Source organism: Cryptomeria japonica, chromosome 2, assembly GCF_030272615.1.
Source record: "Cryptomeria japonica chromosome 2, Sugi_1.0, whole genome shotgun sequence".
NCBI classification, from domain to species: Eukaryota; Viridiplantae; Streptophyta; class Pinopsida; order Cupressales; family Cupressaceae; genus Cryptomeria; species Cryptomeria japonica.
Window position 1 is genome coordinate 120,605,139 of NC_081406.1, and position 72,089 is coordinate 120,677,227.

The window sequence follows — 72,089 nt, forward strand, 5'->3', positions numbered from 1 at the left end:
CTAACTCACCTCTTAAATGCACAAATGTAGTCTTTGGGAGAGGCTTGGTAAATATGTCTGCTAATGGAAACATGTTCCAGTGCAATCTCTTTATTCTGAACCTTTTCCCTCAAGAAATGATACTTGAGCTCAAAATGCTTTAAGTTCTGGCTTTGTTTTTTGTCTTGGCTCTGGTCCTATCACATGGTCTTGCAAGAAGCAGACTGCTCATGCATTGTCATCTATAGAGGCTGAGTACCGAGCTGCTATGCTCGCTAGTCAGGAGATCTTATGGCTTCGATAGTTGATGACTGAGTTTGGCTTTCCTCCTGATAGTCACACTGTTCTTTGGTGTGACAATCATAGTGCTATTCATATTTCCCGCAACCTGGTAGAGCATCAACAAACAAAGCATATTGAGCTTCACATGCATTTCATTTGCTAGTTGATTCAGGATGGTGTTCTCATTCTAGAGTACATTCCCACTGTCGAGAAGGTTGCAGACATCTTCATGAAACCTTTTGCATTGCTGCGCTATCTTCAGTTGTGGTAGATGCTTGGGGTGAAGGAACTTGTCCTTGAGGGGTCTTTATGAGGCCTTCTTTCCTTCTTCTTTCAGCATTTTCTTTTTATTTGTTTTTGGAGAGGAGTTTTTTCCCGCTGGGTTTTCTCCTTTGTCTCCGTTTCATAGAGATTTCATTGTATTTGGGTACCTGATCAGGCCTTGTTGTCAAGACCCTTCTTTCCTGCTTTTAGTAGTTGTTATGGGCTTTAGCTTCTCCCTAAGTCTAGCTTAAGGGGGGGTGTTAGAGTAATTGGGTATTTACTTTATTAATTAAACAATATTTGTTTAATTATTTAAGTTCCCTATTATCTTTTTACACTTAAGCTGGCATTAGGTGCATAATAATTAATTCTTTTATTAATTATTATGTGCAAGCCTAGGTTTTTCCTTTTAGGGTTTCTTGACCTATTAGAGGTTATTTTTCATTTCTTTGTATGATTATGACACTACATTTTTTGGTGAATATTGAGCTCTCCTCTTTTGAGCATATGTTTCCTATGTATTATTCTTTAGATTGCTTTGTTTTATTGCTTCTCCTTGTAACAGATTGTTTTAGCTTGCAGAAGATCTTTAGGCTCCTATGGTGTTGTGTTTCTCAACTTCAACATCTCATTGCTATGGGATTGTATCAAATCAGTTCTCAACATATCATTTTCATGAACCAACCTACCACATTCTTCAAACTTGTTCTTGAAGGATACATCAAGATTTTCTTCCCTTTTCTTTCTGTCCTTAATCTCCTTAGACATCCTCATAGTTATATCTTGCATTTCATTCTTCATAACCATGTTATCTTGACTCAATTTATGACATTGTTTCTTAAGTGCATTTTTCTCTTCATCATCCTCATTTTGCAAAAGTTCATTCCTCCTAGCTTGAATAGATGATAGTCTCTCTTGTAGGACAATAATAAATTCTTTAGCAGAATTCAAGTCATTTGGTAGCTTTAAGTTCTTCAATCTTTCAGCATCATAATCTTCAAGTGCCATCTCAAGCTGCTTCTCCAAAGCCATATTCAATGATTCTAGTTTCAGGATCTTCCTCAAGCTGTTAAACTTCCTCTGAGGCACAAGGCTCTGATACCAATTGTTAGAAACCAATAACATTGAGAGGGAGCGGGGGGGGTGAATTAGTGTTATACCAAAATAGTAGATTTTAACCTTAACAAAACATTCATGCACCAACCGGTATACTGGTATAAATAGAATTGAAAGAAGTAAAGCAACCAATAAGACTACCACATAAATAAGAACCATAACATATAGATTTATACATGGAAAACCTCAATGAGGAAAAACCATAGTGGGATTTGTGACCCACAATATCAATCCACTAGCATATGAAGAGATATTACAATATATGATGGGCCTGCACTTGCGGGAGGGCTTATAGCCTAGAGCACACTACTCAATCACAATAGGAGCCTCACCGACTACATAAAATTCTAGACAACAATCTGAAGAAGTGTGAATTGCTAAGATAGCATCTTTTATGCTAGAATAAAGTTCTGGTTTGAGCTTTGTCTGTTCCGATTGAAACCCTAAACCCTTTTACTGGAATAATCCTTGCAATAAATTCCTCACATACATAATCTCTATGATATATTTCACATCACATTTACATATCCATCACCATATATCTTTATCCTTATTCTCTTATTACAAAATGATCTAATCAATCTGCCTTATATACCCTATACAAATTTATGTCTTATGTCATCTTACAAAGATATATACAATATCAGATTACATGTCGATCATATAAAAAAAAAGAATAAACATTAAAACAAGTTGCCAATGCCGGATCCAAGATAAGTCAGCCTCCAATATCGATAACCTTTGCGATACCATGTTGACTTGCATTGCCAGTGACCAAAGAAATCTTCCATCCTTCCAGTGTCGGTGCTGGTGCCGATGTAGAGTCTGTGAAGTGCCCACCAGTACACCATATGAAGTTGGAACCCAATATCATGCTACCATCAATGACAACATAGTGAAACCTAACCAATAGAGTGTCAATTACCAACACAACTCATTGTCCCAGCTTATGATATATATGCATGCCTTCATGATCAATATATACCTCTTGATCTTTCATGAAATCAAAGGAAGGAACTCATTAGACAATGATCAAAACATTCAATTATTGTTGACACTTTGTACACATAAAGCATAGATAACACCTTACTCAGATGCCTTAATGTTGAGGAGGCTCAAATTGTCTTAAAAGAAGTTTGTGATGGCATATGTGGCACACATTCTTCTGGACCTGCGCTAGCAAAAACATTGTTGCAAATAGGTTATTAATGGCCTACAATGGAAAAGGACACTTACAAGTATGTCTAAAGATGCAATCAATGCCAAATACATGGGAACCTGATTCATGCACCTGCCCAAGATCTTCAACCAATAATATCACCATGGCCATTTTCATTGTGGGGATTAGATCTTGTAGGGAAAATAAACCCTACCTCCTCCAACAGACATAATTTTATCCTTACAACTACAAAATATTTCACAAAATGGGTTGAAGTAATCCCAATGACTTTCATAATAGGAAAGAAAATAGCTAAATTCATTTTGAATTATATCATTTGCAGATATGGAGTGCCCATGTGCATTGTAACTGATAATGGATGACCCTTCAAAAATCAAGAAGTGGGTGAACTTTGCGAACAATTTAACATCCAATAATGTTTTGCAACACCCAACTATCCCCAAAGAAATGGTCCAGTTGAGGCAACAAACAAAACTATTTTAAAATTTTTAAAGAAAGTTGTCAATGACAGTGGACAAGATTGGCATCTCCAACTAAATCCAACTCTTTGGGCTTATTGAACTAGTGTCCACACGATAACTAGTACCACACCATTCTCTTTGGTTTATGGTGCAGAAGCTATTTTGCCTATTGAGGTAGAATTGCCATCACTAAGGGTCTCTCTAAAAAACATTATCAGAGTAGCACGTTTGCAAGAATTAGAATTCCTAGATGAAAAATGACAAAGCGCTCTGAATCATTTGCAAGGATATCAAAAATTAATGAGAAGAAGCTACAACAAAAGAGTCAACCCACGTTGCTTCAAAATAGGATACATCATTCTTAAAGAAAATCAAAGGAATCTCGCCGAATGCGAAAAACTAGGAAAATTTGAGTGTAACTGGTTAGGTCCTTTTTGATGGACTTGAAACGCATTGAGAGGGGGGGGGGTGAATCAATGACACCAAAAATAAAACTACTTCAAACACTAACCGGTAGATGAACCTAACAAAACTTTTAAACACAATGCATGTAATCCAAAATGATATAACAACATCCATAATACGTAGAACATCCATCATAGCACAAATATTTATATGTGGAAAACCCAAATAGGTAAAAACCATGGTGAGATGGAACTCACAAGTTAGCTATCTGCGTAATAGATAACTGACCAATTAGGGTCTACAAAGTGCTCTGCTAGGAGTGAATCTTTTTAGAGATCCTAAAGCTTGATTAGAAGCTTATACCTTGTGAAAGGTAGTACCCTATTAGGAGTATCCTCGGTGGAGGATTTTTGAATCCAAACTAATGGATCACCTTGTTAGAGGATTTGAACATTGAATCTTGTTAGAGCTTACCTGGTTAGGGGATTTGAATTCTGCTGTGATTGTTAGAAAACAACAAGATTGGTTTGATCTATCTGAGTAGCACAATACTTGCTTGATCAGATCCTTCTAAACATATTCAACACTTCTCTTCTGTATACTCTGCAACTTAACTCTTTTTGACTTTTGCACACAACATATCACCTTCACTCATATAAAATAATTCATTGTGATCTCAATATATAGACATTAAGATTTTATGTCAGCCCAAAGAAATCATAACGCAATTTCCTAGGTGTAGTGTATCTGGTCAAGTGATCATAACTCATCACAAAATTACCGCCAAAAATTGTCGGTGGAATAACTCATCGCACAATCAATGAACATTGGTTGGAACAATCAATACCGGTTGGAGTTAAGTATAAGAACCATTATCTTTGAATCTCTTGATATAATCTCCGCTTGATCTTTATGTTGATGTTGATTAAAGTGTATCCACTGGTTGTCTTCTAAGAATATACCGGTTATCACAAAGTACCAGTTAGAGATAAACCTCTTAGTATAACCTCTAGCACACCGGTAGTAGTATAAACAACTTGAAGTTATACCGGTAGACAATATAAACATATGTGTGTGTATTTGTTTCATCAATGACAACATATGATGAATTCATTACAACCATCATCAAGCCAACAATCTCCCCCTTTGGCATTGATGGCAACACTTAGAAAATTTTACAGTAACACTGCTAAGTGTGCATATAAAACACAATTTACACATATACACATGCTCCCCCTTAATGCATAGATTATACAAAATTTTCAAAACACACACACATACATACATATTTCTACTCCCCCTTTGATAGTAGTGCCAAATTGAAAAAGTAATATATATATATAATTTGTATCAAAGTGTTTAGCATATACAACAACTAAAAAAAATCCGAATCAAGATTCATGGTTAAGCTAGTCTCATGAAAATAACATTAAAGTTCATATTCAACTATGATATAGCATTTTTCCATGTCATTAGCATGTTCTCAGTGTACTCTTTTGTACACATCAGCTATGTATGAAATTCTTCCATCGAATCCAATTTACAGGTTTCTGGAGTTGCTAAGATAGCTTCTGCATTAGAGTAGGCTCTTTGTAGTATGCCCACTTGTGATGTGAGTAGACTCTTGAGTTCCTTTAGAGACCAGAGTTGCTTTGATTTCTCATAATCACAAGTATCCAACTTGTTGTGCAAATCATCTACAAATTTTCCAAAAGAAAATATAGAGTTCTGAAGTGGAACATATGTATTGCATATCCTTTCTACCTATTGCTCTATTTATGTTTGACTTTTTTTCATATCAGAATAACAGAATGAAACATTAGAGGTAGAAGCAAGATATTTTCCTCCTGTTTCAATAGCTTTTTCCAATAAAGCTTTATTATGTGATAGAGCCATTTTGTTAGTATCAATGTCCTTTACAAGTTTATCCCCATACTTCTTCTTGTGACTTTTCTCAGCATAGGTTTGTGCTGCTTCATCAAGTGACTTGATTTGATCAGATGCGTCAACAACCAACTGAGCATGTTTTCTAATAGAGGATGCTAGATGTGCTATATAAGTTTCTGGTAGTAGATTAGATAGAATATCTACTGCATTTTGAATTGTTTTAGCTTCAACCCTTTGCTCTTTAAGTCTCTTCTTATGCGTTCTAGATTGCATAACACTTGTAATTTTCATCATTTCAGATGCGCTCATGCTGTCAACATTGATAGGCCTTGAAATTCCTATTGAATCATCATCATCCTCATTAGTCTACGGAGTGACTAATGGCTTTGCTGATTCAGAGGATGTAACCTTAATGATCGCTTTCTCTATATTTTTCTCTATTTCCTTTTCAGAAGCCCGTGTGACAACAATTTCCATAGACTCCTTTTGAGTTTCTTACAAAACCGGTGGAGATTGGGGTTTCTCTGGTTGTTCAGGTTTTGGTGCATTGACCACTTTTAGTTGAGTTGCTGGTTGCTCAACTAATTTGACCTGTAAATAAGTGATTTTAGGAGGCTCCATATCTGGTGTAGTGTTGTCTCCAGATAGATCAACTATATCTTGAACATCATCAACAACATGAATAATGATGTCATCCTTGATAGGATAGACCTCATCAGCTTGTACAGTCTCTTCTTCATCCATTTCTAGTTGATTGACAATATCTTCCTCATTCTTAGAAGAATGGATGAGCTCTTCCATCTATTTGATTTCACAGACTATTTGATGCGTGTCAATATCAATAACTGCCCTCTTTCCACTAAGTAGCTTCAATCTCTTTGCTTTGAAAGAAAATTTAATTTTGTACTGATCAACTAAAGCACTTATTTCATCCTTAGACAAATTGGGAAAATATTGTATAAATATCTCATCAATAATTTCTTTTTCCAATTTTATAGTGTCCTCATGTGGATATCTCATCAATATTGTACAAAGAATTTGAGTATCCTTTTCAAGATCATGTGGATATCTACTGTAATGATACAAATGAGTGATTACCTATTCAATGATTTGCTTGTTTTCATCTTTAGTGAAGGAATCAAAATGCTCTTTGACATTGTCAAATCTGTTCCTCCCTAATGTCTTCATTGTTCTTTCAAAATGGGTATCAGGCTTGAAAGTTGAGATATCAATAGACACATTTGCCTTTGGCACTTTCTTTATTGACTTTTCTACTCTATTAGTAGCTTTCATCTTCTTAGGTTCTTCTTCAATATTAGTACCCTCAGATTCTGCTTAGAGAATAAGTTTTCAATTTCTTTTCTTTGGTACATTCTCCTTCTTTGTATATACTTTAGGTGCCAGTTCCTTTTTGGTTTGGATACTCTGAGTCACCCTTGTATTCTTCATCACCGGAGGTACTTCATCAGTTTTCTTTTTCTTTCCTTTCCCACTTGTGGTAGGAGAAATACTAGTTTTGGCATGAGCATCCTGGACTAACACAATATCTAGTTTTGCCTTCTTTTTATCTTTAGGAGATGCTAATAGGTTATTAGCATAACCAACCAGTAAGTCATGGTTCACCTCATAACTCATATCTTCCAGTTTTTCTTTTCTTGGCTCAATTGCTTGCATCAAACTAAAATCAGTTGTAATTGTGAAAACAATGTCTTTTGCAAAATGTCTTACCACATCTTCGAGCAATCTCATTCTCATGCTCATTTTCTTCTGAAACTCATTGAAATACTTATTCATAGTAGTAGGAAAATTATTCTTTACATCCTTGATGTTGTTCTTGATTTGTGCGTGTTGTTCACCAAAAGTGATAACCCAAGAACACCTGCAAATCTTTCTATGAAATGGCCAATTTCAGTCTACAAAACACATCAGGGCTTGGACAACATAACATAGGATCCTAATTGATCCTCCTACACTTCAGGTTCTGCTAGACCTAGGGGGGGACACCCTCTTGATGCACTAAATACAACAATTATAGACACGTAACTGCATCAACATTAAGCAGATAGATCATTTCACAAGCTCAACAGGTTAGGAAACATTACAGATTGGCTAGATCTGTATAAACAATAGGATGAAACAGAGCTTGGAAAGAATGGAACACAAACACCCCTAAACATGAAGGGAAAATAGATTTATCTTTTAAAATGTATATCTGAAAACATCCCCAAACTTGCAAGACCAGTGCCTTGTTCATTGGGCAACAGAGTCACAGACATAACTACAAATATGAATCATAGATGCAAGCTTATTTTCCTTAAACAAGATATTCATGCATCAATACCTTATATTAATGCACTATTTGATTCATTCACAATTTTATCAGATCTGGAAATATATTTCATCATTTATGACTGACTATAGAATTTAAAACCTTCCTTGAAGGATACCTACAACAGTCACACAATCTCCTTGAGATGACAAATTTCATCCTCCTTGAGGATTGAATTCATAATAATGAAAAAACATATCACAGAGACAATATCATGGGAAATTTACTCATGCCTGACACAAGTAAGACCTGCAACTAGAAAACAATCTGTCATCCTGCGATGTAGCCTCTATACCCTGAATAGATCCATAGAACTTTACAAGTTTGGGTCAAGAATTTCAGAAAATGGAAGCCATAAAAACTGGAGCACTTCCTCACAGAATTCTGGAACCCTCACAACTGAGAAGAATTCGGAATTAAAAGAGAGAGGGAACCAAATCAAATCTGTAACTGAATTGCCAAGTGTCCCTTCTCTAACTGAATTTCATTCCTGTGAAAACTGCATCCAAAATATCTCACATTTGCCCAAATTAACTTCATAATCGGATTCCTTGCTCCGAGAGCTTTCCGAAAATATATAACACTTTATACCTTGGCCAAAAATTGAGTCCTGGGCGAATTAATTCCCCAATATGCTCAAACATTTAAATTTTTCATTTATTTATATAGTCTAAACTATATAATAAACAATTTTAATTTTAAATTTTTCATCTCCAAATGTGCTCTGATGTCTTGCCACATGGCAGGGTCTGATTGGCTGATGGGGTCTACTGGGCGCCACCTGGGATGACACCTCATCTTCTGCCACTTGACAGCCACATCATCGCTACTGGATTGCTTACTCGTATGCCACGTCATCGCCACTGGATGCCACCTCACCGGGACTCACTTGCTGGAGCACTGACTGTACCCGCCACCTACGTGCCACGTGGACGGCTCTCGTTCACTCTCGCTATTTTGCGGGGTTTAAACTTCGTGCATCTTCCTTTGCGAAATAGCGCAAGCTGTTGATCTCTCTCGAACCTGCTTGCTCTTTAACTCGGCCTTCGTCTGCAAAATTTTGCCTAGCTGCCTCGAGAAACGTGCCTGCGTGGGGTCCACTTTGTCTTTGTCTAGTCAATTCTCCCTTCGCCTCGGGAAATGCGCTCGCACGTGGGCCCGCCTTGGGCGCCCATGCGCATCTTGTGTCAAAAACCTTTAAGGCTTAGACACTATAGTGCTCTGAGTTTTTGTATATAAACACTAAAAACATCCCTCTCCCAGCGCATGTGGGACAAAGCGATTAAGCCTGGGACTTCATTTTGCTTTCCCTGAGTGCTTTCATGGTGATTTTTTGAAGCTTACATTGCTTGGAAGATTAACAATTACTGCAATCACATCTCCTAGAGATGAAAGAGACTTATTGATGTGCTGGGCCTCCTTCAACCGATCTCCTGTTACTTCAGGTTTGTCCACCCTCTCACTTCCAGCAAGATCCACTAAATGTAGGCAGCTATGAAGGGTGCATTCAGATACACAATCTGTGCGTTGTACATGCACAGTCAATACACTGTGAGAATGACTGCTGCGGTCATTGAGGGTGGTAGATCTAACAGTGCGATTCTTTTGGCCAGAATTCATCAAGTCTAAGCCATCAGATGTCGAATTAACTGGCAAAACACTGGCATCTGGTACATTAAATCCGTTGTGTCCATTGTTTCGAATATCTAATTTCTTGTGTGAGGCATCTGTGCCAAGAAGATCTCTCACTTGTTCATTGTATATCTCTATCATTTGAATAGAAACCTCATACTTCGTCAAATGTTTCCTCTTCTGAGATATCTGGAAAAGGTCACTAAGTGCTCGATAATTGACCCCATCTCCTTCTCAGAAGAACCTGTCGGTCCACTCATGGTGTGTGTTTTCCCTGATCCTGTTTGACCATAAGCAAAAATGCAGACATTGTAACCATCCATTACGGATCTGATCAATGGTTGTGTATCTAAGTAAACTTCCTCTTGTGTTGCAGATGGCCCAAAAACTTTATTAAAATTGAACATCTTTGCCGCATCCTTCCCAGTCTTTGATGTATTGACTATGAGAAGTGACCCATCTTCCCCAGGAAATTTCACTGTGCTTTGCAAACCAGAATTGCCTACATGAGATGGTTTGACCCTGCAGTATACTCTTATTTTGCCTTTGAGGTCTTGTAGGGCATTATAAAGGTTCTTATTTTCTTCGACAACTCTATGATATCCAGAAGCAGGAATGGAAAGGCGTTGGACCTCATTCCCTAGTAATTCCCATTGCTTTTGGTGTCTGGCTTGCATTAATTGTAACTCTTCCTTTGATCTTTGTAATAAAACTCTCATATCCTGCCAATGTGCCTTTGCCATACTCCACCTTCTATTCCACGCAGGGAGATATTCAAGGCTCGGCTACACTCCATAAAGCACATTTAAAAGCGAAAACAAAATATCTGCAGGTTTATAAATGCCTTTCCTCGTTAGGATCCCTCCATACGAGATAAGTTAGAATCTTCCAAAATGAATTTTTGGGCCCATTCCACCAGGTTCTTGTTCTCTTCAACTGCTGGTCTAGCAGTGATAATTTCAAGCAGCAACACACCGTAACTATATACATCGCTCTTTTCTGTTAATTCCTGGGTAACAAGGTATTCTGGGTCCATATATCTTGGAGTCCCACGAACATCTGTATCAATTGGCTCAAATTTACTAGAACCACTTTGCGAAGCATGAGCAAGGCCAAAATCAGACACCTTTGCAACGAAATTCTCATCCAACAAAATGTTACTGGATTTGATGTCTCTATGACATAAAGGAGGATCATGGTAACAATGCAGATACTCCAAAGCTGCAGCCACATCTATCACAATTTGAAGTCTGATCCGCCAGCTCAATGGAGCTTTTGTGGGAGCATGAAGATGCTCTTTTAAACCTCCGTTTTCCATGTATTCATAGATAAGGAACTTTCATATCGCTCTGCACAGAATCCCACCAGCGTGACCAGATGGCGATGATGTAACCGACCCAATAGTTCCATCTCTTTACAGAACTCATCTTGTTGAGCAATTGTGTTCATCCGCTTCACAGCAGCAACAAGCCCATCATTGAATCGAGCTTTATAAACAGTGCCAAATCCACCCCTGCCGATAATTGTACTGAAATCACCAGTTGCCTTTCTTATCTCCTTGCGGCTAAAGCGTTTAAAGTTGGATGATGGGCCATTTCTCCAATCGTGCAATTTATCACATGTATTCAATGCCAGAGTTTTATTCCAATGAGATGGATTAGTATCCTTAGATTTCTTCAACTCTTTTCTTTTTGAAAGTAAGGCTATTATATGGATCCCCCATCTCTCCATCGCTTGTAACCTCACTATGTCTAACAGCATCAATCTAATCAATCAAGATATCAATTGGAACATCTACACCATATCTTTTAACAGCCAAAGACACTTCCTCTCCAGCATACCCCATTTCCAATAAGCGGGTTTTGAGATTAATTTCCTTTTTAGTACTACCTTCTCCTAGGGAGATTGGGGTTTCAGTCCTCCATAGATAACATTTTCTGGGAGGTTGGACATACATCACACATCCAAAAGCCTTAGAGATAGAACCATGTCTTCCTTAAACTTATATAGAGTTTGACATAGATGATGTATTCCTCTTGCATGAACTTTTATCATCTTCTCTTTTAGCAATGAAGGGCTATCACGTATGGCATGAGACTGAAAACAACCAGCCATGAAGTTTGAGCTTTGCAGCATTATGACCATTGCATCTTTGTTGGGGCGGACACTTGACCCATTTTCAAGTTGCGCCTCACTCTCAAAACAATGCATATCATATTTAGAAAGAAAGCTTGAGTGATAGTGCCATATCATTCCTTCAAGCTACTTCAACAATCCCAACTTTATTGCTCCCAAAATCAGACACAGTGATACATTGGTAAATTTGATATCTCTCTGAATTTTTTTTCGGTTCAAAACTGGAATGCAAGATACGCACCATCAATCCATTAATGACCAATAAATTGAAGTCACCTCTCACCATCCCACTGGCGAATTGCAGTCGAGCCAGGTCGGACCCGAAGTGAGTCCGACCAAAAAAAATTTCGTTTTCATGCCACTGACCCCTGGAATGCTTCACGGACCTCAAACATACCTCTGGAAATGGTCGGCATCGTTTTCGGATCATTAATCCGCATTTTACAACCTTCAGGCAATTACGCCACAATTTTCGCATTTAATCGCGAAGACGTAATTTTCAAACCTATCAAAACACCTTTCTGGAGCTCGCCATCTGACAGGCATGTACTTTGATATACAAGGATGACATTTACCAAACGGTTTCTCAAGACGAGTCCCGAGCGAAGAGATATTAATTTCCGAAAATGGCCAACTGGCTTTGTCAACACTGCAGACCTGATGAAGTCAATGTCCTGGCAACACATGATGCCTTTCTCAAAAATATCAAACGACCTCCGTAGGCTCTCAAATTTGAAACATAGGTACCTTTAAGTACATATTAAATCTTTGAATTCTCAGTTTGATCACCTGACTGACAGGATGCAAACGGCATGCCCACCAAAACGGCTACATTAATTGATCTAACACTGGAAGTGCGGATAACTGAAAATGATGGCAAAATGAGCTCTTATGAAAACCGATCAAATGGATTGATAAAGGCTTGAAATTTGAAATGCAGCTCATCATTTATACCAACATCAGCCCGGAACAAACATTATGGCATGACGCTTACTAAGGCAACTTTTACACTTATGCGAAACAGAGCTCCGACTAGCTGTCGAAACAGGGACTTGCCAAAACATAGAAACTGCAAACGGAATCGGCTTCAAAAACTGAGCAAATGGATTCATTAAGACTTGAAAATTTGTGAGCTCACTTGTATTTATGCATAGAATCGAATCCATTTTGAATTTCTTTATGACGATCAACAGGGCAAAAGATGTAATCGCTCAAAGTAGGCTACTCAATAAAATCTGCATTTGTGCCTAAAATGCACTTCCAGCTCACCCCTCAAAATGGGTACCTCGTAAACTTATCCAAATTGAATTTTGAAAGTTGCACATCACTGAATAGGCCAAATGAAAGGTGTGGGGCATGAATCCCGAGCCTTACCCTTTGAAAATCAACCGGCTCTACTCTGCCCTCTCGCAAACTAAGCCATTCAAACTGACTTATTTAGGTGCCTTTCCATCATACTGAACAAAATTTTGAAATAGGCCTACAAGATTTGACTCAATTTTAAATACTCCCAACAGTGCGGATACTACTAGGTCCTTTGACCATTCAATATCACCTATTCCGAGTAGAAAATTTTGAAAATGACAGAATAACTCGACCAATAGCTATCCATACTTGAACTTTAGACTATTGTCCTTCTTGCCAGATTCCAGATTTAGAAACCTCCTAATAGCCTCACAAAGATCATAATCTGCATTTTCAACTATCATTCTATGAGCTGTATGGATTGCTAAAGATAAAATAGTATTTAGTCTATTGGAGTAAAATACCCGATAGCGTATAACCATAGTTGCTAGTTTCACTGCTGGGTCCCTGATATTGTTAATAGAAAAAAGCACGTTTGTCAGATGCTAAACTAGTTAGAGAGTATATCACCTCTTTTGAATTTTTTCTTAGCTTAGGTACTTCATCGGCTGAATAATAACCAGCTACAGCCTGAATGGCTTCCTTGGTAATTGTGTGAGTTCTCTCTAAGTACATGTTCTCACCAAGAACCCGACTCAAAATGATTCTTATATGCTCTTCCTCAAAATATTCTAGAAAATGAGCAGCGTTGTGAAAACCTTTCTCAAAAATCCTAGCATACTGTGTTTGAATCTTTCCATTCTCATCACATAAATATTTTAGATGAGTGTAAATATACATTGATCCTAGATCCTCAATCTTGTAATCGATATAGCTCAAAAAATATTCTTTTACTAAAACTCCACTAGGAACTTGTGATAATGCATTATACAACACAATTTGTTTTGCCTCTACAACTTCCATTGGCTCAGATGTATGTTAGGTCATAGAGATAATTGAGAGGAGGGGGGTGAATCAGTTGTCAAATAAATTCAAACCAAAAACAACCTAACCAAACTTAATACTTCAACCGATGAACCAAACTTTATGCCGGTAGACAATTTATTAGTTAATTGCAATATCGGTAAAGATTAATGCATGAAATAGAAAGACAATAACATCCACAACACATAACACAAATATTTGTACGTGGAAACCCTGTAAGGGGAAAAACCACAGTGGGAAGCCTTACCCACAATTAGATGATACTACTACAGATAGTATGTGTATACAAATGGGGTCAACGCATGCAGAAAGGCCAAGTGCCTAGAGATCACTGCTCAATCACAAAAAGGAATCACACTGACTACAATTGGATGGTTAAATCCAATAATGATGTACTGCTCAAAATAGTATCTTCATATGTTGGATTCAGTATTGGTGTAGTTCTGATATGCCTTCACAAAAACCTTCCTTCAATCTAAATGATGTCTACATGTATAGCTCTACTTATTTTTGCATATACCTTCTTACAATCCTTTTCACATTCGCCTATATGATATTACAAATAAGATCTTACATTTATACCATAACCTAAGACCAATTCTAGTCGGTTGGCTCTAAAAGATATTACAACAAAATATTTACAAATAAAACAATATCCAATGAATGATTTCGGCTCAATGCATTTACAATAACAATAAAATCATCTCCATAGCATGTTGTGCTGATCTGGAATAGATAAGCCTGTTGGTGCTTATTCTGAACCAATTTGCCGGTAACAACAAATATGCAAACTCGAATATACCAATGAACAAATCTTCAAGACAAAGTGTCCAAACAATGTCTTTGACATAACCAAGTGTTTTCCATATCATGCCAAGTTTCGGTGATCAATACATCCTGCTGGTGTACCAGATACCAGTGACTGTGCATACGTCACTTGATTGCCGGTGAACATTGCCAATTCTCCAGATGTCAGTAGGTTGACCAGAGTTAATAGGTGTTAATAGGTGTTGACATCAATGACAAAACCATATCAACATATCCAAAATATCAACAATCTCTCCCTTTGGCATTGATGGCAACACAAGATGGAAAAACCATCAAAGTGCCAAAACAGAAATGCCAAATACCAAAAACCAAAAATCTCTCAAAAGAGATCATAACCAGAAATCAAAATTCAGATACAGAGAGTAATCAATCTCTCCCCAAAGTAACAATCTCTCCCAAAGTCTTTCCTCCTAGTGTTATCCTTGTGTTTTTCAAATATCAATCTCTCCCCCTTTGACATCAAATGCCAAAGCTTATTAAAAAACCAAGTTCAAATACAAATTACCAACCACTTCAGTATACCGACTACTCCCCTTGAGAAGTAGCTCTCTTCATCAAAGCTGGAATAAAAGATTTCTCTATTAATTCTGCCGGTTGATGATAAACATCAACTGTCTAAGTCTCCACCGATGAGGGTATGATCCCAAGCTGATCTCTGAGATATTCAAAGGTCTCCTTAGGCAAAGGTTTAATGAAAATATATGCAATCTGCTCTTTAGTATTCACATAAACCAGTTTTACTTCTTTTGCTTCAACATTCTCCTTCAGAATATTTAGTTTGATAGAAACATGTTTGGTTTTAGAATGTAGTACTGGATTCTTATATATATCAATTGCTATAGTGTTATCACAATAGATAGTTATAGGTTCCTTGCATTTTACCTTTATGTCCTTCAACATTTTCTTAAGCCATAATACCTGTGTACAGTTAGTTGCTGCTGCAAAATATTCTAATTCTACTGTTGATAAATATGTGTAACTTTGTTTCTTACTCAACCAAGAAATTAATATGTTTCCAAGGAAAAATGCTTCGTCGGTGGTGCTTTTTCTATCATCCACATCTCCTACCCAATTTGCATCTGTGTATGCACATAATTCAAAACTTTCATCTCTAGGATACCATAAGCCAAGATTTGTAGTTCCTTGTAAGTACCAAAAAATCCTTTTTACTGTTGATTCGTGATTTTCTCTAGGATTACTCTGAAATCTTGAAACAATACATACTGCATTCATAATATTAGGTCTTGTTTGTGTCAAATACACTAAATCTCCTATCATAGAGTTATACCTAGTCAGATTAATAGGTGTAGATTCATCCTTTAGTGATAATTTTTCATTTGTAGTCATAGGTGTGCTTATCGGTTTAGAGTTCTCCATCCCCAATTTCTTTAGTAACTCCTTCAAGTATTTGGATTGACTCAAGAATATACTTTTATCAATCTATGAAATCTGCAATCCTATAAAGAATTTTATCTCTCCAATCATAAACATTTCAAATTCTTGTTGCATTTCGATAGAAAAGTCTTTGCATAATCCATCTTCTCCTCCAAAGATTATATCATTAACAAAAACTTCTATAACCAAGATGTCATCATTAGTCACTTTATAGTATAAATTGTTGTTAGCATTACCTTTAAAAAAAGCAATCTTCAAAAGATATTTATCCAATCTAGCATACCAAGCTCTTGGAGCTTGCTTTAACCCATACAAAGCTTTCCTTAACCTGCAAACCATATCTTTGTTATCTGTCAAAGAAAATCCATCAGGTTGCTCAATGTAAACTTATTCTTCAAGATCTCCATTTAGAAATGCACATTTAATATCATTTGATATACTTTGTAGTTCTTGTGTGCTAGAAAAGCCAAGAATAATCTGACTGCCTCAATTCTAGCTACCGGTGCAAAGGTTTCATTGTAATCAATTCCTTCTTTATGTGAATATCCCTTACACACTAGTCTTGCTTTATTTCCGATTACCTTACCATCTTCATTGAGTTTGTTTGTGAATACCCATTTTGTTCCAATCACATTTTTGTCTTTAGGCTGGGGCACTAATGTCCATGAGTTATTCTTTTCAATTTGTTCTAGTTCCTCTTCCATAGCTTTAATCTAGTGCTTATCTTCACATGCCTCATTAATTGATGAGGCATGTGATTTGAGAAATAAGACATACCTCTTCATTTGCTAGTCTTCCTCTTGTCATAACTCCTTGACACTTGTTCCCAATAATATGATCTCCAGAGTGGTTCAATCTTACATACCAAGGTATCTTAGTTTGTTGTAGTTCATTAGTTATAGTGGAGTTTTCAGATGATACCGATGTAATTGGATCTTCATTCTATACCATTGTGGGTTCATTTGTCAGTATCTCTACTGCTGGTTCAGAATCTATATACTTTGAAGTTCGTTTAAATTGTTCATCAATATTCACATTTTTAGTCTCAACAATTTTCTGCAATCTCTTGTTAAAACATCTATAGGCCTTGCTCTTAGATGAATAACCAAGAAATATTCCTTCATCACTTCTAGGATCAAATTTGCCAATATACTCATCTCTTATAATGTAGCTTTTACTTCCAAATATTCTAAAATATTTAAGAGTAGAAGTAATACCAAACCATAGTTCATGAGGGGTCTTACCGATTTCACCTTTGATGTGAAATTGTTGAATGTATAGACTGATGTACTCACTTCTTCTCTCCAATATACATGTGGTATATTTGATTCTAATAACATACTTCTAGCTACATCTAAGATAGTTCTATTTTTTCTTTCTACAACTCCATTTTTCTATGGTGTCCAGGGTGTTGATAACTGCCTTCTGATTCCATTTACTTCACATAATGCATTAAATTTCTTAGATGTAAATTCACCTCCTTGATATGATCTCATACATTTGATTTTCTTACTGGTTTCATTCTCTACCATTGCTTTGAATAGTTTGAATTTTTCAAGTGCTTCTGATTTTTCTCTGAGAAAAGTAACACAACACATTCTAGAATAGGCATCAATGATTAGCATGAAATATACATGACCTTTTAGGATTGTAGTTCTAGCTAGACCACATAAGTCAGTATGAATTAATTCAAGAGAATTATTGGATTTTTCTGTAATACTTTTAAAAGAGTCTCTAACTTGTTTTCCAAATTGACATTCCTTACATACCAGATTGTGAGGTTTCACAATCTTACGTAAGTCTCTTACTACCTTAGTAGTACTGATTTTCACAATGCAATCAAAATTGACATGACAAAATCTCTCATACCATAACCAACTTTCATCAATATGTGCAATCAAGCATTTCTTTTCATTGTTATTCAAATGAAATATGTTCCCTCTAGTTTGATTAGCGGTTGCAATTTCCAAACCAGTTCTATTCATAATTTTGCATTTTCCATTCTTAAATTGTAACTGAAATCCTTTTTCAACTAATTGACCAACACTCAAAAGATTATGCTTTAAACCTTCTACATAGTAAACATTTTCGGTATTATGCTTACCATCAAGACATATAGTACCTTTTCCTTTGATTAAACAAGCTTTATCATTTCCAAATCTTACTAGACCTCCATTATATTCCTGAAAAGTCAAGAACTTACCCTTGTCACTAGTCATGTGATGTAAACATCCCGAATCAATGATCCATTCATCCTTTACTTCAACTTTAGCTACCAGGGCCTGCTCTACCGATAGAATAGTAGGTGTTGGTTGATCTTTAGTTATAGAAACAAAAATCCATCCATTCCTAGTCAGATCCTCATCAGAATCATCAGTGACTTCTTCATCAGCAAGATAACAAGATTTGTCTTTGTTCTTCTTAAATCTGTATCTTTGATATTTAGGGTTAGGCTTGTATGTTCTTCTAGCTTCTTCTCTCAATCTTGCATGTCTATTAGGGCATCTTGAAGCCATATGACCAATCTTATTACAATTAAAACATTTAAAGGGTGCTTTACCTTCATACTTACTTCCAACTGGACCTTGAGGCATTTTCCTTGCAAATAGTGCTTCAAGTTCTTCAAGTTCTTCATTTTCTCTCCTGCTTTCCTAAAGTTCTCTTGCATAAAAGGCTTTCCAATCAGATTTTTCAAATGACAGTGTAGATGTTGATGCCTTAAAAGCTAATTTAGTTTTTATAGTAGCAACATGACCAAATTCCTCAATTTCAAAGGCTGAATTTTTTCCAATCAATGTGTCCTTAGTTACTGATGTATTAGGCATTGTTCTTGACTTATTTATAACAGTAAATTTCATTTTGTATACCGGTGGCAATCCTCTTAAAACTTTTGAAACAATTTCATCTTCACTTAAGGTTCCTCCACAACATTTAATACCCAAAACAATTTCATTAACTCTTTTCATAAAAGCAGAAATCCTTTCATCTTCTTCCATTTTTCAGATTTTCATACCTGACCTGGAAGGTTTCAATTTTTGCAATTTTGACTGTGGAATCTCCTTCATTCAATATTTCCAAATGGTCCCAAATAGCTTTAGTAGTAGATCTATCTGATAATCCCATGATTTTCTAATCTAACAATACGCTCAAAAGTCCTTCCCTTGCTTTGCAATCATTTTCTTCATCTTTTCCTAAGGTAGGTGGATTAGGCTGACCGGGAGTAGGAGCAGTATAGCCATTCTTTGTAACTTCCAAGATGTCCTTTCCAATGCAATTCATATGTGTTGCCATCCTAATCTTCCATATGCCATAGTTGGTTCAATCAAGTTTAGGACTGTCCTTCCTGAAATAGTTAGTAGACATTGGATCTCCTCAAGCTATTAAAATTCCAGAAAAGAGGACTTAGCTCTGATACCAATTGTTAGGTCCCAGAGACAACTAAGAGGGGAGGGGGGGGTGAATCAGTTGTCAAATAAATTCAAAACAAAAACAACCTAACCAAACTTAATGCTTAATACCAGTGAACCAAACTTTATGTCGGTAGATAGTTTATCAGTTAATTGCAGTACCGGTAAAGATTAATACATGAGACAGAAAGACAATAATATCCACAACACATAAGACCAATATTTGTACGTGGAAACCTTGTAAGGGGAAAAAACATGGTGGGAAACCTTACCCACAATCAGATGATATTACTACAGATAGTATGTGTATACAAATGGGGTCTGCACATGTAGAAAGGCCAAGCACCTAGAGCTCACTGCTCAATCACAAAAAGGAGTCACACTGACTACAATTGGATGGTTAAATCCAATAATGTTGTACTGCTTAAAATAACATCTTCATATGCCAGATTCAGTACCAGTGTAGTTCTGATATGCCTTCACAAAAACCTTCCTTCAATCTGAATGATGTCTGTGTATATAGCTCTGCTTATTTTCGCATATACCTTCTTACAATCCTTTTCACATTCACCTATATGATCTTAAAAATAAGATCTTACATTTATACCATAACCTAAGACCAATTTTAGTAGGTCGGCTCTAAAAGATATTACAATAAAACATTTACAAATAAAACAATATCCGATGCATGATGTATGCTCAATGCATTTACAATAACAATAAAATCATCTCCATAGTGTGCTCTGCTGATCTGGAATAGATAAGCCTGTCGGTGCTTATTCTGGACCTATTTGCCGGTAACAAAAAATATGCAAACTCGAATAAATGAATGAACAACTCTTGAAGACAAAGTGTCCAAATGATGTCTTTGACATAACCAAGTGTTTTCCATATCATTCCAAGTGCTGGTGATCAATGTATCCTGTTGGTGTACCAGATACCGGTGACTGTGCATAAGTCACTTACTTGCCGGTGAACATTGCCAATTCTCCAGATGTCAGTAGGTTGACCAGAGTTAATAGGTGTTAATAGGTGTTGACATCAATGACAAAACCATATCAACATATCCAAAATATCAACAATCTCCCCCTTTGGCATTGATGGCAACACAAGATGGAAAAACCATCAAAGTGCCAAAACAGAAATGCCAAATACCAAAAACCAAAAATCTCCCAAAAGAGATTGTAGACACCCAAAAATGGTAAATGCTTGCGAGGTCATACTTTAACATTTGCGCATTGCCTCATTTTAGGTTTTTGCATCGCATTAACATTTCTCCTATGATTCACACTTGATCTTTATCATTTGCGAATATCAAGTCATTCTTCTACATTCTTCATCTATCTCACTTTTGAATTTGGTCTTGTCGACAACAATCTTTAATCATGATTTTGGTCGATCTTGTCAATCTCTTATCAACTTGTCAATCTCGTCGTTTTACGATTGATTTGTCATCGATCGTCGTCCTTCCCAATCATGTCAATTTGGATCAATTTGTCATTGTTCCTCGTCAATTGGCGCATTTATCAATCCATCAAATCATTTGTCAAATTTAATTTGGTAAATCCAAAATCAAATCGAATTGAGTCAATTATCTTTCATCAAGACCTAATTCATCTTCCAAGGTTTTGTGATTTAATCATTTAACCTTGTTTGTCATTTCTTCCTCTAGGATTAATAAATTATTTATTTATCCTAATTCTTCTTGTCACAATTAAATGTTTATTTAATTGGCTAATTATTCCTCTTTGTGAATTAATTAATAAATGACAAATTATTAATTAATTTACCTAATTTCATTATTTCCTAATTCCTATTTTCATTATTTCCTAATTCCTAATTTCCACCTATTTTCTAATTTGTCAAATTTTAATTTCCACCTAATTAACTTGTCTCTAGTTCTCCCTATTTTTGTGCTTCATGCGTCATACTCTTGGCATAGCAAGATGTCATAGGGTTCTAGTCCTCTAAGCTTTGCATTGGCAATATGTCATAATTTATGACATAGAAGGTGTCATAACCTTCTTCTTTCCACTCAATTTTCCCATTTTGAAATCAATTGCCTCTTATGTCAATTTAATGCTAATCTTGTCATTTCTCCAATTTGTCTATAAATTGGATGAATTTCTTCAATCAAATCCCTTGATCCTCGATCCTTGACCCTTCAAATCTTCATGGGTCCAAATTTCTATCAAACTACCGAACTTTCGTTTCTAGTACTCTTGAGCTTTTTGCTTTCAATTGTGTGAGCACTTGTAGGTGAGATCCACAAACCCATTGAAGAGGAAAGAACAACAATGGAGCCGCATGGAAGAAACATATGGTTTGCATGATATTTTCTTTTAAATGCTTTGTTTTTGTGCCTCTATTGAATGTGCTTTGGAATTAGGTTCATTTCAATGAGTGTTCTTTTGATTATGTTGTCATGTCTTGTGTTTTGATTGATCTACTTGTTTTGATGATTCCTAATTTCTACGCTACAGAGATCATAACCAGAAATCAAAATTCAGATATAGAGAGTAATCAATCTCTCCCCAAAGTAACAATCTCTCCCAAAGTCTTTCCTCCTAGTGTTATCCTTGTGTTTTTCAAATATCAATCTCTCCCCCTTTGACATCAAATGCCAAATCTTATAAAAAAACCAAGTTCAAATACAAAATACCAACCGCTTTAGTATACCAACTAGTCCCCCTAAGAAGTAGCTCTCTTTGTCAAAGCTGGAATAAAAGATTTCTCTATTAATTCTACCGGTTGATGATAAACATTAACTATCTAAGTCTCTACCAGTGAGGGCATGACCCCAAGCTGATCTCTGAGATATTCAAAGGTCTCCTTAGGCAAAGGTTTAATGAAAATATCTGCAATCTTCTCTTTAGTATTCACATAAACATTTTTTACTTCTTTTGCTTCAACGTTCTCCTTCAGAAAATTCAGTTTGATAGAAACATGTTTGGTTTTAGAATGTAGTACCGGATTCTTAGATATATCAATTGCTGTAGTGTTATCACAATAGATAGTTATAGGTTCCTTGCATTTTACCTTTATGTCCTTCAACATTTGCTTAAGCCATAATACCTATATATAGTTAGTTGTTGCTGCAACATATTCTGATTCTACTGTTGATAAAGATGTGCAACTCTATTTCTTACTCAACCAAGAAATTAATCTGTTTCCAAGGAAAAATGCTCTGCTGGTGGTTCTTTTTTCTGTCATCCACATCTCCTACCCAATTTGCATCTGTGTATGCACATAATTCAAAGTTTTCATCTCTAGGATACCATAAGACAAGATTTGTAGTGCCTTGTAAGTACTAGAAAATCTTTTTTATTGTTGATTCATGATTTTCTCTAGGATTACTCTGAAATATTGAAACAATACATACTGCATTCATAATATCAGGTCTTGTTTGTGTCAAATATAGTAAACATCCTGACATAGATTTATACCTAGTTGGATTAATAGGTGTAGATTCATCCCTTCATGATAATTTGTCATTTGTAGTCATAGGTGTGCTTATCAGTTTAGAGTTCTCAATCCCAAATTTCTTTAGTAACTCCTTCAAGTATTTGGATTGACTCAAGTATATACCTTTATCAGTATGTGAAATCTGCAATCCTCTAAAGAATTTTATCTCTCCAATCATAGACATTTCAAATTCTTGCTGCATTTCAATAGAAAAGTCTTAACATAATCCATCTTCTCCTCCAAAGATTATATCATCAACAAAAACTTCTATAACCAAGATGTCATCATTAGCCACTTTGTAGTATAAATTGTTGTCAGCATTACCTTTAGAAAATCCAATATAGCATACCAAGCTCTTGGAGCCTGCTTCAACCCATACAAAGCTTTCCTTAACCTGCAAACCATATCTTTGTTATCTATCAAAGAAAATCCATCAGGTTTCTCAATGTAAACTTCTTCAAGGTCTCCATTTAGAAATGCACATTGAATATCCATTTGATATACTTTGTAGTTCTTGTGTGCTGCAAAAGCCAAGAATAATCTGATTGCCTCAATTCTAGCTATCGATGCAAAGGTTTCATTGTAATAAATTCCTTCTTTCTGTGAATATCCCTTACACACTAATCTTGCTTTATTTTTTATTACCTTACCATCTTCATTGAGTTTGTTTGTGAATACCCATTTTGTTCCAATCACATTTTTGTCTTTAGGCCGGGGAACTACTGTCCATGTGTTATTCTTTTCAATTTGTTCTAGTTCTTCTTCCATACCTTTAATCCAGTGCTTATCTTCACATGCCTCATTAATTGATGAGGCATGTGATTTGAGAAATAAGACATACCTCTTCATTTTCTATTCTTCCTCTTGTCATAACTCCTTGATACTTGTTCCCAATAATCTGATCTTCAGAGTGGTTCAATCTTACATACTGGGGTGTCTTAGTTTGCTGTAGTTCATCAGTTATAGTGGAGTATTCAGATGATACCAGTGTAACTAGATCTTCATTCTGTACCGGTGTGGGTTCATTTGTCAGTATCTCTGCTACCGGTTCAGAATCTATATACCTTGAAGTTCCTCTAAATTGTTCATCAATCTTCACATTTGTACTCTCAATAATTTTCTGCAACCTGTTGTTAAAACATGTATATGCCTTTCTCTTAGATGAATAACCAAGAAATATTCCTTCATCACTTCTAGGATCAAATTTGCCAATATACTCATCTCTTCTAATATAGCATTTACTTCCAAATATTTTGAAATTTTTAAGAGTAGGAGTAATACCAAACCATACTTCATGAGGGGTCTTACTGGTTTCACATTTGATGTGAGCTTTGCTAAATGTATAGACTGTTGTACTCACTGCTTCTCTCTAATATACATGTGGTAGATTTTCTTCTAATAACATACTTCTAGCTCCATCCAAGATAGTTATATTTTTTCTTTCTACAACTCCATTTTGCTATGGTGTCTGGGGTGCAGATAACTGTCTTCTGATTCCATTTACTTCACAGAATGCATTAAATTTGTTAGATGTTGTTGGCATTTTTTATGATGATGTTGTGATTGTCATTGATGGACACACACTTTCTTTGAGATTACTTTTTGTATGTATGAGTTATGCTTAACCGGTATTTGTTCCGACTGGTATTATGTTTTATAGTCTTTAGACTATTGGTGTTTTGCAAAAAGTGTTTACCGATCTCAAGTAGTATGAAGACCCAAAGCGGTTTGAAGACCTGAAGCGGTTTGAGGATCCCAAAGCGGTAGGAAGGAACAAAGCGGTTGTTATCATTTTTCCCAGTCATCATTTTGACAAACCGGTAATTGGTAAAATGTGTGAACTGGTAATTGGTAAAATGTATGAACCGCTATTACTCTGTGATGAGTTAGCAACCGGTATTTTTGTGAGGAGTTACCATCCACTAACACTTTGGCGGTGATTTTATGCCTTGTTACCAAATGTGTCTAGATGCATTGAACCTAGGAACTTGCAATGTAATCCTATTGGACCGACATAAAATCAGATTCCTTTTTAAGGACATCATGTCTAGGGTTTTAGTGTTGTTAGGGTTTTAAGGTATTTGATGAGGTTTTTGTATGTGTGATCTTAGAAGAGAAGATCGAGTATGTGTGAAGTAACAAAGTGTGGATATACTAAAGACTGAAGTAATGCTGAAATGCATTAACAATGAGCTATCATGGATCTAACCAAGCAGACTGTGCTATTTTCTAGATCACTCACTTGTTGATTACTCACATCGTCAACAAGTCTGAAACCCTTAATCGGGTAGGCCCAGAAAAGCCTTTGTAAATCCTCTAACAAGGTGGTTCACAACTGTGGATCTGAAATCCTCTCACAAGGTAGTCTTTAATCGAACTTATCTCCTAACAAAGATTGAGATTCCTAACAAGATCTATTCTGGTGAAGAACATTGTATGACCTTAACCGATCTGGTTTCTATTCTGCAGATAGTTACTTGTGAGTCTCAGCTCACCATGGTTTTTCCCATTTGGGTTTCCACGTCAAAACTTCTTGTGTTATGGTGTTTGTGCTCTTTCGGGTGAATGCTTTATTTGTTGTTTGGTTTGTATTTCTCTTAACCAGTTTGTTATTAAATCCATTTTATTGGTTGACTGCTAAACTATTTAAGTGTTTGAGTTCAGTAATTTTTTGTATACTAATTCACCCCCTTGTTAGTATTCATCAATTGGTATCAGAGCCAACCTTTCTATAAGTTTAACCACTTGGAAGGAGATATGGGGGAATACACTGTGAGGGAACTTACTCATCGGCTCACTCAGACTGAGAAAGCCTATGATGAACTCAAAGTCAAGTATAAGGCCTCTCTGAAAAAAAGGAGAGAGCATGTTGAGAAAATGATGGAGCTAACTGAAAACAGTTCTTCTAATGAAGCGGACATGGAAGCCCTAGTTGAAGAAGTTGAAAAATTGAATGAGTCTAATGCCAACCTAAGAAGGGAACTAGAAGGACTGACTATCAGAATGTGTCAGGAGCTTGAGAACCAGAGGAAAACTGAAGATTCAGTAAAAGACAAAGATCATGAGATCTCCAAGCTGAAGCAAGAAATCAATGCACTTACCGCTCTTCTCTAAGAAAGTAAAGTGGAAAAAGAAGAATTGTAAGGTGAACTAAACATGGCTATTTCTGAGAATGCAACATTGAAGGAGTCCAATGCTTCTATTACCAAGGAACTTACTGAGTCAAAAGAGATACTTGCCAAATTCAATTAGAGTGCTGCAAAGTTAGAGCAAAAGCTGGAATCAACAAAACTGGTAAAGAATACTAATGGACTTGGTTTCTCTAAGTATGAGGAAGGTGAGACCTCTGGAACAAAAGATGTAGCATCAAAGAATAAAGGTAAGGAAAAGCTCAAACCGATTTTCTTTAATTGTCTCAAGGAAGGACATACTACTAATGTATGTAGAAATAAGGCTTATAATAATTTTCCTTACTTTCTAAACAATAAGCCTAGATCCAATAGATTTAATGGAAAGTGTTATGCATGCAACAAGTTTGGGCATAGAGCATTTGAATGCAGGTCTGTCATGCACAACATTAGAAGGTATCCTCAAAGGAGTCAAGGAGTTTTTCCTGAACCCTCTGTGAACCAAAATCCAAACCAGTTTAATACCTATAATCATCAGTCAGGTAACGGTAGCTATCAAGCGACAACTGGTTGGAGAGGAACCTGCTTGATCTATCATGGTCATGGTCACACTACTGCAACATGCAGAAGGAAGAATGGAAAAATGAATAATAGACCATGGAGAGCACCTAGAATGGTTTGCTATCATTGCAACAAACTGGGTCATACAACAAGAATCTGTAGGACGAGAAAGAATATATCGGATGATATACTGGTCACTCTGGAAGGAAAGATTGATGTTGAAACTATTCAAGCGGATATGAAGAAAACCTAGAAAAAGAAACCAAAAGAAGTGTCACAAGATGAACCAGTTTTTGCACCTAGTGTGAAATTCTCTGAACTAGCAAACTAAGCTTCAGAAAAGCTTAGGGGGAGAAAATCGGTGAAATATTTCAAACCCCGAATTTATACTGGTAAAGGACCTTGACCGGTATGTGTTACCTGTCAATCGACAGAAGACTGGAAATGGTAAAAGGAAAATTAGGGTTCATGCCCTAATGATAGAGAATTTATTATGGTAGGTGAAGAATTCGTTTAAATGGGTTTTTCAAATCATTTTCACTTATCAGTTTGCGAGCGAAGAAATTTTCAAGTGCAGAGAAACAAAAGGTGATTTGTCTTGCAATTCAGAGAGATTTCAAAACTTTAGAAGAAGAATCTAGAGATAGTATCAATTAGTCAAGTGAAGAATATAAAGCGGTAATCCAACAAACGAAGTAGTGTGTGGCTAAGCTTAAGTGGCAAACCCTAAATTGTGAATTTGTAAAGGTATTTATTGAAAGTCTTGTTTATCCATTTATCATGGATTCTGCATTGCACTCTAGTTCTAGTGCACCTATTGATCCAGTAGATTTCGTCCAATGAAAGGCGAAATACAATGCCCTATCCCAGATACCCGTTGGAGTTATAGTAGAAGGTGATATTTCAAGGTATATTGATTGTAAACGAGAAGACCTAGGATCACTAGTAATCCATTCCCAGCTAGGTCTATTTTGTGAGGATGATAAGAAGATCAAACCCGAATATAGCATTCTGGGAAGGAAGAAACTTCACAATGCGGTGTATTTTCTTGAAGAGTTTATAGAAGATCACATTTGCATCATTCTGAGAAGAGTTCATGGTGATAGATGTATCTTAAGAGAACACATGACATAACACCTAAAGCTATTCATGTTGTCACCGGTTTCTGCAACACTGGTGAGGTACCAGCTCTAAGGAAAGTCATCAAGACTGAAATGACCAAGCTCATCGGTTTTGTGAGCGACCAATGGGGAATGACTGTCATTACCATCAAGGATGATCTGGTCAAGTATGCTTGTATAGTGATAGGTTACCAGATGTTCTATGCTAGCAAAATTAACTCTATCTTTGCTACAATGGTAAATGCCACCTACAGGATGATCATGGAAGATGCCTCATTTGATTTATCCACCTGTATGCAAAGGCAACTTCTGGTGAACCTGAAGTCTATTAAACAGGACAATGCCTTAAGATTTAAATTTGTACAACTGTTGGTAGGATTGTTTTTCTACTTTCAAGGCTATTTCCTAGGAGTCAGTGATATCCAATGGTCTGCAGACCAACCGGTTACCAAGAAAATCAGAGAAAGCCTCCAAGTGGTAGGAACCGGTTATCCAGACGTATTGAACAAATATTTTGATGAGTTTAAGAGAAAGATGAGCCAGTGAATGAGGATATCTGGTGATATTGTCAAGAAGTATGAAGAGGACATTTTCTTTATCATCAGAGTAGATGAGTGCATAATGGAGGCGGTTGAGCCTAGAAAAGAAAAGGTGGAACCCATGGTATATGAGGTAATGTATGACATGCTAGATGGGTATGCCTCTACCCTACTTGCCTCACCTCTTGATCCTAACAAGAAGAGAACCGACACCTATCTGGAAAGGGTAACATCTGTTGAAGAACCTTCAATAAAGAAGGGAAAGGTAGTACCATTTGTATCAACACTGGTCACCTCAACAAGTCCTAAAGCGACCAAGTGGTCACCAACAAAGAAGAAACTGGAAGTTGCACTTGCCAATGGTATTTGAGAGGAAGTGGAAAACCAAAGGCAACACACTGGACTCTGAGGACATAGAACCTAAAGAACAACCTAAAAAGACTAAGAAAACAAGGAAAAAGACAAAGACAACTAGCAATGAACCGACATCGTCAGCATTGGTAAATATTGACATTTCCTCTTACAAACCATTGAAACATTGTCAAAGAACCATCAAGAATATTAGGAGAAAAGTGTTGAGTGATTTAACAGATTATTTTTATGATTTTAATGATAATGAAAAGGAGGAAGTTGAACAAGAAATTATTCAATATCTATGTATTAATGACTAGTCGCCATCAAAAATTAGATCTGTGACACCAAATTATTTATACAATTCTTTAGATAACAAATGGCACATTACCATAGAAAAGGAACAAGAAATAAGAGAAGAAATATTTGCACAATATTTTCATGATGTGTCAAATTCAGAACTTTATGAAGTTATGGAAAAGTTCAAAGGCCTCTTCTTCATGAGAAGAAGAAGACTCTTCTTATTGGAAGGAAAAGTCCCTAAAGTGGTAAAAGATACCCACTCACATGCCAAAGCCACTCTAAGATTGTACCAAGTGTCAAAAGACAACAAGAAGGCTGAACAAGAACTAGAAACTGGAAAACCAGATGAGGCGTATGACAGTGAAGGAGAACCGGTCACTGAACAAATGGACCCTATTGATGTTGATGCTTTGGATAGTGAAAATGTCACTTCAGATACAACAAAGGAAAAGGATGACAAAGATCAGGAAGAAGAGAAGAGGAAACAAGCAAAAGAGGAGAAGAAGAAATAGGAGGAGGAGAAGAGAAAAGAAGAAGAAAAAGAGAAACAGGAAGAGGAGAAGAGAAAAGAGGAAGAGAAGAGGAAACAAGTAGAAGAGGAGAAGAAGAAACAAGAGGAAGAGAAGAGAAAAGAGGAAGAGAAAAGGAAACAGGAATAGGAGAAGAAGAAAAGGGAAGAGGAAAAGAAGAAACAAGAAGAGGAGAAGAAGAAAGAAGAAGAGAAGCAGAAAGAAGAAGATAGAAAGAAGCAGAGGAGAAAAAGAAGGCTTAAGAGGAAAAGCAAAGAGCCAAAGAGAAGGAGGAAGCGGCAAAGAGCACACAAGTGGAGACCCCAAAGGCAACTGGTGGTCAAGCTAAACCGGCTAACATCATCAGTCCCATTGACCTCCAATTTGCAAATGAATTGGAGCTGTTACAAAGCATTAAGCTTGCCCAAGAGTGATTGGAAGTGCTAAGGAGGAAAGAGGAGCAAGATGTTATTCAAATTGCGGTGGAAACTCTTACCAGTTTGATTCCCGATACCAACCTCCCAAGTACTGATTCCTCTTTGGCCCAACTAAAACTTTTATGCATAGTTGTAGAGGACCAGGTACAATGCCTGGAAGATGTTGCTGAAGCCAATGCACAAAAGAAGCATCAAAAGGCACTGAACATTGCCTTAGTGAAGAAATTAAACAAGCTCCACTTTGAACTTCAAAAATCCCAGAAGGACATAAGAGATACTCTAGATGAGGGGAAACTAGTGCTAGGTAAGATAAGCCAACCCCATCTATTTTGTGATGATGTGCTTGCAGAAAAAGGAAAAGTTGCAATCTGACTTGCAAGCATATATAAGCACCTTCAAGATGCCCTATGATTCCTTCACCACATATGGGCAAACCATTCACCGGTTTCAACTTGAGACTACCAGAATTGAGTTGGAGATCAACAACTAGACCCAAGATTTGCAAAAACTTTAATTGGTTCTACTACCTCGATTGCAAATACTTCAGAAGTGCTATCTCAATTTGGATTCCTTAACGGTCACTCAAGAGATGAGTACCTTTGATGCCATGGAGGAATAGGTATCCTAGATGCAAACGGAAAGTGAGGTTTCTACCTCATTTATTGAGTCCTGGTCTTTATCCATGAAGACCTTTATGTAGGATTTTAAATCAGTTTTTGATAAGTTTCACTCCTTATTGTCATAAACACTTATTATTTTAATGATAATGTGAGCAGGGGTTATTCTGCAGTACTTTGTCATTGTTGGAAAAGGGGGAGTAGTATTTTGTATTTAAAATTTTTCTGCATGTTTTGTATACCTTCATGTTTATCTCTATAAGGGAGTAGTATACATGGTATTTTCTACAAAAGGGATAGTGTATATGCTTAAGGGGAGTAATTTTGATTATGACATATTTTTGTTTTAAAACACTTAGATGTCAAAATTTTCCTAAGTGTTTCCATCAATGCCAAAGGGGGAGATTGTTGGCATTTTTGATGATGATGTTGTGATTGTCATTGATGGACACACACTTGCTTCAAGATCACTTTTTGTATGTATGAGTTATTCTCAACCCATATTTGTTCCAACCAGTATTTGTTACTACTTATCAAATTGCCATTAGTTTCATATCCAAAGTCATACTATATTCTAGTCAGTTAGTATTACCGAATCATGCAGTCGGTACACACAGAGAAGTCGGTATGAATAGTCTAGTCGGTTACTGAAGAAAGCAGTCACAGAACACAGTATTCACCGAGTTGTTTACCAAGTAAAGGTTCATGGCTACCGAGTGGTAAAGTTAACTCACCAAGTTGATATTCATCAAGTGAAATGTTTAACTAGATACATTGAACCTGGACATGGACATGAAAATGTGTTACAAGATCGAGGCACATCTAACCATTTTTGCATTGGAAATTGCACTATGAGATTATGTATGATTACAAGGCCAATCTAACCTATGAGATATTTTGTTTAGTTACTCATTCGAAGAATCTTTTTGTAAGATTGATGCAATGAATTAGATCACCGCTATAAGAGATCTATATATACAGCATGATTCTAGGGTTAGATATATGACATGATATGATGTGATAAGAGATGCAATGAGATAGCAGTGTGTATGCAAGAAGGAAGACTGTTACAGAGACAAAGAGAGTTCACCAAGAAGGTTATCAGTGAACAGTCAAAGAATAGAGTAAACACAAGGGTTTACGGAGTTTCATTATGGGTTATCGAGGTATGCTACAAGCTAGGTAATCTTATTCAGAGCACATAGAATTTGCTTTAACATTTCAGATGTAAAGTTGCAGATATTTGTAATGATTATATTGTAATATTTTGAAGTTGTAAGACAACCTTTAACAGGGTAAAAGACTCTAACCAAGTCTATAAATTGTAAATCCTTTAACCAGGTGCTACACTTATATAGTGTTGTAAAAATCCTTTAGTAAGGTATATCTAACTGATCTTAATACTCTTAACAGGGTAAGCTATCAAAAATAGCCAAATGTAGCTCTAACCAAGCATTCTTTATTATTGCAGTAGTGAAGTTGTGGGTGCCATCCCCACCACAGTTTTTCTCTCTTACCAAGAGTTTCTGTGTGACCAAAATATATGTGTTATGGAGTGAATCATGTATGATTGTTATCTGTTGATTATAGTTTTATTTTATGTTACTGCACTATTCTATTTATGCATAACAGTAAGGTTATTACAAAGAAAATTTTTGGAGTACTTATTCACCCCTCCCCTCTCAGTACATTAGCTTTCTATATTGGGCCTAACAATTGGTATCAGAGCATGAATCTTGGAAAAGGGTTTAACCACCTAAAGAGAAAGATCTGAGAAATGGAAGGCTACAAACAATCTTGGAGGATTGTGCATCTTCAAGAAGAGCTGGATAATGCAAATCAAGTGATTGCACACATGCAGAGGCAAATGCAAAAATCTCTGAAAGTAAGGAGAAGATTATCTGATGACTTGCAGGATTCTCAAGAGCTAGTGGAACAAATCAAGACATCATTGGAGAATAGTATATCTGAAGAAACTAAAGAAATGATTGGAATGTTGAAAGAAAAGAACAAAGCATTGGTTGATCAACTAAAAGCAATGAAAAGAGATCTACAAAGAGAGAAACAACAACTTGAAGCTCTAGTATCTAATAAGGATGATGAAATCATAAGGTTAACTGGTATTCAACAAAATATGACAGATCAACTAGGTTATGCTCATCATGAAGCAATTCTGAAGAATGATGAAAATCAATCATTGAAACTTGAAGTATCAAGGTTGACTAGTGAACTTGAAACAGAAAAGAAATCCAAAGAATTATTGGAGAAAAGTTATGAAGCATCAATGATGTTGGATGAGAAACTGAATACAAGAAGACTCTACAAAGATGGAGGACTCGGTTACAAAGGAAAAGACTCTATTGAGAAAGGAATTAATACAACCAAGAGAGGAGAACCATCAAAACAAGCTAGAAAAATAAATAACATCAAAAGGATGAAGCCTATTTGCTACTACTGTGGAAATCAAGGTCATACTACCAACATATGCTAGATCAGAAAAGGTAAGCAACCGAATATCTCTAAGTCCAATGGATATTGTTATAATTGCAAAAAATATGGTCACATACCTAATCAATGTAGGACAAAGTCTGTTAACAACCATCAGAAGGCAAAATTCAAAGGGTTTTGTAAAAACTACAATAGATATGGACATAGTACCGAGAGATGTTGGTTTAAGAAAAAGAACTACATGAAGTATCCGCACTGAGCAAACACTGGAGGTTACCGAACTCACACAGATTCTTATCGACAATATGCAGCAATACCATGGGATTACAATACAAGGATATGGTGTGAATGTTGTGGAAGATATGGACATATAAGTGCCAACTTTTTTATAAGGTTTGGAATGAACAACCGGAGATCATGGAGAAATCCCGGTATGGCATGTTTTCATTGTCACAAAGCTAGACATTTAGCTGAAGATTGCAGAGATTAACCGAGAAGAGACACTGAGGAGATAAAAGAAAAATTCAAGATGATTTGGAAAAAGAAAGAAATTATGTCTGATGAAGAAAGCACCTTACCTACCGAGTTAGGTGCACCTATTTCAAATTAATCAAGAAAAGGTATGAAGGGACTGCATTCTTTAAAAGTTAAATCATAACAGTTCCTATTTTATTATGAACAAAATTCAAAATCTGCATAGTTAAGATGCAATTAGAAAAGTTTGCATACTATACAGGAAACTTGTCAAGTCGGTGTATACAGGAAACCAGTCAACTCAGTTAACAAAGCAAAGTTGGATACTTGGTGAAAATAGAAAATCAAGTAAATCGGTAAAAGGTGAACTGAGTGCATTTAATATCATGACCTAACTTGCACGGAGCCCGATAAGGTATTTTTGAGTACTTAAAAGCATTTTCGCGATCATTTTCATTCACCCAAGTTTTCAAGAAGCACAGTAGAGCGAATCAAAGCGACCAAACTTCATTCAAAGCAAATTTTCAAGGTATTTACATCAATCTATTCACACTGTTTAACTGGTTTCTGATCTAGTCAAATTGCTAGTGTCTACCGAGTGTGAAGAGTAAGCTACTTGTAAACCCTAAGGATAACCTGTCGAATTTTTACTCGAGATCTACCATGGCGCCCAAGATCCAAGACCCTGTAGTTGTCCAAAATGTGGAGAAGCCATCTCTGAGGTATTCCCTAACTCCTAAAGTCACCTTAGAAATGGATGATAAAATTGTATTTTCACTCATCCCGGATCGAGTCTTATTGGTAGAAGATGTCAGATTCTTTACCAAGTGTCATGTTGAGGAACTCGGTCATGTAGAGATTAGTGACACATATGATGAACTGTGCACTGACGATAAACTGGATAGTAAATTTGAACATATCAGAATCAAGGGATTAACTGAAGCCCTAGTCTATCCTCATGTGTTCAAATCCCAATGGGTTAAGTTTGTATTGAGCAGAGTACATGATGATTTCATGTGGCTACAAGAGAAACCGTTCAAGATCATGAAGGAAGTCATTCACCTGATCACTGGATATCCCATCTATGATCATGCTCATGCATAGAAAATAATATCACAAAAGGAGCTAATCAGTCTAATCGGAGTAGAATCTGATTACCGAGGACTGAAATTGAATAATGTCATTGATGCTGAACTGAAATTTGCAATTAGAGTCATTGGTTATTGTTTCTTCCAATCTGCAAGGGAAAATAGTGTACTATGTGCTGCAGTGGACCTGGGCTACAAAATAGTAAAGAAGGGAATGAAAGTAGACTTGTGTGAAGTACTAATAAAGAACTTATTTAAGAACTTGAACACAATAAGGAAGCCGAAGAAGAACAACTCGGCAAACACACTCAAGTTCTGTTCACTACTTGTCTATATGTTTTTCTATTTTGAAAAGTTCTTTCCCTCAGTTGGTAAAGTAGTATGGGAGCTACATTGACCTATCACCCATCAGATCAATGATTACATCAAGAAGTTAGGAGATAACTTTAATGATGTCATGGATGATTATTTTAGCAAATTCCAGGAGAAAATACACAATAGGTACAGGATCCCACCACAGCTGGTTGAAAAATACAAGGACAATATTTGTTTTGAAGTCGACACTAATTACTACTATGCAAATGATGTTGAATTGAGGATTCAGTCATTGCAACCAATGGGTTATGAAATTGATTATGATATCACACAACAACAAATTGATGCCTACCTATCATTGTCAAGGCATGCAACTGAACTAAGGTATGGAACCTATGAAGAGGTAAAGGAGAAAGTAAAAATGAGTATTTTAGTTCCTAAGGCTACAAGGAAAGCTACAAAGATGATAAAAGATTTATCTGAGAAATTCGGAGAAGAATCCTCATCTACACCTGTCAAAGGCAATCTTGCCATTACTGAGGAAGAATCAAAAGAATAGGAGGCTGCAATAACATTGAGCATAGAGTTGCCAAAGGGAAAAGTTCTAAAAAGAAAGAAACAGGACATCATAAAGACCCTGCCGACTCACCAACAAAGAGACCCAACACCAAAGCATCAACTGCATCATTGAGCAAGAAACAAAAGACTGTTGTTGTTCCTAAGGTAACAAAGACTTACACGAAATCTAATCGGAGACTCATCTTGGCAAAAGAGTTGAGTGATACAGAGTCTGATGATGCTAACAAATTCTAGATTGTGAAGAGCAAAAAGGCAAACATTCATAGTGTTGAAAACTTTTGTGCCAATCTTAAGGAATACGATGGATTTGCAGGATTCAGATATGTTAAGTATGAGTCTAGGAACAATGATGAGAAACAACATATTGAACAAGCTATCATATGTACACTTCTAAAGTTTCGGTTAGCACCATTGGAACTAGCAAAGTCACTTCCAAGTGAACTCTACTCACATATTGATAATAGATAGAAATATGCAATGGATTCAGAGAGACAAATAAGAGAAAGAAGTCTTGTCCACTTATTTCTTGACATGTCCGTAGCTGAAATCAAGGAACATTTGTCAACATACAATTCAAAATTTCTTGTGAAACAGAGAGCCTTAAAATTGATGAATGGGCTATATATTGATGTGGAGAATGAGACTAAGGCCAAGTGGCAGAAGATCTTCAAACAAAAGGATGTCGGTGAACAATCTCAAATTGAAATTGTTGATGTCACTAAGCAAGATCTAGATGTCACCAAGCAAGGTCCAGACCCAGTTGACACAATACAAATTGATGAAGATGTAATGGATGAAGCTGCATCGGAGCAAGAAATGATTGAAGGCACCACTAATGCAAAACTTGTGTCTAGTGAATCAGTCTTAGAACAAGTTCAACCTTATTTGTTAGTGAAGCCAATAGTACCAACTGAAGCCCCTAAGGACACCGAACAAGTTACTGAAGGTAACAAATCTGAAGCTACAGAAGATACAGGTAACAAATCTAAAGCTGCAGAAGATACAGGTAACAAGTCTAAAGCTGCAGTAGACACAACAAAAGAACAATCGTCTCAAGGACAAACAAGCACATCAAATATTATAGCAAAGACCCCTAGCATCAAGCCATCCAAAGACACTGCAATTGCTATACGAACAGTGCAAAGTGTTGCATCTACCGAGCAACCTACTGAGGGACATCAAGCCTCACAAGCACTTGTCTTAGTGCCCCAGACAAAAGGAAAAGAGAAAAAGGTGAGAAAGCATGGTTTTAAATTTGACTTATCTAAACCGATCATGTTGCCCAATGTCGACATCTCCAAATTAAAAGGGCAAGCACTCACTGAATTCGGTGAACTATGCAAAGCAAAGGCCGAATAGGAGAAACAACTGGTAATACAGAAAAAGAACAAGGTACTTCAAAAGGTTAGGACACTACTCATAGAAATGCTACCATTAGCAACAGTGTCAACCGATGCAGCCATCCATATTCAGTTGGATGAACTCCTTAATCAAATTGAAACATCTGGAGTTGATGCATCCGAATACCTAAGCAAGCTCAAGGATAAAAATCTCACAACAAAAATGATAGAGGAAGTCCAAAAATCAATTACTGTTGGCAAGGTAAAACTTTTCAAATTCATTGCTGAGTTGACCCCTCAACTCAAGCACATTCTTTATTTATTCCAGAAATTGTGTAGATTTTCTTTATTTATTAAAGACATCAAAAATAAAACTAATGCAATTGAGAAAGAGATCACCGTTCTCTCATCCAAGTTGACCACTGAGCCTAATTCAGTTCAGACTTTTTACAAAAAGCTACAACAGCTCATGACTCAACAGTTAGAAGTAAGGAATGAAGAGCCTAAAATTAGGATGGATATAATGACCCTTCAAACATTATTCCTTCCTCTTCTCTCATTAGTCCAAGAGCAGCTTAACTGAGCTACAAGCTTATCAACTACCCAAGAGGGAAGCACTCTTGATGGCTTGATATCACTCTTATCTAATATTCAAGCACAAAACTCATTAATGGAAAGTCTCAAGGACTCACTCTCAGTCGCCCTCGCTGACGCCCGGACCAAGTATAAGACTATTTTTGATCAGTTACCACCTCTGGATGCAAATTAAGTTTTTAATGTTTGTCAAAAAGGGGGAGTAATATTATGTTACTACACAAGGGAGGAAAGTCCATCAAAGGGGGAGTAATTCTACACTTGGAGAATAGTACAGTTTTGATAACACAATTTTGAGTATTGTATACAAGGGGAGTATACCGAGCAGAATATACAAAGCATTTAGAGCACACAAGTACAGTACAGAACCGAACCGAACATGCAAAATTCAGAGTTATGTACAGGATAATGATAAGGGGAGTATATCTGCATATACTATTGACTATTGTACATATTGTCAAGAATAGTCATTTGGTCAAGTATATAGTTTTTTGAGTTATGACTTTGTAAGTAGTTTTTGTCAAACATCTCAACTAATGTCAAAAGGGGAGATTGTTACTACTTATCAAATTTCCATTAGTTTCATATCCAAAGTCATACTATATTCTAGTCAGTTAGTATTACCGAATCATGCAGTCAGTACACATAGAGAAGTTGGTATGAAGAGTCTAGTCGGTTACTGAAGAAAGCAGTCATAGAACACAGTATTCATCGAGCTGTTTACCGAGTAGAGGTTCATGGCTACCGAGTGGTAAAGTTAACTCACCGAGTTGATATTCATCGAGTGAAACATTTTACTAGATACATTGAACCAGGACATGCACATAAAAATGTGTTACAAGATCGAGGCACATCTAATCATTTTTGCATTGGAAATTGCACTATGAGATTATGTATGATTACAAGGAAAATCTAACCTATGAGATATTTTGTTTAGTTATTCATTCGAAGAATATTTTTGTAAGATCGAAGCAATGAATCTGATCATCGCTGTAAGAGATCTATATATACAACATGATTCTAGGGTTAGATATATGACATGATATGATGTGATAAGAGATACAATGAGATAGCAGTGTGTATGCATGAAAGAAGACTATTATAGAGACACAAAGAGGTCACCGAGAAGGTTATTAGTAAACAGTCAAAGAACAGAGTAAACACAAGGGTTTATTGAGTTTCATTATGGGTTACGAAGGTATGCTACAATCTAGGTAATCTTATTCAGAGCACATAGAATCTGCTTTAACATTTCAGATGTAAAGTTGCAGATATTTGTAATGATTATATTGTAATATTTTGAAGTTGTAAGAGAAACCTTGAATAGGGTAAAAGACTCTAACCAAGTCTATAAATTGTAAATCCTTTAACCAGGTGCTACACTTATATAGTGTTGTAAAAATCCTTTAGTAGGGTAGATGTAACTGATCTTAATACTCCTAATAGGGTAAGCTATCAGAAATAGCTAAATGTAGCTCTAACCGAGCATTCTTTATTATTGTAGTAGTGAAGTTGTGGGTGCCATCCCCACTACAGTTTTTCTCTCTTACCAAGAGTTTCTGCGTGACCAAAATATATGTGTTATGGAGTGAATCATGTATGATTGTTATATGTTGATTATAGTTCTATTTTATTTTACTGCACTATTCTGTTTATGCATAACAATAAGGTTATTACAAAAGAAAAATTTTGGAGTACTGATTTGCCCCTCCCCTCTCAGTACATTAGCTTTCTATATTGGGCCTAACAGTATTATGTATTATAGTCTTTAGACTATCGGTGTTTTGCAAAAAGTGTTTACCGATCTCAAGTGGTATGAAGACGTCAAGCAGTTCGAGGATCCCAAAGTGGTACGAAGGAAAAAAGTGGTTGTTATCATTTTTCCCAGTCTTCATTTTGACAAATCGGTAATTGGTAAAATGTGTGAACCGGTAATCGGTAAAATGTATGAACCGCTATTACTCTGTGATGAGTTACCATCCACTGACACTTTGGCGGTGATTTTGTAACGTGTCACCAAATGTGTCTAGATGCATTGAACCTAGGAACTTGCAATGTAATCCTACCAGACTGACATGAAATCAAATTCCTTTTTAAGGACATCATATCTAGGGTTTTAGTGTGGTTAGGGTTTTAAGGTGGTTGATTAGGATTTTGTATGTACAATCTTAGAAGAGAAGATCGAGTCTGTGTGAAGTAACAGAGTGTGGATATACTGAAGACTGAAGTAATGCTGAAATGCATTAGCAATGAGCTATCATAGATCTAACCAAGCAGACCATGCTATTTACTAGATCACTCACTTGTTGATTACTCACATCTTTGACTAGTCTGAAACCCTTAACCGAGTAGGCCCAGAAAAACCTTTATAAATCCTCTAACAAGGTGGTTCACAACTATGGATCTGAAATCCTCTCACAAGGTAGTCTTTAATCAGACTTATCTCCTAACAGAGATTGAGATTCCTAACAGGGTCTATTCTAGTGAAGAACATTGTATGGCCTTAACTAGTCTGGTTTCTATTATGCAAATAGTTACTTGTGAGTCTCAGCTCACCGTGGTTTTTCCCATTTGGGTTTCCACATCAAAACTTCTTGTGTTCTGGTTTTTGTGCTCTTGTGGGTGAATTCTTTATTTGCTATTTGGTTTGCATTTGTCTTAACCGATTCGTTAGTAAATCTATTTTACCAGTTGACTGCTAAACTGTTTAAGTGTTTGAGTTTAGTAATTTTTTGTATACTAATTCACCCCCCCTCTTATTATTCATCATATGTAAATTCACCTCCTTGATCTAATCTCAGACATTTGATTTTCTTACCGGTTTCATTCTCTACCATTTCTTTGAATAGTTTGAATTTTCCAAGTGCTTCTGATTTTTCTCTAAAAAAAGTAACCCAACACATTCTACTATAGTCATCAATGATTAGCATGAAATATCTATCACCTTGTAGGCTTTTAGTTCTAGCTGGACCACATAAGTCATTATGGATTAGGTCAAGAGCATTATTGGATTTTTTTGGAATACTTTTAAAAGATGTTGTTTTCCAAATTGACATTCCTTATATACTAGATTGTGAGGTTTAACAATCTTAGGTAAGTTTCTTACTACCTTAGTAGTACTGATTTTCACAATGCAATCAAAATTTACATGACAGAGTCCCATATGCCACAACTAACTTTCATCAATATGTGCAATCAAGCATGTATTTTCATTGTTATTCAAATCAAAGATGTTACCTCTAGTTTGATTACCAGTTGCAATTTCCAAACTAGTTCTGTTCATAATTTTGCATTTTCCATTCTTGAATTGTAATTGAAATCCTTTTTCAACTAATTGACCAACACTCAAAAGCTTATGCTTTAAACCTTCTACATAGTAAACATTATCAGTATTATTCTTACCATCAAGAGATATAGTACCTTTTCCTTTGATTAAACAAGCTTTATCATCTCCAAATCTTACTAGACCTCCATTATATTCCTGAAAATTCAAGAATTTACCTTTGTCACCAGTCATGTGATGTGAACATCCTGAATCAATGATCCATTCATCATTTACTTCAACTTTAGCTTGTATATTCTTCTAGCTTCTTCTCTCAATCTTGCATGTCTATTAGGACATCTTGAAGCCATATGACCAATCTTATTACAGTTAAAATATTTAAAGGGTGTTCTACCTTCATACTTACTTCCAACTAGACCTTTAGGCATTTTCCTTGCAAATAGTGCTTTAAGTTCTTCATTTTCTCTCCTGCTTTCCTCATGTTCTCTTGCATAAAAGGCTTTCCAATCAGATTTGTCAAATGAGGGTGCAGATGTTGATGCCTTAAAAGCTAAATCAGTCTTTATAGTAGCAACAAGACCAAATTCCTCAATTTCAAAGGCTGAAAGTTTTCCAATCAATGTGTCCCTAGTTATTGATGTATTAGACATTATTCTTAACTCATTTATAGCAGTAACTTTCATTTTGTATGCTGGTGGCAATCCTCTTAAAACTTTTGAAACAATTTCATCTTCACTTAAGGTTCCTCCACAACATTTAATACCCAAAACAATTTCATTAACTCTTTCCATAAAAGTAGAAATCCTTTCATCTTCTTCCATTTTTTAGATTTTCATACTTGACCCAAAAGCTTTCAAGTTTTGTAATTTTGACTCTGGAATCTCCTTCATTCAATGTTTCTAAATGGTCCCAAATATCTTTAGCAGTAGATCTATCTAATAATCCCATGATTTGTTGATCTGAGAATGTGCTTAAAAGTGTTTCCCTTGCTTTGCAATCATTTTCTTCATCTTTTCCTAAGGTAGGTGGATTAGGATGACCAGGATTAGGAGCAGTATAGCCATTCTTTGTAACTTCCAAGATGTCCTTTCCAATGCAATTCACATGTGTCTCCATCTTGATCTTCCATATGCCATAGTTGGTTCCATCAAGTTTAGGATTGCCCTTTCTGAAATAGTTAGTAGACATTGGATCTCCTCAAGTTGTTAAACTTCCACAAAAGAGGACTTAGCTCTGATACCAATCGTTAGGTCCCAGAGACAACTTAGAGGGGGGGGTGGGGTGAATCAGTTGTCAAATAAATTCAAACCAAAAGCAACTTAACCAAACTTAATGCTTAATATCGGTGAACCAAACTTTATACTGGTAGACAGTTTATCATTTAATTACAGTATCGGTAAAGATTAATGCATGAAACAGAAAGACAATAACATCCACAACACATAACACCAATATTTGTACGTGGAAACCCTGTAAGGGGGAAAACCACGGTGGGAAACCTTACCCACAATCAGATGATACTATTGCAAATAGTATGTGTATACAAATGGGGTCTACACATGCAAAAAGGCCAAGTGCCTAGAGCTCACTGCTCAATCACAAAAAGGAGTCACATTGACTACAATTGGATGGTTAAATCCAATAATGATGTACTGCTCAAAATAACATCTTCATATGCTGGATTCAGTACCGGTGTAGTTCTAATATGCCTTCACAAAAACCGTCCTTCAATCTGAATGATGTCTGTGTGTATAGCTCTTCTTATTTTCACATATACCTTCTTACAATCCTTTTCACATTCGCCTATATGATCTTACAAATAAGATCTTACATTTATACCATAACCTAAGACAAATTTTAGTAGGTCGGTTCTAAAAGATATTACAATAAAACATTTACAAATAAAACAATATCCGATGCATGATGTCGGCTTAATGCATATACAATAACAATAAAATCATCTCCATAGCATGTTGTGCTGATCTGGAATAGATAAGACTGTCAGTGCTTATTTTGGACCTATTTGGCGGTAACGACAAATATGCAAAATTGAATATACCAATGAACAAATCTTTAAGACAAAGTGTCCAAATGATGTCTTTGACATAACCAAGTGTTTTCCATATCATTCCAAGTGTCAGTGATCAATATATCCTTCTGGTGTACCAGATACCAGTGACTGTGCATAAGTCACTTGCTTGCCGGTGAACATTGCCAATTCTCCAAATGTCAGTAGGCTGACCAGAGTTAATGGGTGTTAATAGGTGTTGACATCAATGACAAAACTATATCAACATATCCAAAATACCAACAATGTAATCATTAGCCTTTCTACAGACTTTGAAGATGATGCCATTTTAGATGTATAGGATTTGAAGAAGGATGTTAAAAGAAATACCTTATTTTACGCTCGCTGCCTCGTTTACCAGTTGGATGCCCAAGTGCACACTAATTTGATCTTCTATGACCTTCAAATCATCTTGATTACAAATCATAATGCAACTTCAACAATTATTAACCAATAATCTTTCTTAGCTCAGCAAGCGCTCCAAATTTCTTTTCTCGAATGCGTTAGGGTAAAAATAAAAAAGTAAAAACTTGCTTTTATCCTTTTTACCTACTGCATTAAATGCTCACCTGTTAGGGTTACAAACCCTTATTTCACTACTCAAGGAGAAAACCGGTTGATAACATATTGACAAAAAGTTATCAAAATTTAATGCTTCAAAATTCTCTTACCAGTCATCCATCTCAAGGGGTCTGGATGTGGTTTTACCGTTAAGCTCCCCTTAGCCATATTAAAAGGCTTAATTCACTGGTGCAGGGTTCTCTTCACTGGGTGAAGGAACAGTTTCTTCTCCAGGTGAGTTATCACTCTTTTTCTTCCATATCTGAATCATTTCCTCTCTAGTTTCTTCAACATTAACTTTTTGCTTTCCTTTCTGATCCTTAGAAGAATTGATCGACTTGATATTTCTAGATCGACAAAATTTTGCTAAGTGCCTTGGTTTATTGTTGTATAGCAGGCCATACCAGATGATTTCCAAGATCTTGCATTTCCTCTCCCAGTTCTTCTTCTGCAAGTCATAGCCACATGACCAAAGTTATTATAGATGGTGCAAATGATATTTGTTACCTTTTCCATCTCAAATGAAATAAACTGGTTGTCGTAGGGTCTTTGCCAGTTCATGTTGACCTAGTTGTCAAAATTCCTCATCCAATTTCCATTCGGTCTTGGATACATATGTGGTACAAGATTGTTTGCTCCATATCTACACTCAATAGATTTATTTCCATACTTTGTGCATGTGAAGCAATGACCTTCAAATTTATTGGACACATACCTAGCATTAATATTGTAGCTTGCATTTCTGTTAGGTTTGTCTTTACAAACATTTGTAGTGTGACCAGGTTTATGGCAAACAAAGAAAACACATTTAAAGATCTTCTTACCAGTAGGTTTCTTGATCTTAGGAGCATATTTGTTCTTAAGAGTGTTTCTCTTTGTACCAAAGGATTCACCTATCTCAAATGTATGAAAACCAAGTCCAGAGGTATCACCTTTCATCCTTTGTGATTGAATTTGTTCTTCAAGTAAGGTAGAACTCTTGTTGAACTTTTCCAGTTTCTCATTAGCTTCGGTAAGATGTTTGGTGAGATCTTCATTATGCTTTGACAAGTTCTCTCTTAGAGATGATGCTAGTTCAAGATCTAGCTATAAGTTCTCCTTCTCTTCTCTTTCAACATTCAAATGCTCATGCAAGGTAGCATTTTCATGCTTGATATTGGCAATCTCATGATCTCTTTCCTTGATAAGAGCTTCAACAACTCTTCTGGCTTCTAGTTCTTGACTCATGCAAATAGTAAGACCTTCTAGCTCTCTCCTTAGATTTAGCTTTTCACCATTTAACTTTTCAACTTCCTCGGCTAAATCATCAATATTGTCCTAATCTGAAGAACTATTATCATTTATCTCTAACAGTTGTTCAGTAAGCTCTCTCCTTTTAACTTGTGAAGCTTTCAGTTTGACCCTAATGGTTTCAAGCTCATTTATGCTAGCTTCTAGATCTCTAGCCATCTCAAAGTAGCTCATGTCCTCCACGGTGATTTCAAGTTTCCCTTCTAAAAGATTAGGCTTCAAGGAAGTTTGGCTCCGATACCAATTGATGGACTTGAAAAGCACTGAGAGCGGGGGTGGGTGAATTAGTGACACCAAAAATAAAACTACTTCACACACTAACCGGTAGATGAACTTAACAAAAATTTTAAACACAATGCATGTAATCAAAAATGATATAACAACATCCACAATAAGTAGAACATCCACCATAACACAAATATTTATACATGAAAAACCCAAATAGGTAAAAACCAAGGTGAGATGGAACTCACAAGTTAACTATCTGCAGTAATAGATAACTGACTGGTTAGGGTCTACAAAGTGCTCTGCTAGGAGCGAATCTTATTAGAGATCCCAAAGCTTGATTAGAAGCTTATACCCTGTGAAAGGTAGTACCTTGTTAGGAGTAACCTCAGTGGAGGATTTCTGAATCCAAACTAATGGATCACTCTGTTAGAGGATTTGAACATTGAAGCTTGTTAGAGCTTACCTGGTTAGGGGATTTGAATTCTGTTGTGATTGTTAGAAAACAATAGGATTGGTTTGATTTGTCTGAGTAGCACAATACTTGCTTGATCAGATCCTTCTAGACATATTCAACACTGCTCTTTTGCATACTCTACAAATTAACTCTTTTTGACTTTTGCACACAACATATCACTTTCACTCATAAAATAATTCATTGTGATGTCTATATATAGACATTAAGATTTCATCTCGGCCCAAAGAAATCATAACACAATTTACTAGGTGTAGTGGATTTGGTCAAGTAATCATAACTTATCACAAAAATACCACCAAAAAATGTCGGTAGAATAACTCATCACACAATCAACGAACACCAGTTGGAACAATCAATAGTGGTTGGAGTTAAGTATAAGAACTGTTATCCTTGAATCTCCTGATATAATCTCCACTTGATCTTTATGTTGATGTTGATTAAAGTGTATCCACTGGTTGTCTTCTAAGCATATACTGGTTATCACAAAGTACTAGTTAGAGATAAACCTCTTAGTATAACCTCTATCATACCAGTTGTAGTATAAACAACTTGAAGTTATATTGGTAGAAAATATAAACATATGTGTGTGTATGTTTTTCATCAATGACAACATATGATGAATTCATTACAACCATCATCAAGCCAAATCAAAGGAAAATCAAAGGAATCTCGCTGAATACAAAAACCTAGGAAAATTTGAGTGTAACTAGTTAGGTCCTTTTGTCATAAAGAAAATCAAAGGAATCTCACTGAATGCAAAAAACCTGGAAAATTTGAGCGTAACTGGTTAGGTCCTTTTGTCATAATGAAAGTAATTGAAAATGACGCTTATCATTTTCAAACAATGGAGGGAGATTCACTCCCTAATCCCATTAACAACATGCACCTAAAAAGATATTACATATAAGGGTGGGTTCATTTCAATTTCAGTACTGTATTTACATATTTATTTATTGCATTGCATATAACCGGTGCACAACATGTAGCTACATATCATTATTTCTTTCTCATATAGTTGCATCAATAAGTCAAGATGATTGTCTAAATCATTCACCTATTTTCATTGAAAGGAACAAAGGTTGTCTCATTTCCTAGATATTTGTTCATGATGTCTTTAAGAGGTCTTTAGTCATTCATCTTCAATATCACCTTATGCTTAAACTTTATCCTTGGTTGGGTAGAGGTTTCACTATCAAGTATTATTACCCAAAATCTATCAATTTCTATATCCCACACATTAATCAAAATCTCTAAGTCATCATAGATACCTAGTTGGTCATATGGCTATTGAAAAATCCAATATTTTGCTTCAGCACCATTGTAATTGTTATACCCAAGTAGGTTTCATTACTTACAAGTAAAGGCAAGAAAATAACAAAAATAAAAAAATTCTATGCCACTATCCATCTCAAGGGAAAATAAACAATGATATATAACTAAAATATCATGTGCAATAAAATCTTGAGTATGGGAACATCCAGGTAATTCCACCAGGGCTATGGATGCCTGTTGGCAATGGAGAAATATTTGAGAGATTATGGTGTATAACCTCGTCAGAGCCCTAAAATCTTGCTGGTAGCGAGGCTCTATCTAGGATACTTTTGAAGTTAGAATAACTCACGTAGCTAGCCACATAAGATTCCAAGGGTATTTTATGGATATATGAGTCAAAATAAAATCAATTGCACACACATGGGCAAAAGAAGATCAAAGTTTCAAGAATTGATGGAGAAGTTCTCCACGCCTCCAATCATAAATCTTGGCTACATAGTGTTTTAGCTTGGATGATCTAAGTATTTTGAGAATGAATTGAACTCCTATCTCTGAAACTTTACGCACCTTTAATCCTATTAGTGCATTTTAGAATGAAAGACACACACACTCATCCTTGTTCAAATAGTAACTGCATTTTTGTCATGCATCCTACATTATCATAACTCATAAAAAATTCATTGTCTCCATATGCATCATCATGTTATCATCATAGGTCTGTAGACTTGGGGGCATAACTGAAAAAATCCTAAAAATAAAAAAAAGTCCTGAAAAAAATCCCTAAAAATCAAATAAAGTCCTAAAAAAATTCTAAAAATCAGATAAAGTCTTGAAATTTTTTCTAAAAATTAGATAAAGTCTTGAATTTTTTTCTAAAAATCAGATAAAGTCCTGAAAAGAATCCCTTACAAAAAAAAAACACAAAACATTGAGAAAATGCCAAAAATACCTAAACATCGAAAAGCTCTTCAAAAACAAACTAAAAATCCAAAAACATAAAAAACTTGCAATAAATTGTCTTGCAAGAATCAAACATCCTAGCAGATGTCCATCAAACACTTCACACGAAGTTAAACAAAGGATACAACTATCTTGTCAAAATGTCTGCAATCAAGCTGATCAACTATCTAATCTATCGAATCACTATCAAACTATCATTGTGATCATCTTGTCTTAAAGAAAATCGGTACACTCGAAACCAAACAAGTCAGCCTTAAACGAAGTCCAAAACTTCTGAAACTATACATTATAAAAATAACATCAAACATATCAAAGCAAAGGCACAGTTAGTCCAACTAATGAGTTTTTTCTATTTTGGTTGACTCTTTTTATCAAATTGGCAAAGATCATTGCTTTTAGCTACTCAAGGATGTCCAAAAAGTGACTAGAGGAGTCGTGATGGGCATGATCCTTTTCTTTTTTTGTTGTTTTTGGTTTGAACCAATGAAGTTCCAGGGAAATTTCTCTAGTGGGTGTCTGTGATAGGAGCATTCAGCTTGTGAATGTCACACATACCTTGACCCCTAGCGTAATTCCCAGAATGGAGGGTTCATTCCTTGTCTTCTACATGTTTGCTTCTTTTCAATGAGATATCTATACATCTTGGTTCCTCATATCCTGGCATAATAAGCTCCATTGTTACATAATAAGGCTCAATGATGATAATGTATTGCACTACAAATAAAGCAATGAAGACTTTCTCATCAAAATTTTATCAAATCATTTCTATCATATCTATTTCTGGAATAAACAAAGGTTGATTCAATTGATTGATCATTTCATATCTATTCTACATCTAACAACTAACAATTCATCCAAATTAATTATTTTCAACACCTATTTTGACACAACAAAAAAATAAACATCATCACATGGCATTTTCATATATATCATTTCATAATTTTAGTCCATTTCATTATAATAAGAATTTCATCAGCCATTATACATCACAAAATAAAGGTACATCACATCACTGCATGATACCACATTCACATTGCAATCATCATCACAATAGCATAAAACACAACAAAGGAACATTAGACCATAAATTTCATCACCAAATAGCTCATCAAGAATGCATATCATATATCTAATAAAAATGTGTCAAAATATATCATATATATAATACAACATCAATATCAAATCTCATAACCTATGCTACCTCTATTAGTAGGTGCATCTCACCTAACTCCAGTTTGTCCCGATGATGCCCTAGGTGGACCCATCACTCCTCCACTGCTAGTCTATCAAGAGGTAGACTGACTTGATCTTCTCCCCATGAAATCACTAGAACTAGGCTCCCTCTGACCCTCATGAATAGCTCTCTCATAAGCCTGCCTATAATAAATAGCCTCTTGTGGAACAACAAAATATCTATCTTCCTGGCTCCATGCCTATGTCACCAGCCCAAGTAACTGATCGTACACATCCATGATGAGCTAAGCTCTCCTAACTACCTTATCCCTCTCCCTTTGTAGTTGATCTCTCTTAGCAACTATCTAATCCCTCTCTGTAGTCAACTCCTCCATCACCCGTCGATACTGATCTCTATCCTCCATCCATCGCTGCCGCAAAGTAGTGACCAGGTCCTCTAAATGCCTAACCTGATCTCTCAATCCCTCCTCATCTCATCTCCCTACACCTCTAGACTCTGTAACCTGGGGAATCTCAACATCATGTCCACTATCCCCACCCTCATCACCATCACTGATCAATGAGCCTGATACTAACTCATCACCCTCATCAGAACTGTTCATAGATGCAGTCTCTCCACTAATATCCACATCCTCCTCTCCACTATCTACCTTCTTTGCAACCACTGCTATCAGATCTATACCACCTCCACCTCTACCACATCCACCTCCATATCTCCCACCTCTAGATCTACCTCCTCCATCTCTCCCCCCACCTCTCCCTCTCCCCTTGGGACCCCTACCATATCTAATCTGCTAAGCACCAATCAAAACTATTGGATCTGTAAAAGGTATAGGCCTATGTTGTATCCACCATACACTATACTGTATTGTGGACCTTGGATCTGCTACACCAACACGCCATCCCCATTGAACAAGAGCAAGAGCATCAAACTCAACAATAGCAACATGAGTCTGCATGCAAGAACCCTAATCACCAACCTCTTGAGTAGTGCGAGCAAAATAAGCTATCACATCTAGAATACCCTGTATCTCCCCGAATTGTCATAGTACACAACTAGGAATATGCATATCAATAAACCTATGACCACCCACGTCTCAATCAATAAGATATCTCTGCTATCGACAAAAAGGAAGATGCTGGGCATTATTAACCCAACCGGGACAAGTAAGATAAGGTCTCCATGAGAAATACTGTAAGATATCAATTTGATGATGCCAATACAAGATGTTACTTGATGCCCTATGTCTCACACTAATAGTGTAATCGTAAGCATATGGCTGATCTGACTCTAAATCAATATGTAATGCAGGATGAAAGATAGCTATGTGCTCCCAAGCCCATGTCTGGAGCAAAGTAATGCCACATCCAACTGATTTCTGCTGCAAGTAAACAATCTCATTATTCCAATGATACAAAGTGGCAAGAAGACAAGGACCCCAAGAAAACACATGTCTATCAATAATCATATCATGTATGACTCGTCCCCATCCAATAGGGAAACTATGGGCATGTCTATCAGGGATCAATAATCCAGCAACAATGCAAGAAAGAACAATAGTAAGATCATCATAATCAAAATCATCCCAATGAATCTCGTAATGACCATGAATATGTAGATCCTGCTCCTCACACTCGAACAATGTACACAAAGCAAAAATGTACCATCATGACAATCAAAAGTAACTCGTGTACCAAATATTGGAATGTGTAAGATACACACAACATCCTCAAGTGTGATGGATGCCTCACTTATCGATAGATGAAAATATCATGTCTTTGAATGCCTCCGCTCAATCAAAGCAGTAATCATGGCCCTATTGGCTGTAACCTCAAGCAAATGCATTATGTGATACAATCCAACTTGTTGTAACAAAGAAGTATCCTCTAGGTCCAACTCATGACGTCGATCAAGACCATCTGACCTCATCTGTCTAGCAAGAAGTATTGGATAATGCGCTTGCATTTGGAAAACATAAAAATGAATCAATTACATCATCAAATTATCAGGATGCATAAGAAAAATTTCCTTTACTATCAAATGTGATATACTTGTATCAACTGCGACACACAATTAGCAAATGTGAAGCAAAATTTTCAAATGTGAAACAAAATTAGCAATTGCAAAGTGATTTGAGAAAATGTGAATCAAGAGAAGCAAGTGTGACATAAAATATAAATTGTGGTGCATTAACATCAATTGTGAGATACTAATATCAATTGCAAAAAAATCGACAGCAATTGCAAAATTCATGAAAGATGACATACCATCCAATGATTAAAATTTTAGAAAAAATAGATACAAAGGAGCAAAAAATAATGATAACTCACCATGCTACCAGTGTCGGGAGGTCTCTGATAAGACCACACTCACTCGGATAAATGTAGCCTCACTCTGTGACCTGCCATTTTGCTCCAAGGACGCTGAAAGAACTAATATCTTTAAGGACTTCTTACAAAATAAAATAGTGCAAATGAGCTTAAATCAATACCAATTTTCAATTTATAAGCTCAAAAATAGAGTTTTTCTCACCATAACGCCTGCGGACACCTCCAACTTCAACGCAGTTGTAGACATAGCAAACGAGATCAAAACCATTTCAAACTTCATTTTATCACTATCCAACACATTTCCAAAAAAATGGTCTTCATTCCACAATTTTCTGACCACTTTTTCCGAGGGGGCATATTTATACCCTAAGTGTCACTAGGGCATACTGGGGCAAGTTTTCTTTTCGTTTTCTTTGAAACAATGTCGTTTTGACATTGTGTCAAAGAGGGGCAAATGTAGACACCTAAAAATGTCTCATTAATTCTACACTAATTATTCATCTATTTAATTAAGTAATTCTTTAATTATTTGATTAAACTAACTATTTCTTCTAATCATTACCCTTCAACACTTCTAATTATTCTATTTGTATTCTCAAATCATTTTAATCAGTTAACCATATCTCAATTATTAATTAAAAATCAAATATTTAATTAATTGCGACCTTTTCCTTAGTTAATTAATCTTTATTATTTACTTAATTCAATTTCCTAAGTTTAAATAATTTCATTTAAATTAATTAATTATATTCCTCCAATTCCCCAAATTATAATTCCAATTAATTCCATCTAATTTCATCTAATTTCAAATCACCAAATTCATATTTCACCAAATCTAAATTTTAGTTAATTTTATGTGTATTTCAGCATTCGAATCACCAAATTCAAATCCAAATTAAAAATGAAAATCAAATTCAATTTCAAATTCCTACAATACATGCTAAATCAAAATTGATTGATCAAATCAGTTGTCTAGTCAGTTAACTCAGTTAACTCATCAATCATCTTTTTTAACTCAAAATCAGCTTTTTAGGACTAATCCATCAATTCACTCATATCCCTAGTCTATTCAGTTTACTGATCAATCAAATGAGTTTACTAGCCAATCTATTGAGTTCACTCTCCAATCAATCCTTTTAACAAATCAATCTATTGAGTTAACAAATCAATCATGACTAGTTCACTGATCAATCAATTTTAGTTATTTATCAATCAACACTTGAGTTCTATTTCTCACCCCCTTTGTGTTGAAAATCTATAAATTCAACATCATTTTCTCAATTCAAGATAGAATCATAGAATTAGAGTCTTCAAAATATTTGTATGCAGGAAATTGGTGCAATACCTAAGAGCCACCAAGCAGACAAATTGGAGAAGAAAAATTGAAGCAAAGATGCAAGATGAGGGAGTCTTTATTTGAATTCATTTCTCATTTTGTATTTATTTTCATTGATTATGTTTGATGTTTGTTAATTGGTTGAGAATTGGTGATTCATTCTTATTTGCTAATTAGTTTAATACATATAACATTCAGGCATAGAAACAAGAAGCACTGGAGAAATTCATGATATTCAAAGCTAAGGTGGAAACTGAAATATGACAGAAGGTGAAATGTTTGAGATCTGACAGAGGAGGAGAATTTGCATCTGGAGTGAGTTTGATTCATTTTGTGAGAAGCATGGAATTAAGAGACAATTATCTGCTCCTAGGACCCCTCAGCAGAATGGAGTTGTTGAGAGAAAGAACATAACTATTTTGGATGTTGCTGGGACTACTGATTGAAGGATATGTGGCAAAGACATTTTGGAGAGAAGTTGTTAGCACTACTATTTACACATTCAACTGGGTACATATAAAAGTCGATTCTGGTAAGACTCCTTATGAGTTATGGTTTGGTCATGTTCCTATAGTTATATATTTTAGAGTTTTTGGAAGCAATTGTTATATTAAAAGAGATGAGGATATTGGAAAGTTTGATACAACATGTGATGAAGGTATCTTCTTGGGTTATTCTACTAAGAGTGAGGCCTACTAGTGTTACAATAAGAGGTTGAAAAAGATAGTGAAAAGTGCAAATGTAAAGGTTGATGAATGTCGTGGTAAATATATTAGAGTAGACAGATATGAGTTTGATGATCAAGATATCATTTCAGAGAAGAAAAATGCTCCGGTAGAGATAGTTAATCCAAATATTGTTGTTGCCGGTGAAGAAGTTCAAGAACCTGAGAATTAGAATAGTTTGAAAACTCTGAGGTATGTAAGATTAAATCATTTTGAAAATCAGATTATTGGTGACAAAAATAAAGGTGTGATGACTAAGAGATGGATTGTTGCTGAAGAAATATGCTTAATTTCCAAGATTGAACCTAAAGATGTTGCCGAAGCTTGTAAGGATGAGAATTGGATAAAGGTGTTGGCATATGTGCAAATTTTGATGACATGATGATAATGTATGTTGTCATTGATGTCAATATGATGAAGTGTGAACTGGTATGATGAAGTGTGAACCAGTATGTTGAAGTAAATAAATGAGCAACTGAACCAGTATGATGAAGTATGAACCAGTATGTTGAAGTAAGTAAACTGGCAAGTGAATCGGTATATGCAAAGTTTGTATTAGGGTTTCACTTGATATGACTATCGGTTGGTAGTCTCAGCTTTAGGGTTTTCGGCTGATGAATTCCAAGTCCGTTTGATTTGATCGACAACATCTTGTGATGAGTTAGCATTGAAATGAAGATTAGATCACGTTACCACGTCAACCTTGTGCGTGTGAATGATTTCCTTGAGGATCTTGCATGAGAAGATTGATTCTATCTACCTCGGGAATGTGAAAATCTTAGTAAACAGTGGAGAGCGAGTGATGGGTTATCAACTTCCAGAAGCGATGAAGAACGGAGGATGCTGAACATCTTGAGATTTGTTCAAAAATTGTTTTACCCTATGTAACGTGATTAAACGGTCAGGATTGGACCGACTATATTGTTAACCTAGATGCTTAGGGTTTTAGGTTTTGGCCACCGACCTAATTATTGTCTTTAAGGTCGATGATGATTTTCATTTGAAGTTGTTGGCAAATGAATGTATGTGAGGTGATTCTTGCCAAATCGAAGAAGTGGAGATCTGTAAAGTATGATTGCAGATGTAAAGGAACTGAAGTGGATTTGCCTTGGCATTGAGTGTTGTTATCAGATTAGTGTATTACCTATTGACTTCTAACTATTTCAGTAGTTGGAAAATCCCTTTACTGGGTAGATTTAACAGGCTTTTTATAAATCCTTTAACAGGGTTTTAAACTCTAACCGGTTATTTAGCCATTCCTTAACCGAGTGATCCCTAGCAGGATTGGTTCCTAGCAGAACTTGTTGTAAAGTCTTTAACTAGACTAGGCTCCTAACAGAGTGAACTTCAGAAGAGTTCAATAACAACTTGTGGGTATTCATTCCCATCATGGTTTTTCCCAGTTGGGTTTCCATGTGAAAAATCAGTGTGTTATGTGTGATGCTTTTTCATATGATGATTTGGTGTTTTCTATTAAGTGGTAATGCATGTTGATCTAATGGTCATTATATTTCTGATGTATTACTTGCTTAAGCATATGGGTGAAGTTGAGAGGAGATATTAGGTTTTGAGAAGTTCTAAATGTTACCGGTTTATGTCTTTTACAGTCTTACTGTGTTTTACCAGTATTGTCTTGGTTTATGTTGGTGATGTAATTTGCTAGTTAGTGCAGTCTTTGCAGTTTAAGTTGTTAGAGAACTTTTTGTCTGTACTGATTCAACCCCCCCTCTCAGTACCCATTGGGTATTTTCTATTCATCATTATTCATCAATTGGTATCAGAGCATCCTCCAGGTCCTCAGTGCTATAAGCTTAACTACTTGAGGAAAAGATCCTATTCTAATGATGAAGAGGGAAGGTCCTAAGTTCAACAGAGATAACTTTAAGATATGGAAGGACAAAATGAAGATCTACATTAACAGCATGGGTGCTCAACACTAGAACTATGTTGAGAATACTTATGTTTTCCCTATCGGTACTCTCACCGATGATCAAAGAAGAGAGATCCAGGAGAATGGGAAAGTCATGGAAGCTCCTATCAACAATCTATCTAATATTGAGTTTATAGATGTTTAGGATAAAGACAATCCCAAAGATGTATGGGATACTCTAGAGACTATCTATGGTGATAATGAGCATGTGAAGCAAGCTAAGGAAGACAGCCTTAAGGGAAAATTTTAAGACATGCAGAATGTTGAAGGAGAGGCCATTCAACAATATGGGATAAGAATTACAATTGTTGTTGGAGACATCAAGAGTGCAGGAGGTACAATGGATGATCCCACTATTGCTAGCATAGTTTTGAGATTCTTGTTACTAGTCTATACAATAAGGGTTACCATTATTCAAGAGTTATGATCTATTGACAAGACAAAGGTATCCCTAGACTTCATCATTGCTAAGTTGACCGCATAAGAGCTAAATAGTTATGATGGTAGTGTTTAGAAGACTGAATCAACCTTTAGAGCATCTACTGCACTATCTAGAAAGGGAAAAGAAGTTGGTACCAGCTATGAAGCTAGACAAAGCAGAGATATGGATGATGAGGAGATCCTGATGGAGTTTGAAGATCTTCTTGCCAAGAGACTTCCTAAGGGAACTGGAAAATACAAATGTAAGCTCCCTCTGAAATGTTTTTCTTGCAATAGGATAGGACACATTGTTGTCAACTATCCTAATAGTGATAATAAGGACAAACTGGAGAATTTTAAAAAGTTCAAAGGAGGAAATAGGAGAAACTGTCTTGTTACAGTCGATGAAGGTGTCACTGATGATGAATCAGAAGATGAAGAAAGAAAAGACATAGTGTTTGTAGCCGTTAAGGAAGATGTGTCACACAAGAAGGCTCTTGTCTCCCACTTTGATATTTCTAATGAGTGGATTATTGATAGTGGATGTTCTCACCACATGACTGGTGACTGGAGAAAGTTTTTTTCTTTGGAAGAGTACGATGGAGGTGTAGTCTAATTTGGTAATGATGAACCATGTATGGTAAAAGGAATAGGGTCCATCTCTCTAAATGGAAAAAGAAGTGCTGATAATGTGTATTGGGTAGAAGGTCTCAGGCATAACCTTTTGAGTGTTGCCTAGCTGAATGATAAAGGACTCACTCTGGAATTCAAAGGCGGAGTGTGAAAAATAAAAGGAAAGAGTGGTGAACTGATGGCCACTGGTATGTAAACTAGAGGTAACTTATTTTAGTTAAATACAAATATCAATCAATGTCTAATGGCTAAGTTTGATGACAATTGGATATGGCATATGAGACTCTGCCATGTAAATTTTGATAATATTGTGAAGGCCAGTAAGATCAAGGTAGTTAGAGGATTGCCTGTGCTAAAAAAATTGGAGAATCCTTTGTGCAGAGAATGTCAACTAGGGAAAATGTCTTCCTTAACCTTCAAAAGTAAATCTTTCACAACAGATAATTTACTTGATCTTGTGCATACTGATTTGTGTGGTCCTATGAAAACTATGAGTGTTCAAGGAGATAGGTACTTTATGATTCTTACCGATGATTGCTCAAGAATGATGTGGGTCACATTCTTGAAAGACAAGTTTGAAGCTTTTGGAAAGTTTAAAGCCTTCAGAGCACTAGTTGAAAAGAAAAGCAGTAAGAGGATTAAATTCCTTAGAACTGACCAAGGAGATGAGTTCACTTCTGGTGAATTCAATAAGTACTATGAAGAGAATGACATCAAGAGGCAACTGTCTACCCCCCAGAATCTACAACAGAATGACCTAGTAGAAAGGAACAACCATAATGTAGTTGAAGTAGCAAGAACGATGTTGATTCAAGGGAAGGTTGCTCACACTTTTTGGAGAGAAGCAGTGAGCACTGCAGTCTACACTATGAACCGGGTACTCATCAAGAAAGGTAAGGATAAAACTCCTTATGAGTATTGGACCAGTAAGACTCTAGTAGTAAGATACTTTAGAGTATTTGGTAGCAAGTGTTATATCAAGAGAAGTGAACACCAGAGCAAGTTTGATGCAAAATGTGATGAGGGAATATTCCTAGGGTATTCCACCAAGAGCAAAGCTCTCAAGTGTTTTAACAATAGGACTCAGAGAATTGTTGAAAGTATCAATGTTAGAGTTGATGAAACCTCTGAAGAACCTAAGGAAACTGACAGCGAGTGAGTGGTAGATGAACCGGGTGCAACCTTCTAGGAACTGGTTGCAAAACAACCAAGTATAGGTAACAATTCTCCTACACCAGTAGATGTTGTGGTAGATGAAGATGAGGATGAAGAGGAAAAGCAAGAGGAATCAACTAAGATCATTCCTAGGTATGTAAAGCTGCATCATGATCCAAAGAAAATCATAGGGGATAAGGATGCAAGAATACTTACAAGAAGAAAGGTTAGAGAGAATTCTTGCATGATTTCTAAATTTGAGCCCAAAACATTTAGAGAGGCACACAAAGATGAAGAATGGATTAAGGCTATGGAAGAGGAACTTGACTAGATATAAAATAATGTTACATGGTCTTTGGTACCCAGACCTGAGCACAAAAATGTTTTTGGCACCAAATGGGTTTTTAGAAACAAGCTAAATGAAGATGGCACAATGGCAAGAAACAAAGCAAGATTGGTATGTAAGAGATATGCTCAAGAAGGAGAAGACTATGGAGAAACCTTTGCTCCAGTAGCTAGACTCGAAGGAGTTTGAATGCTACTTGCATATGAAGCCTTCAAGGGATTCAAAGTGTATTAGATGGATGTAAAATCTGCATTCCTGAATGGAATACTTGAAGAAGAAGTGTATATAGAGAAACTAGATGGGTTTTCCCTATTAGAAGATAGTGATATGGTGTGTAGGATACATAAAGCCTTGTATGGATTGAAGAAAGCACCTAGAGCATGGTATGAATGTTTACACTCCCATCTTGTGAAGATTGGACTTGAAAGAACAAGTGAAGATAGAAATATCTATCTAAAGTCAGAAGGAGATCATATTCTAATCTGTGAAGTGTTTGTTGATGACATAATTTTTGGTAGAGATGATAAGATGAGCCATGCATTTCCAAATGAAATGAAGAAGGAATTTGAGATGTCACTAATCAGAGAGATTAAGTTCTTCGTTGAACTACAGATTCAACAAATGAAAGAAGGTATCTTTATTACTAAGTCCAAGTATGTCAAAGAGGTGTTGAAGACCTTTGGCATGGAAGACAACAAACTGGTTGGTACACCGATGATGACCGGTTGTAAATTGTCAAAAGAAGATGATTTAGCATTGGTGAATGAGAAGGAATATTGGTCAATGATTGGTAAGTTACAATATGTAGTACATAGCAGACCAAACATAGCACATGGAGTGGGCATTGATGCACATTTTCAGAAAAGTCCAAGAGAATCCCACCTAGTAGAAGTTGAGAGGATTCTTAGATATCTGAAGGGAACTATAGATTATGGATTGTGGTATCCATACAATAATGATTTCAATCTCAAAGTGTTTATCGATGCCGATTGGGCTGATAGTTCTGATACTTAATGTTAAGTACAGATGCCAAGCTAATAAGATGAGAGGGGGGGGGGTGAATCATACAAACTTAATCTTTCATAAAAACAACAGATTCAACCTCGATAACATATAATTCAGCAATATAACCAAAACTACTAAATATGCAAACTCAAAAGCATATAAACATCATAACACTCATAACACCAGATTTAACGTGGAAACCCAAATAGAGAAAAACCACTGTGGGATTTCAGACCCACTAGGAAATATACTCTTCTAGAGTATGCTCGGTTAAAAGAAAATCCTGTTAAAGATTACAAATACATTGCTAGATGTGACCTGGTTAAGGGATTTCCCTCAGATCTGTTAGGATCTTCACCATGTTAGAAGTGACCTTGTTAAAGGATTTCAAACACTCAATCAGAATGTCACCTTGCTAGAGGGTTTTACAAATAAGACTATTAAGTCCACTCGGTTAAGAGATTTTCTGTCACTTCACAAAATAATAGTAATAAAAATCCATCTGCAACTTCACATCTAAAAATGCTAAAGTAGATTCTTATTTTCTCAATACAATATAGTCATAGGACTTATCTTGTCCATCTGCTGGGCTCTATACTCTATTATTCAAAACAAGTCTTCAAGCTTATGTGCTCAGTAATCACTATGTAGCATCCCTATGCATACACTTGCCCACATACATTGTTTATCAACAGTTCCTTATTTATAAACAATTTGCCAACCGCTTAATCTCCTTGATCACATTTTCCATGATCAATCACAACCATCAGATCTTCAAACTTTGACCAGGTTCAATGTATCCTTCAATCTAAAAATGTTTTACCTTGCCTTGGAACTTGCATACATTTCTTGGAACTTGTGCTAGGGTATTGCGGTTCAATCTGAGCTGTAGATCTTCCTGCCGATTTTCCTTTACCATAGATTCTTTAACAAACTTCATGCACGGCATACCAATCATTTAATCAATTCTAGCTCATCAGCTTCCTTCATTCAATAATGCTTTTATTCATTCAATGCATTCTATTATTACTCGGTTGCAACTCGGTAAATACTAAACTTCACTCAGTAGACATTCTGCCTTCATTAACCAATAGCGATAACCTTAGGGTTTACTGACTAGGTTCCTTAGGGTTTACCGACTAGGTTCTTTGCTCAGTAACATAGTATAGTATTAACCTTACAATAAATAACATATGTAGGATATCAAAACATTCTAAACATCATGATCTCATCATTGTCTAACTTGGTAATAGTTTCCCATTGAATAACTTATTCCTCCCCTTATTCATCATATTCTTTCTGTGTCTTTTACCAACATCTTTATACTCATCAAATCATACTTCTTAAGATATGGCAACATCATACTAAATTAGAAAATCAATTTCTTGACATCAATGACAAAATAATAATATTAAGACAGTAAACATACTTAATCAGTTATATCCATAATCATCAACAACCTTCTCAATATCCTTATTGAAATGGCAACAATCTCTCCTTGTCTGTTATAATGCCAACAATCTCCCCCTTTGGCATTGATGGCAAAACCAATTGATTTGACCTAATTGATTTGGATTGTTGTGAGATTCTAAAATGCTCTTCCCCTATTATCAGTCTTCTCCCCCATACATTAATCTTCTCCCCTTTTCTTCAGTCTTCTCCCCCTTTGACAACAATGCCAAAAAGTAAAGAACTAAAACATAATTTCTTCTTGTATGAAGTGATATCCTGCTATTATGTGTCAACTTAGTCTCGGTCAGAGCATTTTTTCTTCAATTCCTGTTCCCTGTATTTGTTTCCTGCACACCTTTAGAAAACATCCTAAAGTGTCTAAATAAGCATCAATCCACACATAATATTCTATAGATTCATCGAATTGATGCTTTCACCCAACTCGGTCAGTGAATGGAAGATAGGGGTAGGACCCCTAACTTACTTCTGAGATACTCAAAAGTGTCCCTTGGTAGTGGCTTGGTAAAGATATCTGCTATTTGTTCCTTTGTGCTAACATACTCCAACACCACTTTCTTCTCTTGAGCTTCTTCTCTAAGATAATGATATTTGATAGAGATGTGCTTTGTCTTAGAGTGCATAACAGGATTCTTTGAAATGTTAATGGCACTAGTATTGTCACATAATATAGTTACTAGCTCGGTAACTTTCTCATTTATACCTTCCAACAATTGTTTGATCCATGCTATGCTGGTACAATTCAATGCTGCAACAACATATTCAGCTTCTACTGTTGACTGTGAAACACATCCTTGGTTCTTGCTAAGCCAACTCACTAGTCTTTCTCCTAAAAAGAAAGCTCCTCCACTCGTGCTTTTTCTGTCATCAATGTTGCCTGCCCAATCAACATCAGTATAAAATTTTAAATCAAAGTCATTTCCTTTCTGATATACTAAGCCATAATCTTCAGAGCCTTTCAAGTATCTAAAAATTCTCTTGATTGCTGTCATGCGTGTTTTCTTGGGATCTGCAAAGAATCTTGCAACTATACCTACTGCATGTGCTATATCTGGCATGTTGTGAACAACATATTGTAGCTTTCCAATCATGGATTGGTAAAGTGTCTCATCAATAGATGCAGATTCATCATTCTTTGATAGTTTATAGTTGGTAGTCATAGGAGTACTTACTGGTTTTGAATCCTCAATTCCAAATTTCTTCAAGATTTCCTTTATGTACTTGGATTGAGTAATGAAAATCTCATTTTTCATTTTTAGTATCTGTAAACCTATAAAATACTTTATCTCACCGATTAATGACATCTCAAATTATTTGCTCATTTCATTTCCAAAGTTCTTGCATAGAGAGTCTTTTCCACGAAAGATAATATCATCAACAAATATGGCTGAGATCAGTATTCCATTTTAATCATTCTTCATGTACATATTGATGTTTTCACTTGTTCTTATAAAACCAATCTTGATTAAATCAGAGTGTAGTCTTTCATACCATGCTCTAGGTGCTTGTTTCAGACCATATAAAGCTTTGTTCAATTTACATACCTGATCTTTATTCTTGTCTTCAACAAATCCTTCAGGTTGTTCAATAAATAATTCTTCTTCTAATATACCATTTAGAAATGCAAATTTGACATCCATTTGATATACCTTGAAATTCTTGTAAGTAGCATATGCCAACAATGTTGTTACTCCTTCAACTCTTGCCATAGGTGCAAAAGTCTCACCATAATCAATTCCTTCTTCTTGGGCATAACTTTTGCAAACTAATCTTGCTTTATTTCGAATGACCTCACCTTTTTCATTCAGCTTGTTTTTGAAAATCCACTTTGTACTGATTACATTTTTGTCCTTCGGTCTTGGGACTAGTGTCCATGTGTCATTCTTCTTGATTTGATCAATTTCTTCTATCATATCATTTATCCAATCTTCACTGTTAAATGCCTCTTTCACTATTCTCAGTTCAAATTCAGATATCAGACATGTGTTCTGTCTCAGTTTGTTCCTTGTCATCACTGGATCATCTTTATCTCCTATAATCTAACTTGATGCATGATGTCTTCTCACATACTTGGATAATACATGCTTGATAGGCTCTGTATGATCTTCTTCATCACTCGGTAACTGAATATTCTCTTCATTTTCTTCTGCAATTTTCTCGGTAGGACTTGTCGGTTGAACATAGACAAATTCATCATAATCTTCTAGTTCTTTGGAGTTTCCTTCATCATTTATTTCTGCAAATTCATCAATTTTCACATTTGCACTTTCTACTATTTTGTTAGATGATTTGATTAGACATTTAAATGCTTTACTTCTAGAAGAATAACCAATAAATGTTCCTTCTTCACTTTTCTAATTAAACTTGCCATTTCTATCATCCTTGTGTACATAGCATCTACTTCCAAAGATCTTGAAATAACTTACATTAGGTTTCTTGTCATACCAGATCTCATATGGTGTCTTCAAAGTTCCTTTCTTCAGTTGTACTCGGTTCAGGGTGTAAACTGCTATGCTTACTGCTTCTTTCCAAAATGTTTGTGGCACTTTCTTTTCAATCATTAGGGTTCTGGCACAATCCACAATAGATCTATTTCTTCTCTCAGCTATTCCATTTTGTTGTGGAGTTCTCGGTGCAGAGACTTGCCTTTTTATACCATGATCATTGCAGAATAAGTTGAACTCATCAAATGTGAACTCTCCTCCTCTATCTAATCTAAGACATTTTAGTTGTCTTCCTATTTCATTTTCAACTCTTTCCTTGTACCATTTAAACATTTGAAAAGCTTCTGATTTTTCTTTTAAAAGCATAACTGACATCATCCTTGAGTAATCATCCACAAATAATATGAAATATTTATCACCATAATAACTTTGAACTTTCATAGGACCAAAAAGATCAGTGTGCACAAGATCTAAAATTTCCTTAGAAGTGTAGGACTTACTTGTAAAGCTTGATCTTGTCATTTTACCCATCTGACATCCTTGGCACATAGCATTCTTAGGTTTTTCCAAACTCGATAGACCTCTTCCTCGATGCTTCTTGCTTATTTTGATTAGATTATCAAAATTTACATGACAAAACCTTTTATGCCATAACCAGGTATCATCTATCTTTGCATATAGACCCTTATTATGAGTTGAGTCAAGGTGAAATGTGTTACCTTTTGTTTGTGTCCCGGTAGCAGCTAACTTTCCATGCTTGTCATGAACTTTGACAATTCCTTTCTGAAATTCTATTCGGTATCCTGTATTGTTTAGCTGTGCTACACTCAACAAATTGTATTTCAAACCTTCAACCCAATAAACATCATTGCATTTAGCATTGTCAAGAAGTGTTATAGATCCTTTACCTTTTACCAGACATGGTGCATCATTACCAAATCTTACATAGCCTCCATCATAATCTTCTAACATAACAAACTTGTGTTTATCACCTATCTTGTGATGTGAGCATCCACTATCTATGATCCAAGAATCATTAGTATTTATGTGAGATATTATGGCTTTTTCTTCATACCTTTCTTCATCTGATCCATATTTGATAGCCACATAAACTACTTCCTCTATATCAGTTTCATCTGATTTATCATCATTGGATTCCTCATCGACTATTAAGCATGACTTTCTATCTCTTCTTCTGAAGTCTCAGTGTCCTCTGTAATGATTATCTTTCTGTCTGTCATCTCGATAATCTCTCTTTTTAGTAGATTCTTTGTCAGGATAGTTAGAAGCCATATGTCCTATCTTATCACAATTGAAACATTTCAAAGGTAGTTTTCCTTTATACTTACCTTTGCCTCTCGGTAACCTTCTGGCTAATAGTGCTTCAAACTCTTCTTGCTTTCTGATTTCCTCATACAGTTTGTGTACTTCCTCCATGTTCTTCTGAAATCTTTCACTTGCTCCACTGTGATCCCCTTTAGTGTACTTACTCATTCTATCATTGTAATCATCAGATTCACCAATATGAAAAGAACTAAATGTAAATTCAACTTTACTTACCGATGACCCACTATTATCAAAGTTACTTAACTCAAATGCATGTAGCTTACCAATAGTAGCATCTAAAGAAACTGGCATATTGGGTACAAACCTCAATTCATTGATTGCAGAGACTCGGATTGCATAAGCTGGTAGAAGGGTTCTTAACAACTTACTTGTTATATCCTTTTCTTCAATAGTTCCACCTGCTCCTTTGATTTGATTGACAATCTCCTTTAGTCTTGTACTATACTGGCTTATGTTCTCATCTTCATTCATCCTCATAGATTCAAGTTGTCCTCTTAGACTGCCCACTTTTTCTCTTTGAACATGTTCATCACCACCATACACAAATATGAGCTTGTCCCACATTGCCTTTGCATCATTGCAACCTTTTAGGTCATTAAACTCTGAGTCGGTCAATGTAGATGTTATTTCAATCATTGCTTGGATATGTTCTTGCTTTTCTTTTATCTCTTCCATTGTCAATGGATAGGTGCTTGGTGTAATGAAATCATTCTCCAGATAATATACAACATATTCTCCAACTCCTGATAGGTGCAGCTTTATCCTTTTCTGCCATGTAGAGAAACTTGACTTGTTCAGCTTCGGTGCATCCCTCTTATACATCTTTGGATCTTTTCCTCAATTACCTTTAAACTTTTTCTTTTGTAGTCCAAAGCTCTAATACCAATTGATATTTCTAATACTTAATGTTAAGTATAGATGCCAAGCTAATAAGATGAGAGGGGGGTGGTGAATCATACAAACTTAATGTTTCATAAAAACAATAGATTCAACCTCGGTAACATATAATTCAACAATATAACCAAAACTGCTAAACATGCAAACTCAAAAGCATATAAACATCATAACAATCATAACACCAGATTTAAGGTGGAAACCCAAATAGGGAAAAACCACCATGGGATTTTGGACCCACTAAGAAATATACTCTTCTAGAGTATGCTCAGTTAAAAGAAAATCTTGTCAAAGATTACAAACACATTGCTAGATGTGACCTGGTTAAGGGATTTCTCTCAGATCTATTACTATCTTCACCTTGTTAGAAGTCACCTTGTTAAAGGATTTCAAACACTCAATCAGAATGTCACCTTGCTAGAGGATTTTACAAATAAGACTGTTAAGTCCACTCGGTTAAGAGATTTTCTGTCACTTCACAAAATAACAGTAATAAAAATCTATCTGCAACTTCACATCTAAAAATGCTAAAGAAGATTCTTATTTTCTCAATACAATATAGTCATAGGACTTATCTTGTCCATCTACTGGGCTCTATACTCTATTATTCAAAATAGGTCTTCAAGCTTCTGTGCTCGGTAATCACTATGTAGCATCCCTGTGCATACACTTGCCCACATACATTGTTTATCAACAATTCATTATTTATAAACAATTTGCCAACCGCTTAATCTCCTTGATCACATTTTCCATGATCAATCATAGCCATCAGATCTTCAAACTTTGACTAGGTTCAATGTATCCTTTGATCTGAAAACATTTTACCTTGCCTTGGAACTTGCATACATTTCTTGGAACTTGTGCTAGGGTATTGCAGTTCAATCTGACTTGTAGATCTTCCTGCCGATTTTCCTTTACCATAGATTCTTTAACAAACTTCATGCATGGCATACCAATCATTTATTCAGTTCCAGCTCATCAACTTCCTTCATTAAATAATGCTTTTATTCATTCAATGCATTCTGTTATTACTCGGTTACAACTCAGTAAATACTAAACTTCACTCGATAGACATTCTGCCTTCATTAACCGATAGCGATAACCTTAGGGTTTACCGACTAGGTTCTTTGCTTGGTAACATAGTATAGTATTAACCTTACAATAAATAACATATGTAGGATATCAAAACAATCTAAACAACATGATCTCATCATTGTCTAACTCGGTAATAGTTGCCCATTGAATAACTTATTCCTCCTCTTATTCATCATATTCTTTCTGTGTCTTTTACCGACATCTTTATACTCATCAAATCATACTTAAGATATGGAAACATCCTACTGAATTAGAAAATCAATTTCTTGACATCAATGACAAAATAATAATATTAAGATAGTAAACATCCTTAATCAGTTATATCCATAATCATCAACAATCTTCTCAATATCCTTATTGAAATGCCAACAATCTGTCCTTGTTTGTTATAATGCCAACATGGGCTTGTAATGTGGACGATCGAAAGAGCACAACTGGTGGTGCATTCTTTCTCAGTGGTAGACTAGTGTCATAGATGAGCAAGAAGCAGAGTTATATCTATCAGTCCATAACAGAAGCAGAATATGTAGGAACATTTATGAACTGTACTCAGACAATTTGGATGAAGTATGTACTAAGTGGTTTCAAAGTCCCTGTATCTAAACCGGTGAGTATGTTTTGTGATAACACAAGTACAATTAATATTTCCAAGAATCTGGTATTGCATGCTAGAACCAAGCACTTTGAGCTCAAATATCATTTCTTGAGGGAGAAAGTTCATAACAAAGAGGTTGTATTGGAACATGTTTCCAATAAGGAGCAGTTAGCAGATATATTCACCAAGCCTTTACCGAAGGCTACATTTACCTATTTAAGAGGTGAATTAGGGGTACTTCCCCTTCAAGAGGTGAACTAAAGGTATGTGCTCCACATCAGTCGGGTATTGCATTGTCAAATCTTGTCAGGATTGATTTGTTGAAGGATGCTACTCCTTAGGGGGAGCAACATAGTGGAACATGGAAGCTTGAGCCTCCACTTTGGCATTGTTGTCAAAGGGGGAGAAGATGTGAAGAAGAGAAGATATTTGCAGTATTGAAGACATATAATATGGAAGAAGATGTAGAGATATCTTTGTGTATTGCCATCAATGCCAAAGGGGGAGATTGTTGGCATATGTGCAGAGTTTGATGACATGATGATAATGTATGTTGTCATTGAAGTCAATATGATGAATTGTGAACCGGTATGTTGAAGTAAGTAAACTAGCAAGTGAACCGGTATGATGAAGTGTGAACTGGTATGATGAAGTATGAACTGGTATGTTGAAGTAAGTAAACTAGCAAGTGAATCGGTATATGCAAAGTTTGTATCGGGGTTTCACATGATATGACTACTGGTTGGTAGTCTCAGCTTCAGGGTTTCCGACTGATGCATTCCAAGTCTGTGTGATTTGATCGACGACACCCTGTGATGATTTAGCATTGAAATGAAGATTAGATCATGTTCCCACATTAGCCTTGTGCGCGTGAAGGATTTCCTTGAGGATCTTGCATGAGAAGATTGATTCTATCTACCTTGGGAATGTGCAAATATTAGTAAACGGTGGAGAGCGAGTGATGGGTTATCAGCTTCCAGAAGCGGTGAAGAACGGACGATGTTGAACATCTTGAGATTTGTTCAAAGATTGTTTTACCCTATGTAATGTGATTAAACGGTTAGGATTGGATCGACTGTATTGTTAACCTATATTCTTAGGGTTTTAGGTTTTGGCCACTGACCTAATTGTTGTCTTTAAGGTCGATGATGATTTTTATTTGAAGTTGTTGGAGAATGTATGTGAGGTGATTCTTGCTAGACCGGAGAAGTAAGTAGAGATTTGTAAAGTATGATTGCAGATGTAAATGAACTGAAGTGGATCTGTCTTGGCATTGAGTGTTGTTATCAGATCAATGTATTACCTGTTGACTTCTAACCATTTCAATAGTTGGAAAATCCTTTTACTTGGTAGCTTTAACAGGCTTTTTGTAAATCCTTTAATAGGGTGAATCAAAATCATCGAGTTCTTCAAATCCTCTTACAAGGTAACCTTTAACAGGGTTTTAACCTCTAACCAGGTATTTAGCCATCCCTTAACCGGGTGATCCCTAGCAAGATCAGATCCTAGCAGAACCTGTTGTAAAGTCTTTAACCGGACTAGGCTCCTAACAGAGTGAACTTTAGAAGAGTTCAAGAACAACTTGTGGGTATTCATCCCCACCGTGGTTTTTCCTAGTTGGGTTTCCACGTGAAAAATCAGTGTGTTATGTGTGATACTTTTTCATGTGATGATTTGGTGTTTTTTGTTAAGTGTTAATGCATGCTGATCTAATGGCCATTGTATTTTTGATGTATTACTTGGTTAAGTATATGGGTGAAGTTGAGAAGAGATATTAGGTTTTGAGAAGTTCTAAGTGTTACCAGTTTATGTCTTTTACAGTCTTACTGTGTTTTATCAGTATTATCTTGGTTTAGGTTGGTGATGTTGTTTGCCAATTAGTGCAGTCTTTGCAGTTTAAGTTGTTAGAGAAATTTTTGTTTGTACTGATTCACTCCCCCCCTCTTAGTACTTGTTGGGTATTTATTGTTCATCATTATTCATCAAAAGGATATGGAAGAAGATATGAATCAGATAGAGAAGAATAACACATGGGAGTTGGTTCTGAGACCTAAAGACAATAATGTGGTTGGTACAAATTGAATGAATCCGGTGAAGTGGAAAGAAACAAAGCAAGGTTAGTATGTAAAGGTTGTTCTCAGATGGAAGAAATTGATTTTGAGGAGACTTTTTCTCTGGTAGCTAGGATTGAAGTTGTTAGATTACTTCTTGCATATGATGCTTATAAGAATTTTAAGCTATATCAGATGGATGTGAAGTAAACCTTTTTGAATGGTGATTTGGAAGAGGAAATTTACATTGAGTAGCTAGATGGGTTTTCATTATCAGATGAATGAGATATGGTATGCATATTTAAGAAAGCACTGTATGGACTTAAGAAAACCCCTAAAGCCTGATATGCTATATTGGAAAGGTATTTGATGAAGTTGGGATTCTATTAAGGTGTCGTTGATAATAATTTATACTTTAAGGTTGAGAATGATAATATTTTGATTGTTGAGGTCTTTGTTGATGACATTATTTTTGGCGGTGATGATGATTTGAGTATGAGATTTGCTAATGATACGCATAAAGAGTTTGAAATGTCTATGATAGGTTAGATAAAAAATTTCTTAGGTTTGTAGATTACATAGACTAACAAAGACATTTTTATTTCTCAATCTGAGTATGTTAAGGAATTACTGAAGAAATTTGGGTTAAGTAATTATAAATTTGTTGGAACTCCTATGGTGACTGGTTGTAAGTTATCTATGCAAGATGAATCTTAAAAATTAATCAATCATTGTATAGATATATGGTTGGTGAATTGTTATACCTAACTTAGACTAGGCCATCTATTATGCATATTGTTTGTCTTTCTACTAGATTTCAAGCTGAACCTAAAGAAACTCATGTTATTGTTGTGAACAATGTTTTCAGATACTTGAAGGGGACAATTGATTATGGGTTGTGGTATTCGAAGAATGATGATTTCATGTTATGTACTTATACTGATGCTGATTAGACAGGTGATGTTGATGACCGAAAGAGTACCTCAAGTGGTGTATTCTTTCTAGGATAGAAGTTGGTTTCATGGGTAAGTAAGAAGAAAGACTCCATTTCTCTATCTATTGTTGAAGCTGAGTATATTGTTGCTGCTAGTAATTGTACATAGGTAATTTGGATGAAACATATGTTGAAAGATATTAGAGTTATTTTTGATGAGCCTACTGTAATCTATTGTGACAATTTAAGTGCTATTAATATTTCTAAGAATCCAATACTGCTTAAACAAAGCATATATAAATTAAGTATCATTTCTTGAGGGAGAAAGTCAACGAGGAAGAAGTCAAATTGGAATATGTATCTACTAAGGATAAGATTACATATATTTTTACTAAAACTTTTCCTATAGATACATTTGTCTATTTGAGAGACAAGTTAGGTGTCTCTTCCCCTCTTGGTGAGAACTAGGTGCATTGAGTTGCATCAATCTAGTGGACTTCATAGTCTTATCTTCTTATCCAGATAGATGAGCAGGTGCTGCTACTCAGAGGGGATTAGTTAGTGTGTGTTTTGGTTATTCAGATTGGTGATTATGTTTAGGTTGTGTGGACTTTCTGTGTCTTTGGTATTGCTGTCAAAGTGGGAGAGAAGCATGTGAAAAGCTGCTATATCTTGTACTGATCTTAGGGGGAGTTTGATGGTACTGATTCATTTATTTGCATTGATTGTTTTTCACATTCATATATTTCAATCAATGTCAAGGGGGAGATTGTTGGATATTTCTACTTCTAGGATATGTTGTTCTCATTGATGTCAACATATTCTTGTGTCCGGTGATTGTAGAGTTGGTTTGGTTATTTTAGTTGGTATGTTGTAGATGTGATTGTGTGGATTTGTGATTTCTATAATGAATTATCCTCTAGTTGATTAAGTGTTGATTTCATGATGATATGTGCTGATTTGATTGGGTTATGGATTCCAGTAATGGGGATTGGATTTTTAGTGTTCTATGTTGCAGTGTTCAGCTATTTGATGAGTTGTGCTCTGAAATTATTATATCTTGAGTTATAGATTTGGGAGAGTGTTTAAGATATTTGTGTGTATCTTAAATTCAGATGGTTCATGATTTGGTGTTCCACAAGTTATATTTCTAATCCCATTTGCTGTTGTTGAAGTGTTCTTGAGTGTTAGTGTTGTAATCTATGATAATTTGATTAAGTGGTGTTGGTCCAACAATTGCGGATGGTTATAAAATGCTTGTTGGTGTTTCCTAATTGTGTCCTATTTTTTTTTGCTGGTCCACATTGATCATTGTGTGTCATTAATGATTTTGTGGGTCCGATGATATTATTCATGTTATGCAACATTCTTGGCGGTGTAATGTGCTGCGGTTGATCTTGGCATAATTTTGAGTGGTTTAGTGTGTTAGAGGATTTGATTTGGGTCCATGATATATTTTTATGACATTGTATTGGTTCGGTAGTTATTTTACGTATTGTGGGACACAATTTTGTAATTGGGTTTTGAGGGTTTGGCCGACCTTGTTTAGAAAGTGATGAAGCTCAAATTGCGTTATGTGAGATTCAAGAAGGTATATGTGGTGCTCACTCTAGTGGTCCAACTTTAGCTAAGAAACTTATGAGGACTAGATACTACTGGCCTGGTATGGGGAAAGACTCATACTAGTTTGTAAGAAAATATCACCAATGCTAGATTCATGGAGACCTTATTCATGGACTAGCACAAGAACTTCTATCGATCACCACTCCATGACCCTTTTGTTAGTGGGGATTCGATCTTGTGGGAAAGATTCATCACCCCTCTTCCAATGGCCATAAATTAATTATCATAGCCATAAAGTATTTCACGAAGTGGATTGAGGTTTTTCTTCTCATCCAAGTCATTGAAAAGAAGATCGCAACCTTTATCCTCAATTATATCATTTGTTAATACGATGTTCCCCTTTCCATAGTCACATACAATGGGCATCCTTTCAAAAATTAGGATGTTCATGATCTTTTTGATCAATTCCATATCCATCATCACTTTTCCACTCTATATTACCCTTAAGGTAGCAATCAAGCTGAGGCATCCAACCAAACTATCCTTAGAATACTCAAGAAGATAGTCGATGATGCTAGCCGTAACTGGTATATCCATTCATACTATGGGCTTATCGCACAGGTTTTTGCACACCCATTCGAGCCACTCCCTACTCACTTTTCTATGGTGTAGTAGCCATCTTGCCTATTGAGCTTGATCTACCATCCTTATGGGTCTCCTTGCGTGATCTTATCAGTGATGAAGACTACATGGTCTCCTGCTTTCAAGATTTGGAATTGTTTAATGAGCATAGACAAAATTATTTTAATCATATCAAGGCATATCAACAACATATAAGTCATAGTTATAATTACAGGGTAAAAACTCATGCATTCAAGGAGGGTGACTTGGTCCTTAGAGAAAACCCTAAGAATCTGCAAGACAGAGAGAAGGGTAAGTTTGAACCAAATTGTCTTGGCCTTATGTCATCAAACAAGTATATGGACCAGGTGCATATCAACTATCAAAATAAGAAGGAGAACCTT

At 35.9% G+C, this 72,089-nt stretch overlaps 1 pseudogene; it reads right to left on the reverse strand.

Annotated features, from left to right (window-relative positions):
- Positions 1 to 9,223: 9,223 nt before the first annotated feature.
- LOC131049893 (kinesin-like protein KIN-14F) lies at positions 9,224 to 11,266 on the reverse strand (annotated as a pseudogene).
- Positions 11,267 to 72,089: the final 60,823 nt, after the last annotated feature.